The sequence below is a fragment of the Nelumbo nucifera genome, chromosome 4, assembly GCF_055504915.1.
Source record: "Nelumbo nucifera cultivar China Antique chromosome 4, China Antique-T2T, whole genome shotgun sequence".
Taxonomy (NCBI): Eukaryota; Viridiplantae; Streptophyta; class Magnoliopsida; order Proteales; family Nelumbonaceae; genus Nelumbo; species Nelumbo nucifera.
Window position 1 is genome coordinate 58,838,576 of NC_142652.1, and position 72,089 is coordinate 58,910,664.

General features: G+C 38.4%; 2 protein-coding genes and 1 pseudogene across 2 annotated transcripts; 1 reads left to right on the forward strand and 2 right to left on the reverse strand.

The window, feature by feature from the left end:
• Positions 1 to 14,436: 14,436 nt before the first annotated feature.
• LOC104613369 (uncharacterized) lies at positions 14,437 to 16,642 on the forward strand. Its single transcript, XM_010281146.3, has one exon. The coding sequence runs from the start codon at positions 15,301 to 15,303 to the stop codon at positions 16,327 to 16,329; it is 1,029 nt and encodes a 342-aa protein (XP_010279448.1). The 5' UTR covers positions 14,437 to 15,300; the 3' UTR covers positions 16,330 to 16,642.
• Positions 16,643 to 21,243: 4,601 nt separating this feature from the next.
• LOC104613370 (large ribosomal subunit protein uL13w-like) lies at positions 21,244 to 35,547 on the reverse strand. Its single transcript, XM_010281147.3, has 4 exons — positions 35,203 to 35,547; positions 34,995 to 35,111; positions 34,817 to 34,904; positions 21,244 to 21,597 (listed from the first exon to the last, which is right to left on the reverse strand). The coding sequence occupies exons 1-4, from the start codon at positions 35,472 to 35,474 to the stop codon at positions 21,454 to 21,456; spliced, it is 621 nt and encodes a 206-aa protein (XP_010279449.1). The 5' UTR covers positions 35,475 to 35,547; the 3' UTR covers positions 21,244 to 21,453.
• Positions 35,548 to 48,136: 12,589 nt separating this feature from the next.
• On the reverse strand, positions 48,137 to 49,296 carry LOC104613392 (fasciclin-like arabinogalactan protein 2 pseudogene; annotated as a pseudogene).
• Between the last annotated feature and the right edge of the window lie 22,793 nt (positions 49,297 to 72,089).

Genomic DNA, 72,089 nt, shown 5'->3' on the forward strand with positions numbered 1-72,089 from the left:
TCCAACTTGGCAATGAAAGAAGTTACTCCACAGCTCAGCGCTTCAACTAAGGGGGTATTCTATAGCATAGATGAGAAATCGGGTAGTGTGTTTCCATCCACACAAAAACAAACCACACCCCAACAAAGTAGTTGTTCTACATCGTGGACAAAAATGTGGCATATTTCAGTCTACACATTGTATTTAATTCCATGCATCTCAACTACAACATTTGAGATAACCTATGTTGTTAATCATTAAAAAACTATATTTTTTTATAATATACACAATAGAAAAATATTAAGTAAATTTCTAAGAATTTTAATAGTTAATAAAAATAAAATTATTAATAATTAATAATATTAAATAACAAATAATGATATTAATATTAATTAAAAATGAGTAGTAATATTAATGATAATTTATAGTATTAACAACAATTTTAATAATATATAATAAGAATTAATAATATCAATAACAATTAATATTAATAAAAGTAATATTTGAAACTTAATCATTAATAAAATAATATTAATATTAATTAATAAACATAAGTAGCATTGGTGAGTGGTTCAAACAGAGAAGATTATTATAGTATGAGAATAAACAAAGGATGAATACTTACTAGTTACCATCTACGATTCGATGCACCAGTGGTTGGAGGAGGAGTGGCGAGTGGTTCAAACTAGGTTTGTCAATAATACCCGAAAATCCAAGGCCTAATCTAACATCCGATATGATTATCTCATATTCAGATGATGTATTTATGTAATTGGATCTGATTTGGATGTTACAATCTACATCCGATTAATAATCGGATTGGATTCAGATTTGACCCCATCTGATCCGATTAAAATACGAAACCAATTATTATAATATTTATTAATTTTAATATATAAATTTTATATAATTATATTTAAAATTATAAAAATGTATTATATTATATATGAATTTATATATAATAATTTAGTATGTTATATTTATATTAATTTATTGTATATAAGAGTTGAAAAATAAATAAATTTTATTTTTCTGGTATTTTAGAAAATTTATAGCAAAGTCGAATTAAATCCGGATCCGATCCGAGTCCGTTAGGATTTGAATTCGAATCCAAGCTGATTGGATTCAGATGTAGGTTCTCAATAATTGGATTGAATGTGGGTTTTGTTGCATCCGTTTCGAGTGCAATCATAATTCAAATAGAGAAGAATAGCAATGGCGAGTAGAGAAGAATAACAACGGTGAGCTCACAAAGAAAATGTTGCAACAGTAAAAAGAAAAGAGGTCTTATACTAGGGTTAAACATCCATGCGAAGTATGGGAACGCATGGCATAGAAGTGGTGTGGATAGAAACTGAATATATCATGGCCAATCCACACCACCAAACACCACCTAAATATCTTCGACCATTGCTTCTAGAATTAAGATAGATGAAAGGAAACCAAACTACCCCCACCGCCACTAGAGTACCATTAGAATTTAACTTTACATAACCCAAAGGGGGTCTTCTCCGGCTATAAGATCTCAAGTCTGGACTTTGACGAATCAGGTGATGGAATAACCTCACACCACTCTTGTGTGTGAGAGACAGAGAGAGCCTTTTTCATAATCTTGTAAGAATGATCCTTCTTACCTTGGAAAATCAACTCATTTTTAGATTTCCATTTCGAACTGTCGTTGACCCGGACAGTCAGACCGTTTGACCCGAGAACCATCCAAGCAACTGGTTCCCTTTTACCCCAAACCCGGTCCCTAGCCAAAAATCATTGAATCGGTCAATGACCCATTGACCCGGGCAGTTGAATCGTCGACCCATTCAACGGTTTTTTTCTATTTTTAAATTTAAATTTTTTTATTTTTTAATTTATTTGTCAAAATGGGTCGTCCATTCGGACTAGATGGTCGAATCACCGACCCGAAAACCGATGGCCAGAACGGTTCCAATTCCGGATCGTTTTTTAAAACATTGTCCAAATCAACCAACAGACTATTGCTATTATAATCTCCCAAATCAACTCATTTTTGCACTAGGGGGCATGAATCACGATATGTGAACCAAAAACCTTAGTGATTCTGATTGTGCACTACATATTAGGCAAGAATCACTATTAACAACATGTCTTTCCTTTAGCTTCGCAAGCATGGGGATTGATCCTTTTACACATCTCCAATAAAAAATTGAACTTTTGAGGTAGTCTTAAGTTTCCAAATATTTTTTTGGCTATTTTGCAATGGAGAAGAGAGGGAATAATTTATATTAACACTTCTGAGCCTTCTTACAGAGCCAAGAGATAAGCTGATTTAACAATAAGCTTATCATATTTTGGCATCTTGTACATCCTACTCCATTGACTAGCTCAGAAGTATCTACAAGATTGCCTTCACCTCCTTTTCTACGAACACATTTCTGAGAATATCTACCTTCCAAGTTCGACCTTGTTGGTTTATGAGCTGAAATACCTTTAACGCTCTGTTTGCTTTTCGGAAAGTTACTCGAGTAAATGCATCTACCCAAGTAAGTGTTTTCCAGGGAAGACTTATTCGAGTAAGTGCATTTACCCATGTTCTTTTATTTCCCATGTAAATAAAGCAATGACCATTTTATCCATAAATATCCAAATATTAGAAGGGGCACTTTTTTCCCATTCAAGTGTTGGAAACTCCCCCCCCCCCCCCCCCCCCCAAGTGGGAAAGTTATTTACCCACCTAGGAGATGGGTATCACTTACCCGGGTTAGTGGTAGTTAGGAAAATAAACTTTTCCTGGTCCCCACATAAATCTGAAAAAAGAACATGGGTTTCTTGGTCAATGGGAATCAAAATCCCATTGACCAACTCTCCCCCCTCTCAAAATCCAGAAAAAGAATGCCCCCTAAAATTTGAGGATTTGGAAGTTTCTCAAATTAAATTATGAAATGAGGCAAATCTAGAACCCACAAGTCTTTCCAAACATTAATATCTACTCAAAAACCAACTCTCCATATCACACCCTTTTTCAAGAGATCTCTACCATAGAGAATACTTCTCCATGCCCAAGATGGATGAGAGCCAATATTAAGGCTTTCCAAAAAGAAACAGGGAAATAAATATTTTTCAAGACCTTTGCCAACATGGTGTTATGATTTTTCAGCAAGCCCCAAACTGTTCCTCCCTTAGATTTAGGGAGACAAAGGTCCTTCCAAGCTACCTAATGAACCTCTCATCTCTTATTATTTTGGCCCCAAAGAAAATTGGCCATTGCCCTGTTCATCTTTTTATAGACATCATTTGGAAGTCAGAAATGCATCGTTGAATAGATAGGAGAGGCTGAATATAAGGCTTTAATAAGAACTTTTTAACTACAATTGTAAGTTTCTAGGAGTCTACTTTTGACTAAATTGAAGAGAGTATGTTTGAGAAGAGCTCAAATTTTTTTCTTCCCATCATCGTTGGAACTCCCAAGTAATTTGCTTTGATTTTTCCTTGAGGCATCTCTGGTTCAATTCTCATTCTTACCCAAGATGAAATTCTAAAATGGATAAAAACGGGTAAAAATAGGCAGAATGAGAAAATATTGCTATGAACCAAATATTTTTTTTCCTAAAAATGAATTCTTTTCAAACTAACAAGTGTCCTATCTTGCTCGTTTTCATTCTTCAAAAAAAAAAAATTATCCCGGTATTCATAAACCGCCAGCCTAGGTCTCCAAAACTGTTGGCATAGATGTTTACCAATGGATGGCCAATAGTCAATGTTTACCAGTTGTTGTAAAAGTGCTTTCATGTAAAAGTACTTTTATAAAAGTGCTTTCGTGTAAAAGTACTTTTATAAAAGTGCTTTCGCAAAAGTAAACATCTATGGCAGTAGTTTTATAGGCAAAGTTTCCTCAAAGAATGAAAATGAGCAAAGTGGGGCATGACTATTTTTAATGGTGCAGGCTACTCAATTTTTGTGCTATGGGGTTGATTTTTCATTCTAAAAAGAATGTGGCCCATGGCAAGAATTTCGTAATCAAATACTCTAATGTTATTTTCTTGCCCATTTTTGCCTAAAGAATTAAAAGAATGAGGCCCAAAGCAATGAACCAAACATAGCCTTAATGGATCCCGTCATTTTTCTTAGCCTCTAAGGGGTATTGATATTGAATAAAATGGCAGATTTTTTCAAATTTATATTCTTACCTGTGCATGAGTTATTGAGTTAAATGACTAGAGAGATGATCTAAAATGTAGAATTGATTTAAGTCAACCTTTGTAAAGAGAATGCAATCATCTGCATATAGAAGATGGGTGATAGTCAAAACTATGTGGCTTAAGGAAAGGACCTTGAAGATATAGATTTGCAACATTCGTTTTAATAATTCCCAATAGGCATTACATGATACAAACAAAAAGGTATGGGGAAAGAGGGTCCCCTTGCCAAAGTCCATTTGTTTGGTTGAATGAATCCTCTAACAATGGCATTTAGAAGCAATGAATATGATATAGAGAAAACATAGGCCATCATCACTTTCACCCATTTTTTAGCAAAGCCCATTGCTGCACGAGTTGCTTCTAGCACCTTCTAGTGCATACTATCATATGCATTATGCATATATAATTTGATTGCCATGGCATATGATTTCTCTCTGGACTTTTTCCTAAGTAATGAAAAGCCTCATGGGCAATTCTTATATTATCATATATATTTCTGCCATTTAGAAAAGCACTTTGAGGGTCCTCAATTATATTATTTAAAACTAGCCTTAAGTCTATTTGCAATGACCTTTGCATAAATTCGATAAATCACGTTGCATAAGAAAATTGGCTTGAATTGTTCAACTGAGTAAATTTTACATCTGAAGGGACATGTTCATTGTTAAACATGAATTGGAAAGAGACAATGATATATGCTCTTACTGTGTTCTAGAACTTATGAAAAAACTCTCCATTAATACCATCTAAACCCAGCTGCATTTATAATCTCTTCTACTAAAAAAGAGGCACATAACATCTCATTCTGCCTAGCAGAAATATAAGAGGTAATGTAACTACACACTTCCCCTACTTCTTGAATCCTAAGAGTTTGTTCTCAGTGAACAAAAGCACCATTGCTATCTTGTTCTCCTCACAAAGCGCACCTCACAGCCCTATCCCACTATGTATTGAGATCATCTCCATATTATTAACAACACAAAACATTGTCGGACTTGATAGCAATCACATAATGAGGCCCATCTAGTGGTAGATCTACAGAATAGACTAAACACGGCCTAGTATAGATGTATCACATGCCTAGACCACAATATCACATCTACACCCCACATGCACATCTCAACATGCATTTGGATCATCTCCCAAAGTTGTCAATGGGAGATGTTCCCACTACATAGTTGGGATATGTTGTGGGCAGTTTGTGGAGCACAGATGTGAATTCATGCTCAAGATTAAAGAATTTTTGTTTTTTGATCTACTTTTACTATAAATTGGATATAAATAGACCAATCCATAGACTTGATTTTGATGGTCAGATCAGAAACCTTTTATACTGGTACAGTGGAATGAATAGATAAAGATAATGGATTCCTGAATCTCTTTTTTTATTTTATACTTGTTAAAGGGATTCCAATCCAATAGCTCTAAGATGGCGTACACCTTTTGGTCTAATGGTCACAATTAAGCTAAATCAGGATTTGCTCCTTACAAGCACACCTCACACCGATCTCACTACCCCATCCCACTGTGTATTGGGAACATCTCCCTATGAATAAAAACATAAATTATAAGAGATGTTTCTGATGTGCAATTGAGATGCCTTGTGAGATTAGTGTGAGGAACAATATATTAGTAGCAGATCTGGACCCAATTAAACCACATGTTTCTGATGGCACAGTCGCACAGATGGGTCTTGCTATCTTCTATCTTAGATTCTCATGTAAGACTCATGAGCCACTATACACCTTCGAGATATTTCAAAGTGAAATAAATCATCACCTAAAATGCCCTGAAGATGCTTTGACATCAGATGCACCAAACAAGGGTATTTTCGTCAAATGAACCTATGAGAGACATCATTTGGGTCTTTAGATTTTGGAGGGACCGGGGAACAATAGCGTTTGCTCCCCGATAGCGAACCAAAGTGGAATTCTCATTGGCACCCTACAGAGTGCGCCCCACAGCTCATCCCAGCCGTGTATTGAGAACATTTCCCCATAACAAGTTCAGGAGATATTTCTAATGCATGCATGTGGGGTGCTTATGGAGCGTGCTCTATGGGACAACTAATTTGAACTCACAATGCCGTTTTCCAACTTCACTTGTTGCACATTTACATTGATTGGAGAGTTTGGATGGACTCCCCATAGAGCATGCCCCACAAGCACATCCCAAGGTTTTAAAAGCTAACCTAGAAGTGGAATCGCTTGTCCACCAACTTTTGGGTTATCAATCCAACCATCCGGGCCAATGGTTCAAATGTTTTAATAGTTAAAATCATCTATAATTCATCCTACCCTTTGGATTGGAATATTAGGGTAAGATGGATATAAATGTTATGAGAAGGGGGGATGAAATGAGAGTGAGAAGAGAGCTTTGTTAACTAAAAATGAAAAAAGAAGGCCGAGGGAAAGAAGAAGAAGAGAGATTGGATCTGCTCCTCATAGAGCGTGCCTAACACCGACCTCACAGCAAGTTTCAATCGTGCATCTAGAACATCTCCCCAGGAATTAAAAATTTACGAGCATGAGATATTCCAGATGCATGAATAATCCATGTTGTGAGGTCAGTGTGAAGCACGATTTTTGAGGAGTAGATCCAAACTCAAAAGATGAAGAAGAAGAAGAAGAAGAAGAAGAGGAAAAGGTAGAGGTGAGGGTGACTTGGTGTAAGTATATGTAGTTCAATACCATGGAATTTATGATAGGAACCATGACTAAAAGCCACACGAAGAAATCTCATTTGTAATAAACACAACAATCAAGTAAAGCGAAACATTTGTGAAAACCATAACAATGATCAACGCTCAAGGTATTAGAATGTGCAATAAGCCTCTATAACAGCACAAGAGCATTCTATAGAGGAATGTAAGTTGCACGCACATGCAATGAGCATAAAACATCACCCACGACTTGTGATGAACACGAAACATCATCCACGACTTGCAATGAGCATAAAATATCATTCACAACCTACGATGAGCATAAAACACCCCTTCACAAATGACCTACACTTCCTGCTGATCATGACAACTTGCGATGAGGTGTTTTGAGGGTGATTCAAAGATCCTACCTTTGATGCGTGGCCATGAGAAAACCCACGAAGGGATGTACAACACGTACTATGTGAGAATCCTCGAAGAAAAGGAAACCCTACTCTTAAAGGATCTCGCTAGACACATGGCGAAACTGTTGGACAGTTTTTGTATGCCCTTAGCTTCAATCAGTTTTGATATACTTTTGATATTTAATGTAAATAAATAAAGTACATGTTTGATTCATGCTGTGTGGTATGCTTCTGTGTAAGACCCTAAAACTGGACACTTAATGAGATTTGTGTTGGTTTTAAATATTCACAGCCATTAGATAAGTCTGGGGAGATTTATCCTGACAAGGCTGACACTGGTGTGCTGCCAACTATTGGGGTGGCTTGTCTCAGCCGCCAGGGTGAGATCCAAGGCACACGCAGTGTAGGATTACTTGAACCCTTGAACCGGATCAGATTTCCAGTATTGCCCTGGACCTTAGAGATTGATGGGCAAAACTGGAAAGTTACACCTGACCCCTAGACCCGATTATGGTACTGCACTAGGTGTTGGATTGGGCTATCTTTGATATGCTAATCAGTGAGATCCTTAGCGGAGGTCAAAACCTGGGTATGTTGAGACAGTTTGAGAATTCACCTAAGTGGGTGATCATAGTGACGGAATCAGACCCTTTGTCGGAACAAAGATAATGATCGGGGATGCACTCTCTCTGATGGAAACCAAACTGCCGGCAATTGATTTCAATCGTTGGAATTTGTTTTGCAAAATTTATATATATATGATATATAGATATGTATGGTTTCAAAATGTTTGCAAATGGTTTTAATTTCTGGGATCCATGTGAGTAGAGAGTGCAGCATTGTTCCTTGCAGCCGAGGGAGAGGTCCTCTCTTGTCGGGCAGTGCTTGATCATTATGGGTTGAGAGGTTAAGTGTAAGGCCATTTAGGATAATACCTGATGGGCTAATCTTGCATCTGCCCACAGTCCCTGAGTTTTTATAAAATGGCTTGGCCCAGGGACCACTTAGTGTAAGTGTTGGGCCCATAGGGTCCATGTGATTGGCTCAAGGGGTTCTCTGGGCTTCCTAGTGAATTCGGCTGGGCCGAACCCATGTGGCTGGTGTGTAGATCAATGCTTGGGTCACACGCCATACAAAGAAGCCCAACTGGGCAGTAATTTGGAAGACTATTGAACACTTGATTCTTATTGGGCCTAAAGCCCATTTCGAACTGGGCTGATCTGATCACCCACTTAAAGGGTAGAATCTGCATATAGGATTAAGACTAAACTCCTGATGAGATCAGGAATGGGTTGATCTAATCTGTAGATAGGATTAAGATTATCCCTATCCAAATACAGATTTGGATTGGGATAACTCCTAATTGGATTAGGAGGTTTCTTAATCACTAAGAAAGGAGAAAACCCTAATAGAGAATTACAAGAATTCGACCTAGGGTTTAGCAGAAAAGACTCTCTGCAATCTGAGATAGGATCTCATCCTCCTTAAGCTGAAAACTGCATTCATGCCACTTTCAGCTTAGGATCTCCTCCAGTCGCCGCCACCTTGCTGCATAGTTCGAACTCCATTGAAGGGAGAATCAAGAAATCAGTTCTTGATATCAGTCTTTGCTGAAAGGCTGATTTGGTTCGGTGCTCTAAGCCTCCAACGAGTTCTTGTGAAGAGTTCGGTACGTGAGACGTACACTGTTGGTTCTGTGCCACTATCGCTGTATCATCTTCAGCGGGAGCAGATCTTGGATCTTTCTTTGGGCGTGAACACCGACGTTGGGAGATTTTGATTCTCTGTATCAGGTATAACCCTTCCCCTGATCTTTGGTTCAGATCTGGTCTGGCTTGGTTCGAGTAGATCCTTGAATATTTGATTTTAAAATAAGAGAATGTGATTCCCAGTTGGAAGAAAAGTAGGAAATTTTTTAAATTCGCCCACCCATTCCGCAACATTTTTGGCGTCCATATGATGGATCCTACCATTCTTTCAGAAACCCCAATGAAATTTATCTAGTAACAAATAAAGAAACAAGATCCCCTTCCTTAACGAGAAAAATCCTCTTTTGGACATTTCTCTTTATAGCCATAGGATCTCCCCTATAAAAAGGGGAGACACAAATCACAGGAGACGAGCCTTTTGGTTTCAGGATCTTCTAACTCAATCCCCCAACATTCCTCTTGGATAAACCAGACCCATCCCTCACATCCTAACCTCAACTCTAAACCTGTACCAGCTTTGTCCTTCAAGGAGACCATCCCTTATTGCCTTACCACCCTACCTTCACTTGTAGTAGTGATGGCGACGACGATGGTGATGGCAATCTACAGCAGTGGCGGTGAAGATGATAGCATATCTGAGATCTCTCTTAGATCTTTCTCGTAGATCTCTTAGCTCTAAATTTGAGATCTCTTACAAATCTCTGGACTTGATACCTTTTAGACCTCTCTCTCTCTCTCTCTCATCTGAGTTCTAAAAATTTTAAATAAGGTATATTGAACTATGAACAGTTGTCTAAGTCAAACGGTTCAGCGGTCAAACCATTAGAGTCAATGGTTTGTTAACCAATTCAACGGTGTTTTAGTAAATTAACAGTTCAACGCTAAAATGGAACCAATACCTTGACTGATTTCTAGGTCAAACGGTTCAATCATTTGGGTCAATGATGATTTTAAAACCATGGCACATCCCTATGTATTTGGAACATCTTCCCCTCATAAATATGGGAGATGTTCCAAATGCACAGACGGATGTGCCTGTGGGGCGTGCTTTGTGAAGCGCCATTCAAATTCCACTGCTGACCGTTATTCCTTTATTGATGAAACACTTAAATATACCCTAAGTTTTTATATAAGTCCTATTTTGCCCTTCACCATTCTTTAAATTTTCAAAACTAACCAAAAATAACCCAGACTATTTATCATGTCCATAACATCACCTTTTGTTGTTTGAATACTAATTAATTCACACAATGAACAAATTAATTTGTCAAAAATATCATGTCCTTCAACGTTGAACATAACAGAGGTGGCAATGAAAACAGCTCATCACCTTTCTCTCTCTCCTCTTCCCCCTTCTTTCTTCTCTTGTGTTTGTTCCTTCAACCTCAATTTGCCACAATCACCAAATTGCATTTTGCTATTACCCTCAACCACCTATCTCTTATTTTAAACTGCCTCCCCTCTATTACGCTATTCATCCACTAGCCCCCTATTTTAATTCAAATCCATCTAATGTTATTCACTTATTTGTTCTTCTGCTACCCATAGATCAACCACTGGCCCCACTTGATTCAGTTGTGTATGTTTGTCCCTCTAAAACAATGAGGTTTGATTTATACAAGCTTGATAGAAAGCTCTAGTCTCTACATCTTGAACCACAGTTTTTAAAATAGCGCCGGACAGGGAATCATTTTGGGTCCGGTTTCCAGGTTGAAAGGTTCGATTGTTCGGTCCGAATGGATGGTCTGTTTTGGCAAAAAAAAAATTAAATTTAAAAAAACCCCAAAAACAGTTAAAATTGTTCTTGGGTCGAATGATTCGATAGTTTGACCGCCCAAGTCAGCAATTTGTTGACCAAATCAATGGTTTTTGGCTAAATAGCGGTTATGGAATAAAACGGAACCAGTCAGGTAACTAGTTCCTAGTTATTCTAGTCCGATCGTCCAATCCGATCTGGTTTTGAAAACATTGTCTTGAACCAGTTACCCGCATCTGCATCTCAGATTTAAGAAGAGGTATACCTTTATTCCTATATGCTATATATTGTGAATAGACCTGTTCATGGGCCGAGTAGCCCAACGGCCCAACCCGCACCCCGGTCGGGCTTGGACATGTAATTAGGCCTGCGGACCTGACCTCGGGCTCAAAACACCAAGCCCGATTTTGTGTTGGGCCGGGCTTGGAATTTGTCAAAAAAGCCTGGCCTGAGCCAGTCCAGCCCAACTCATTTATATAATATAAAATATATAATACATTTTTTTATTTTTTCTTTATAATTTCTCTCTCTCTCTATTCAGTAGCGGCATGAGCTATATACTTCGGGCTCAGGCCCAGGCCTGGTCTTCGGGCCCAAGTTATAGGCCCAATGGTTGGGCTAAGCTTGGATTCGGGCCTTAAAAAAATCTGTTAATGCAGAGTAAAAGCCTAGCCCGGCCCATAAATAGGTCTAATCGTGAAAACTGTTGTAGTTGGAGAAACACAATATATTGTTTTAAAAGTCTTTTATTTTTAAAGGGTAAAATTGAATTTTTAAAAAAGATATATTGGAAGTCAATTTATACAAATTCAAGATATGTTAGTCTTTTACCTTTTTTAAATAAAAAATCGACGAGAAAGACAAACTTGTAACCAATTAACCGGTATCGTAAAAGGTATAACCGATCAGGTGTTCACGGTATCATGTCTTTCCGGCAGCATAAATTTTCCTATAAAAGAAAACAAAAAGTTGAAAACAGTGACGTCTTTCCTAAATTCCTAGTTCCTCGCTGTATCAATATTATCTCCCAGATAATTGGTTGCCGACTTACGATCACGTTAATATACGAAAATACAAATTTCAAATGACTATTATACCTTCCTTACAGATTATCAAGGATCAAGTGGATGGCCATGATCGCATGCTCATGTCAATCTGCAGGTGGTAAGCCTTCAAAAAAAAATGTCAATCTGGTGGTCCGGGTCCCGAAGGCTGCGTTTAGTAGAGGTGTAAAATCGAATCGGGGTAAATTTTTATATGTTTATCGTTTAATTACATTAATAATTGATGTAATTTCGATGTATTTATTATATCTCTTTCTTAACAGTAGGTATTGTCTATTTGCGGCATTGGAGCAAATCTAGATGGGCGTTTTCTATTTGGGTTTGATTGGGAGAACTTGGAGGCCGATTCAGATGGTCGTTCTCTACTTGGGTGTTCTCCTTCACCACCACCACCTCCGGCGGGGTTTGATTGGGGGAACTTAGAGGCCAATTCAGATGGGCGTTCTCTGCTTCTAGGTAGCAATCTCTATTTGGGTGCAACCCCATTATTTCTCTCTCCCTCCATGGCTGCAGCATCTCATTCTTCCTGGGCATTTTGCTCCCGTTGTACCTCTGCTGGTAGCATAGGGACTTGAGGATCTGGTAGACTGATGGGGCATAGGGAAGTGAAAGGCAGCGGCACAGACCTCCCTCCATGGCTGCAGCATCACACACATTGGTCATTGATTTCTTCAACTCAGGCGAGGCAGCCTGATTCAAATTCCACAGGTCGGTTTGTCGAATTCGAACATGGTATCGGAACTAATCGTTGGCGAGGTAGCTCTTCCTAACTGCCATAGTGAAAATTTTTCTAGAGCTAATATAGTGGCTCTGTCTTTTTGCCCTTTCTCTCTTCTAAGCCTGTGAGAAGGGAGATCTTTACACCTCGGTTCCGCCCTTCTCTCTCTCTTTCCCTCCCTCTCTGATAAATCTCCTGCTGCAACAAGATGTAACCAAACAAGACGAGTATAAATGGACACAATAGACGATCCATATTTTACACTCTCACCGAACCATCGTGTCTCAACTCCATCAATGTAAAAATACATTTACACCGAAAACAAACGCAGCCTAATGTACACAAGGCCCTCACGGCCTCACTTGATTTTTAAAGATTTATTGGGTGGGTCCCTTTACCTTGGCCCCAATTGGGGATGATCATGGGCTGGGCCCGGCCCGAGTTTTAACAAGGCATTAAACAACTTTGAGGGCTGCCCGCACCACGGACTTGATAAATACATATTCAGGTCCGGTCCTTGACGGGTCAGGTCAGACATCCGGGCTGGTCCATGTGATTCACAGTATTTATATATTTTAAAATTTTAAAATTTAATTTACTTTTTATAATCAGAATTACAAAAAAAAGTATAAACCATATGCACATATCATTTATTCAGTAAATTATTATATATACCATATATAATACATATATATCATATATAAATTTATACATACGCCATACATACTCTATATAGGCGCACCCTCATGTATATATTTGGCAAAATATTATACATACATGTAAGATACTGACATATATACATAAGATTTTACCAAAAATAAACATATATACACAAGATTTATACCAAATATATAAGATATGAGATATCTACTATATATATAGAGAGATATATAAGATATGCGATTCATGCAGTCTGGACCACATCATAAACGATCATTCATACAAGACACTGGCTTGATACGGGCCCAAATCCTAAGAATTGGGCCTAAGGCCTGATATTAGATCGAACCTAATTTGATTCGTACATCAGGTTAGGAAAAGGTGGGTCAACTTCGAACTACCTAATGGTACGTTTGGTTGCTGCCATTGGGATGGGAAAATGAGAATATTCCCATTAGATTCTCATTTTCACGTGTTTGTTCGCTGGGATGGGATGGGAAACTGTGGGGTGTTGGTTCTCAAAACCAACCAAGGATGCAGGGTCGCACTGAAATGGTGCAACCCCGGTGAGAAGAGAAAATTGTGAGAAAAAAATGTGAAGACTTTCGACTGTAGCCGTCCTCTCACCGTCTCCCTGTGTCTACAGCAATCAAGTCTCCAACAGCATTCTCGACGATATCCAACCAAGATAAGACCAAATCCATGACCATAGAATAAAGGAATAAAGGTGACTATATTCTTCACATGGTCATTCGTCAACTAAAAGCCATTGTTTCCGACGGTATAGAAGTAGATGTTTTACAGATCTACACTTGTGCTTGTAGAACCTTGAACGAACATGGTCGTTCGTCGGCTAAAAGCCATTGTTTCCTGTTAAAACGCGCCAAGGTGTTTTTCTAGGTTCAAGGTAAGAGTTTTCTTCCCTCGGATCAGTTTTTTCCATGAGATATGTTTCTCTTCTCTCAGATTTGTTAAACCAGGTGCCAATTATTCTTTTTACTTTTTTTATTTTTAGTGAAGATTGGAGGTAGTGAGAACAACTCCAGATCTTGCTTCGCCCTTGTATCCTCTGCAACTTTGAAGATGACAAACCTTTCCTACATATTTATAAATATATTATTATTTGTTAATTTTTTTCTGAGCATTCTTCTTTTACTAATGAGGGGGAGATTGGAACTCACCTCGTCCATGCCACTAGTTTGAATTCGAAGAAAGACGATGAATAGTAGGTTTCCCTTCTCAGCAATCAAACACCAGAATGCCAAAATGAGCTTTCTCATCCCATCCCTTATTGGCAACCAAACGGACCGTAAAGCCTAAGTTAAAAGGACCATAAATCCAAGCTCAGACCGTGTAAAATTTTGGGTTCGATCGGTTCGGGCTCCGGTTGGTCCGCCCAAATTTCGCCCCTGTGGATTCGGTTTACTTTACACTTTCAATGAAGACTATATGCTTATCGGTCGAATAGTTTCCATGCTTTGGACGGTTGATATACGAGACTAACGGCGCAAACATGAACGTGGCTTATGCGTATGTCCCCTACAAAAGGCGTCCCAGTTTTTTGAACCGTCTACATTGTGCCGGCTCTGCAACCAGCAAAGCTTCAACGCTCCGACAATGGCGTCCCTGCAACTCGCCCTTTTCTCACCTTAAAGCATCTGAAATCTCTGGGCTCTCTGATTCGCTGTCTCTGAAAACGCTCTGATGTGCTCTTCTAATTGGGCTGTGGCATTTTCAAGTCAAGAACTCTCAGCACATGAAACCTTTTCAAAACTCCGGCCGGTTCCTTTTAAGCATTCTTTGTGCACGATATCTCTCTAGCTCCTGTCCTGTTGTTTTGTTTTGAAATTTTAGGGTTTTATCTCCGAAAACGGCTGTTTTAGATGCTATTTCGGATCTTTTAAGCAACAACTTCTGGTTTTCTAATGCTTTCTGATCTTTGAGGCAAGAGCGTTTTTAGTCCCTCTTGCAGTCTTACTTTCATGGTTCATCCATTTGGGTATAGTCTCTTATCTTTTAGTTGAAACGTGGCTTTCATCTTCTTTGCGATCCCGAAGCTCTTTTAATGGCTGTCGTGGTTCCATAAATGTAGTTCTGGTTATGTTCATCTTAGAATCTCATTAACCTCTAAGATTTCATTCCGAAAAATTCTCTTTTAATATCATTTTCGGAAGCAATGGCCTATTTATTTCAGACCTCGTCGGCTAAGAACAGGTTTCAGACGGCCATCAAGATCGTGAAACTCACGTTCATCGCCGTTGGAATCATCTCAGCTTTGCTTCTATTCATGCTCGCAATCTCGTATTCCATCAATCTCTTCCTCTCTACTCTTCCTCGTCTATGGACATCCATCCAAAGCTGGTTAGCTCCTCCGTATCTCTTCATCGTCTTCAATTTCATCATAATCGTCATTGCAGTTCTGTCGAACTTCCAGCAAAAGATTACTGAGATGAAGAACAGCGAGGATGGTGTTATTGAAATAGAGAATCGATCGCTACAGCTAAGACGAGTCAATTCAGGTAGTACAGAGTCGTCGTCTCGTTTTCAGAGGATGCCGCCTGTAGTTTGGCATGAGGTGGACGAAATGCCTACGGAGTCCGACGACAAATCTGTGATTTCAGTTGAAAAATCCGTCCAGACGTCGTTGGAGAGCTGGTTTGATGCCTCCAGCTTGACGGATTCCGACGAGAGGCCAAAGCCGAAACCGAATCCATTCGAAGGTCCTTCGGCTCATTTCTCCGTGAGAAAACCGATGGAAACCAACCAGAAAACAGCAAGAGTGACGACGGCCTCGGACGAGAAGAAGGATGAGAACGAAACGCTGGATCAGAAGTGGAAGGCGATCATGGAGGGACAAAAGAAGACGCAGGCTCGGCAACTGAAGAAGTGCGAGACGTGGGAAGTACCACACCGTGCCCCTGAGCCCGACCCAGAACCGGCGCTGTCGTCGGTGACGACGGCGATGACGGTGAGGAGCCGAAAGGTGCTGAGGAAGTCGGAGACGTTCAATGACACGGCGTCATCGGTGTCGTCTGGGTCGAGTTCGTCGAGGAATGCGGCGCAGAGGACGGAAGTGTTGATGAGTCACGACGAGTTGAATCGGCGAGTTGAAGCGTTCATCAAGAGGAGGTACGACGAGTTGCGACTGCAGAGGCAAGAATCTGAAAATCGTTATTTGGAGATGGTCAATCGAGGAATCCACTGAACAAAGAGGGAGACAGAATCAGAAAACTGTTGTTCTTGACCCCAATTTGCAGGTAAATTCCCATTTAGTTGCAGAAAATCCTTGGATTAGAATCAATCTCTGATATCAAAGTTAATAATTATGTTCTTGAATATGAGTGAATATAGTGAAAACCCAGGATAGATTTGCAGGAAATTGTAATGGGTTTTCTGTTTCTGTTTTGATTTTAGTGGAGAACTTAACTTTGGCTAGATAGGTAGATAGAGACTGATTGGAGATGGAATATGATGTAATGGAGTTTGGGTATTTTGACTCTCTGTGAATATTTTGTAAAGGAATGAAAGAGGGAAATAAAGAAGAAGAAGAAGAAGATGATGATGTATTGTGTTTGTACTTGAGAACCCACTTTGTCATGTCCAGTGAATCTGAGCTGTCTGTCTGGTATTAATACTAACTACTCTAGACTGACTGGATATTTAGGGTTGGGTTTATTTTCTGTAATCTGAATCTATCATTCCATTAATTTTCTTGTCTATGGATTTTCATGCAATTATAGGAAACTTCCCAGGTCCCACAATAGACATGGTGGCCGGTGGGACCCATAAAAAATATAGTTAAATATTATCTTTCGATGGGTCCCACCAGGCCTAGGGCAATGGGGTGAAGATATTTAAGAATTGCATGAACTGATTTTGTATTTCTGTGAGAGAACTCTGGTTGGGTTGTTCATTGTGAACATAAGAAGAAAACGGTCTCATGCCACCAAATCACTTCCATGGGACGGGATATGATATTAACTACGCCTAACAACTAAATCATCAAGAATAGAAATCAATAACTTTAGAAAGAACCTCACGAGTAAGTCGCTCAGTCGCCTGATTTACTTCTCTGAAAATATGTTGATACTGAAGACCTCCTTCGGTTAGATCTTTCGCTAGTCTATGGGCTTCGTTTCAACCACGGGGAATGTCGTGGAACCTATAAAATCTACTCACATACTTAGGCCTGACTTTTATTAATTCGGGCTACCAATATAACCTTGCTGTGTCTCGGCCCATTCTGATATTTCTTAACATTTTGAGCTTCTAAACGGTCTCTAATACTTTCTAAAGCTTTCTTCATGATCTCCAAAGGGCGATGGCCTATACTATTTGTTTTTGAAGATGCCTTCATTTCTATTCTTCCATAGATGCCAAAGGATAGAAGCAACCTTCTCCCACATTAGGTTATGTTCTTTGCATTTTTTTTTTTTTTCTTCAAGAGTTGGTCGTTAACTAAACTCCAAACTTGAATGGCTAGAGAACGTGGTTGGTCTCTTCGGGATTTCCACAAATATGGCATTCTAGATGGCATAATAATCCTCTCCTCCTTAGGTTTCCTTTTGAAGGAATTTTATTTCCTATAGCCAGCAGCCAAGGAAATATTCTTATTTTGGGGGGTGTTCAATCTTTTGCGTTTTTTTTTTTTTTGCAACATTTCTTGATTGATTCATCTTCTTTCTTCCTTTTTATTTAAGGTTGCATAGGCTGATTAATCAGTGTTTCCAAAACCAGATTGGATGGTTGGACCAGAAAAACCGGGAATGGTCACTTGATCGGTTTTGTTTCATCCTAAAACCGTTTTTTTTTTTTTGCCAAAAATGTTGATTTGGTTAGTGAATCGCTGACCCGGGTGGTCAAACTGTCGAACCGATAAGAATTTTTGGCCATCTTTTTATTTTTTTTTCAGCATAGGTCGTCTGTTCGAACCAAAACTGACTGTTCGACCTGAGAACCGGACCCACAACGGTTCCCTATCCGGTCCAATTTTAAAAACCTTCTTGCTAATTTCCCATACTAGTTCATCTTACTTTCGTTCTGACTTCTGAGGGTTTTTCAATAGCTCTACTTTGTTGGATTATATTGAAAGGAATTGAGCTAGCTAACTTTGTTCATGTCGCACCTCAACCGCTCACTATACATGATCCTCAACTTTTCTTTCGTTTACAGATTCTTCATCAAGACGGAAGCTAATTAAATCTTTGATGGGGGCATTTGTAAGTTGTAACCCAGTTATCCTTCCAAATTTTATATGTTCTTCCATCTCCTATCCTCCACATTAGGCAATTTCTTAAATTAACTTTTTATTTGCAAATTCCCCTCCAGGCCCAAGAGGCCTTTTTTGGGGTTCCAATTTTCAGGAGATTTCTTTCCTTTCAGACATTTTTCATTTATTATGTTAACCCATAGGTTATCCTTATCTTTCAAGGTTTTCCAGGATAGCTTCATTAGGTTGGCCTCATTAATGAATTAATTCCATTTTCCTTATCCCAAGCCTACCATTGGATTTCAACAAGCAGATGAATACTTTCTAGAGCTTATCTAATTCACTTGTGGTTTGTTTTGGAAATTCTAACATGTTAATTTCATACTAAAACATACTAGCTATAACTAACTTGAGCATAGTGGCCCTTGCCACCTAATGACAACAATTTGCTTCCCTAACTTTCCATTTTCTCCCTCATCTTCTCAGTTATTTCCTTAGAAGTTTCCCTCATAGGGGCACCAAGTATTTACCTCCCTTTTTGCTTCTTGGGATTTCTACTATTTTGGCAAAAATTTTTTTGAAGTCTATTAGGGAGGTTTTTTGAGAAGTATATGGAGGATCTGTTAATGTTTGGTTTTTGCCCTAAAGCTTTGGCATATCTCTTTATAATATACTTGACCTTCGAGACGACTTAAATTGATGCCTCAGAGAATATCAAATGGTCATATATGCAAATTGAAGTATTGGAATGGAATAGTAGGGGCACCTCTAGCCACTTTGACCCCCAGATCCTTTTTTTTTTATTTTCAGTATTGTTCTCGATGTGCCGAATAAGTGCCTCAGTACACAAGACAAAAATATAGGGCGACAATGGATCCCCTTGCCTAAGGCCTCTAGATGGATTGAAGGGTTCACCGGGGGATTTAATGTCCCATCCAATTCATTTTCTGATTGAGACCCATTTTTTCTAGAGTTTTCCTAATATATTGCCATTCTATTCTGCCATATGCCATTTTCATGCCTATTTTGAATGCCACTAGGATTGTTTTGCCCTTTTTGTTTTTCATTGTATGAAATATTTCGTGAGCTATGATTTGTCTCTCTAGTACAAAAGCCAATTAACGGGTGATACTAATTTATTTAAAATTGGATTTAGTTGACTTATTAAAATTTTTGCTATAAAATTTATAAATGACATTGCACAAACTTTTAGGTCTGGAATCTGGAATGGTGTGATGAAAGTTTTATTTTTGGGTCTCGTCATTTTTCCTGAATGGAAAAAAGCCACCACCACCTTTATCGAATTATGGAATAATGGCAAAATGACGCTCCCATCTTATCCAAAGCAGTACAGCAATAAATAGAACTTAAGATTTAAGGAAGCCTGGGCAAACATTCCCACTTGGGTGGGTTTGGTATGACTTGAGACGCATGGAATGAAAGAAACAATCTTTCTTTGCCTCTGGGGCTACAGGCTACAGCATCTGAAAAGTTATCAGGGGCCCATAACATGCTAACTAGTATACCTTGCCCATTTTTAGAAGATAAAAGTGAAACCCACCATTGACGTCTGCTTGGTCTATGTAATTGGCTTGAGGCATGATTGCAAGTGTGTGCTTTTGGTGCATGCATTTGGGCGGTGGAGTACAGAAAGTTTTATTAAAAGGAAGTTTTGCATGAGACGCAAGAAGACTTTATTAGCAAGCTAGTATGGCATACTTATAATTACAAGGCATTGAGTGTAACAGAAAACATTTCAAACACCTGATCTGCACTGGATAGTGGGTCAAGCTTGTCCTCCTTGATACAATCTGAGAAGTCTCCCGAGTAGGATTAGGATTGATAGGATAAGTTTTTGCATGAGACACATTAAGACTTTATTAGCAAGCTAGTACCGCATACTTAAAAAGGCGTTGAGTGTGACAAAAAAATCTTTCAAACACCCGATGTGCCATGTAAGGGTCTTATCTTGTCCTCCTTGAAACAATCTGAGAACTGTCAAGCAGGTAGAAATAAATATTATTACCTTATCAATCACTTTCATAATCAAAGCTTCCAGTGACAAGAAAGAGACTCTTGGGCCGGTGGTGTTCTCCTTTCTGTCCCTGGTTGTCATGGTTGGCCCCTCCCAACTTCTAAGTGACTCTCCAGCCCATGGACATGGAACCTTACCTTACATTAACATTCTGCTGGGAGCCTGGGAACGCTCCTGATGTCCTGAGTCCTCACTGTACATCATTGAGTAGCCTCATCAACTTTGGTCTTTGTATCAAAAAAATTAGGTTTTTTAACTAATTAACAGCAAAAAAAAACAAAGATTATCAAGACCGACAAGCCCCTAGTATCATGTCTTTCCCGTATGATAGTCGAACCCTTTTAGATAAGAAAATATACACCCCGACCAACCAAAGGAAATTTCAACTTAGGCTCCATTTCAAAATGATGCAAATAAAGTGTGAATGCAAATATGCAGAATGTAAAACGGTCTATTTAAATGCAAAATTGGGTTCATAGACAAATTTACCTTCTTACCAAACAGACTTTTAACTGTAATAGATGCAAACATGAATCCCAATAAAAATATATACCTTTTTATTAGCATCCAAATTCGGATACATGATTCCAATATTTGTTAGGTTAGGATTGGAAGGAGTACAAATACAAATATGTATGTATTTTTACTGTACATATTTGTATTTATACTGTTCCAAACTGAGCTTTAATATCAAATTGAATGAAAAATACAAAAAAGAGACCATCAACCGTTCAACATTCACGATACGATTTCTTTTTTTGCTTGCCAAGATTTGGATACCTCAAAGCCAAGCCCAAATTCCATTTCCCCGTCATATGAGATCCCCCTAGTTCCTTCTTCGTGGTTATGACGATTGCATCCAATGGAAAAACCAGTTCTCAAATCTCAACCCAATTCAAATATTGCCACATGTAGTTTTCAAAACAACCTTTCAAGAGTGTCAAAACTGATAACTAAAATAGTAGAGCATAGTTCTCTACTAAAAACAAAATGCAACAGCAAAACTAATTTTATAATTACTGCAAAATGCACGAGACATTGAGACTTGAGGAAAACAAGACGGTACTCAAATTCCAATTCACTCATCAGTATTTAACAGGAGACAGGATGTCTAACTGGGAACCCAGCTGTTCCTCCGCAGCCTTCTCAGCTTTGACCCTCAGTTTGGTCAGTTGCTTCCTCCTCTCATATGCTACCTGGGCCCTCTCCTTTCTCTTCTTCTCAAGTTCCTGTAGACGATAGAATTATTAACAATTAGAGGATGACTCTCAAGTGCAAGTTTCCTTCTAACGTGGTTAAAATAAAATACTAATTAAAAGAGTAGAAAAAGTACATATGATTACTTTTCTAAGCGCAGTTTTTCATTACAGGCTCGATTTGCAAGAGTAATTCAGTAATTATAAATAGAACACAATTCGAATTCAATGATTTTACTTTTAAAACCATGGAACAGCATGGTATCAATCATCAAATGCAATGGTGACATTCAAACCAGAGAAAAAAAGGCACATTGATCAGAATGGCCATACCTTAACTCTTTAAGCAATGCTTCTGTAGCTTGTCCCAATATCAAAGTACATTTTCATTTGGGTTCTGTATGTATAGCCATGTCCTTTTGGCAAGTTACCATTTATTTAGCTTTTCCCAATCACAATGATCAAATCTTATTGCAAGTGTATACAAGATTCTCTCAAAGGTTTTGGTAGTTGGCAAATTCTTGATGGTGCTAGTTGCCAATGAGCTGATGATTTACACAAGATTAAGGAGTGCAGAAGCAGGCATTCTTTACAAAGTGGACATGGAGAAAAAGTACAAACATGTAAATTGGAATTTCTGGAAGAATTGGGTGAAAATCTGCATTACTGCTCCCTTATTTTCTATTTTAATCAATGGCAGTTCACATGGTTCTTTTGTGAGTTTGAGGGGTTTGAGGCAAGGGGAATGCCGCTCACCTTTCGTGTTTACAGAAGCCTTGTGTTTGACGATGCAAAAGGCAATGGTTCGCAATTTGCTACAGGGTTTTAAAACTGATAGGAAGGGGGGAGATAGCTCTTTTACGGTTTGCAAATGATACCTTATTTCTGTACAACAATTACAAAGAGCAAGTGGAAACGTTGAGATGGTTTTGGGACTGAAGATAAACTTGTATAGAAATGAATCATCATGGTGGGTCAGGGTGTAAGTTTCCATGAATTCTCTGGAATTCTGGGCTGCAAAACTGGAAAGCTTCCCTCAAAATATCATGGTACCCACTTGGACCAAACTGCTGACTGCACCTTCAGTTCCATTTGGGCCCCTATATTAGAAACCATAGATAAGAGACTTTCAGAATGGAAAGCTAAATATTTGTCAAAGCCCAAAGGGCCTCCTTCCAAGGTAACTTAGTGCATTGAAAAGCAAATGTGAGATTTCCTTTTTTTTTTTTTGCAAATGGGCGGGAAGCATCTAAAATTCACCAAGTCAGATGGGAGAAGATTTGTAGTTGTAAAAACAATGGAAGTTTAGGAATTATGACAATAAAGGACATAAGCACTTCCCTTCTAGACAAATGGTAGTGGAAACTTGGAAATCAGGAAGGTGGTCTCTGGAAGTGATTGAAGCCAAGCATGGCAGAAGTGAGCTAAGATGAGACTATAATGAAGTGACTTCTTATGGTTCCAGTCTTTGGAAAGGCAATAGTAATAATAGCTAAATTCCCGGGAAGGTGGGTAATGCAGGAGCTGAAGAATGAAATTTGGAATTTTCTTAAATTTTCTACAGTTTTGTATACTTGGACAGTATGGGTATTTTCGTAATTTTAACTAGTTCTCTGTGGGCCTGCACTCTAACATCTTGTTCCTCTAGTTTAGTAGGGCTTATCTTTCAATTTTCAGTTTATTTGCATTAATAGATAGAAAGTTGTGTTTCTTGATGCACAAAGGAGTGGCATTTTTGTGATTATGATGAACAGTATTTCGGGCCACAAGTCGCTCTACATAAATAGATGTATTCTCTTCCTTTTGAAGCTAATGAATGAATAATGAATAAATGAATATTTCTTAAGAGCTCTCTTACTGAATGGAGTGATACTAGGACCTCTTTTATCAATAGATTCTAAGACCCCTAGGAGTGATTCCTTGAGATTTCTCTCTTTTCTCTTTCTCTACCCTTTCTACTCTCTCTTTCTGTCTTATGTTAGTTTGTTCCAGCCCTAATGCATAAGTTTTGGTATCAGAGCTAATGTTTAGTCACCATGTTCTCACAAAGTGATCGATTCTATGGGCCTAGAATCAATGATGATAGGATTTTTGAACCATATGATGGGTTTATGGTTGATTTACTTGAGAAATTGGTGGAAGAAATTAATAACGTTGGCTATAGGAGTAAGGTTATCAAGAATGTTAGAAGAGAAAGGGAAGTGCCTAATTTCAAGGGAGATAAAGACAGACAAGCATTCTATAATTGGATTGCTATAATAGAATAATATTTTGATTGGCATGATATGTCTAAAAAACAAAGATTTAGATTTGCACGTAGGAAGTTCACAGCTATTGCTAAAGTATAGTGGAGAACTCTTGAGCAACAACTAGAAAATAGAGGTGAATATCCTATTACCACATGGGCATAAATGAAGATGTATTTGCAAGAAATGTACATTCCACAATACTTCCATGATGATCTATATGTGGAGTTGACTAATCTCAAGCAATGTATGCTATATGTAGTTCAATATATGCACAAGTTTGATGAATAATATATTAGATGTGACATTACAGAAAGTGAAAGGCACAAATTAGTTTGTTTCATGAATGGACTAAGGGATGATATCAAAAATGAATTGTCTACAATTCAGATTTATGACTTAGATCATGCCTTTGATTTGGACCTTAAGATAGAGAAGAAGCAGCTGATTACAACAAAGAATTTGGAGCCAATGAGAAGAAAGTACAAAGTTGAAGATAAAGAAGATGATTTCTTGCATGTCGGTGCCCATCTTAGAGCTAAAGTTGTGAATGAAGAATTTCAACCTAAAGAAGTTGTAAACATTGAAGATCAAAAGGGTGCAACCCAAGAAAATATTAGAATTGTTGAAGAAGGAACTTCCAAAACCTATGGTCAACTTGAGGTTAATGATCAAGAAGAGAGAGAACCGGTTGCCTCCAACCATCCGCGTCAACCGTGTTTGGAAAACATTGGATAAAACTGAAATCTTACGAAGAGTGAGAAATTTTCTGTATTGGTTGTTGTAGATGTTAGTAAGGAAGTAAGTTCTGACTTTACCTTACGAGTTCAACTAGAATCAATTCAAGAATTACAAGTTGACATAGTACAAGTTCCACCAACATCAATAATGGCAAAAGTTCAAGAGTTTGTTGAAGAACCAAGGGGAGATGAACACATAGAGATGGAGAATTTTCAACCAAAGATTGAAAGAAAAGTTCCAAATTCTACAATTGAGATTTTGGATATGAAAGTTCATAGTGATAAGCAAAGAGAAGATTCATCACAAGATAAGTCGATTGGTGATGTAAGTGGTCAAGAAGCTAATGGTATTGATTATTTAACAATAAAGGTTATAGAAGGCAGCATTTCAAACATACATTGCTTTCAAGATTCATTTATAGATATGCGACATCTACTCTACAGTCTAAGTATGTTGGAGTAGCTATGGGAATTTACTACTCCTTTTGTCATTGAGGTACATCAACTTTTCACCCTCAAGTTGTTCAAAACTCGAGGACGAGCTTTTTTAAACCAGGGGAGAATAATGTAGGAGCTAAAGAATGAAATATGGAATTTTCTTAAATTTTCTATAGTTTTGTATACTTAGACTATAGAGATGGAGATTTTTCAACCTAAGATTGAAAGAAAAGTTCCAAATTCTTCAATTGAGATTTTGGATATGAAAGTTCATAGTGATAAGCAAGGAGAAGATTCATCACAAGATAAGTCGATTGGTGATGTAAGTGGTCAAGAAGCTAATGGTATTGATTATCTAACAATGAAGGTTATAGAAGGCAGCATTTCAGACATACATTGCTTTCAAGATTCATTTATAGCTATGCGACATCTACTCTACAGTTTAAGTATGTTGGAGTAGCTATGGGAATTACTACTCCTTTTGTCATTGAGGTACATCAACTTTTCACCCTCAAGTTGTTCAAAACTCGAGGACGAGTTTTTTTAAACCAGGGGAGAATAATGTAGGAGCTGAAGAATGAAATATGGAATTTTCTTAAATTTTCTATAGTTTTGTATACTTGGACGTATGGGTATTTTTGTAATTTTGACTAGTTCTGTGTAGGGCCTGGGTTATAACATCTTGTTCCTCTAGTTTAGTAGGGCTTATGAAGTGGACAAAAAAAAAGTTACATGCAGTACCTCCAAGTATACAGCAATAAGCACAAGAAAAAACAAGCTGAAAACAACAAAATAAGTTGGACTTTTAGGGATTTCAGACCTAAACCCGAAGTAAAATCCTCCTGGAACAGTTCCGCTACAGTAACAATGGCAGCAAACTGGCCTCCCGCACGGACATGCAGCGATGGAGGGATTGAAAGGTGCCAAGATGGGTTGACTCCTCAAAACCCAAGCTCCCAATGCTTGAAAACCCTAGTGGGGCTGAGCTACAGTTCAAACAAGAGAGAAAGAACCAAAAAAGATCCCTACAAAAACAGCCCCCTTCTCTTTTATAAGACTCACTGGCTTGCTGGACAAGGTAGTTAAAATATTTACACATAAGCCCCCTAGAATGTTTCCCTCTCACCAACAACTCCTTAGGAACAAAACTAACTTCAGATGAACACCTAAAAGATAAGTTTTGTTACAAAAAGACCCAAGAGACCAAAACCCAATAGAAATGCACCCAACTGCCCCTGACCAAAAATCTGACTTATAAAATGACGAAAATACCCCTGGTCCCAAACTATCAACAAAGCTACCCAAAAACAACAATTTGGGATCCTACTGCAAGAAAAACATGCCAACCAGGATACATACACTTTTTTCTTTTTTCTCTTGCCTCATCATTCCCGTCGGGTTAAAAAGAGCTCAACCGCATGTAAATAACAATTTTAGCAGCCTTGCACATTTCCATCTAGCTTCATAAACTCCTCTTCATTAATCCAAGAGTTCTCAATTGATGGTTTCCTTTTCCACTTGACCAAGAACCTAAAATAGGCCCCATTTCGAGTGTTGGTGACTCGGACATTTTCTACACCCTCTACTTGTTCAAACTCATTAGAACTACTTGTCCTCGCCCATCCTTTGTTGTTGGTTCTAGGTCCCCATGGTAATCAAAGAGGTTCACTACATTAAAAATGGGTGAAATGGACTAATCAGTTAGTAGCTCAATTTGATATGCATTGTCACCAAACCATCTCAGCACTTGACATGGACCAATCTTTTTCTTGTTCAACTTATGGTAAGTCCCAACAGGAAACCTCTCAGGTTGCAAATAAACCATGACTAGATCGCCCTCATGAAACTCTTTCACCCAGCGATGCTTATCCTTAGCTTCTTTATACCTTTGGTTGCTTTCTTTCAGCTTCTATCGCACATTCTCTTGAATCTCTCAAATGGATTCAGCTAAAGCTTCGGCATCATCACCACTTGCCGCAACCCTATTATAGGAGCTAGATCAACAACACTTTTAGGTGACCGACCATACACAACCTCAAAAGGAGTCTTCCATGTAGATCTATTAACTGAATCATTGAAGGCAAATTCAGCTTGTGGTAGGATGAGATCCCATTGCTTTAGTAATCTCCAACTAGGCTCCTCAACAAGTTGCCTAGGCTTCGGTTAACCACTTCAGCTTGTCTATCTATTTGTGGGTGAAATGTAATGCTATATTGTAAGGTAGTACTCATACGCTTCCATAAAGTTCTCCAGAAGTGGCTAAGGAATCTTGTGTCACGACCTGATGTGATAGATCTTGGCAATCAATGCAATTGAACAACTTCTTTGAAAAACAAGTTAGCTACATGAGAAGCATCAGAAGTCTTTTGGCAACCAATAAAGTGGGTCATTTTAGAGAAACAATCAACCAGAACAAAAATAGAGTCATTACCCCTAGTTGTTCTTGGCAACCCCAACACAAAATCCATAGTAATATCAGTCCACGGTGCTTCTGATAAGGGTAAGGGAAGATACAAACCTGTATTTTGATGCTACCCCTTAGATGTTTGGCACTTATGACATCTATCAACATAATAGAACACATCCTTTTGTAGCCTTGGACAAAAGTACCTTTTGGAGACCATTTCAAGTGTCTTCTTGTGACCAAAATGTCCCTTGCAATGCAAATCAGCAATGAGTAATGCCCTCAAGGATCCCGATGGAATACATAACCTATTGCCCACAAAAAAGCAACCATCATTCCACACAAACTTCGCTTGAATATCCTTGTCACCTATTGTATAGCTTCTAAAAACAGGGCCAAAATAAGGCTCATCTTGGTATTGGTCTTTGATGGAGTTGAATCCCACAACATTAGTAGACATTGTTGACACCAAGTGAACTCTCCTACTAAGAGCATCAGCTACCCGGTTTTGGTGTCCAGCCTCATGCTTTAAAAGAAAAATATAATCTTGTAGAAAGTCAACCCATTTAGCATGTCTTCCCTTTATCTTCTATTGGGAGTTAAGGTGCTTCAATGCTTCATGGTCTGAATACAATACAAACTCCTGTTGAATAAGAATAATGCCTCCAAAACTTCAGCGCTTGCACAATGGCATAAAACTCAACATCACAAGTGGAATACCTCCTTCTAGCATCATTAAGTTTCTCACTAAAGTAAGCAATTGGACGGCCTTCTTGGCTAAGGACAGCTCCAATCCCAACATGGGATGCATCACATTCAACTTCAAAGAGATTGTTAAAATCAAGTAAAACCACTACCGAAGACTTCCTCATCCTCATCTTTAGCTCTTAGAAGCTTTTCTCAGTTGCGGGAGTTCAAGTAAACTCACCTCCTTTCAAGCATTCAGTAATGGGTGCCACAATAGTGCTGAAATTCTTTATAAACCTACGATAAAATGTTGCTAGCCCATGGAAACTATGAAATTCAGTTAAGGTCTTTGGTGTTGGCCACTCTTGAATAGCTTGAACTTTTTCTTGATCCACCTCAATCCCCTTGGCTAAAACAACATACCCCCCAAAAACACTAACTAATATGTCATAAAATTACACTTCTTCAAATTTATATATAGTTGATTTTGTCTCAAGACTTCTAGGATTGCTCTCAAGTGTTCTAAGTGGTTGTCATAATCTTTGTTGTGGATGAGTATGTCATCAAAATAAACTACCACAAACTTCCCCATGACGGCCATAAAACTTGGCTCATGAACCTCGCAAAGGTGCTAAGAACATTAGACAACCCAAATGGCATAGCCAGCCATTCATAAAGACCTTCCTTAGTCTTGAATGCAAATTTCCATCTTTGAAAAGACTAGTGAGCCGGCCAATGTGTCTAACAAGTCATCAAGGCGGGGTATGGGAAACCTGCATTTAACTGTAATCTTGTTAATGGCACGACTGTCAACACATATAAGCCAGCTACCATCTTTCTTTGGTGTGAGCAAAGCTGGTACAGCACATGGGCTTAAGCTCTCACGGATCAGCCCCTTCTTCAACAACTCTATTACTTGTCTTTAGAGCTCCTCATGCCCCTTGGGGCTCATTCTAAAGTGGGCTAGGTTAGGCAATGCTGCTCCCGGCATTAAATCTATATGATGTTGTACATCCCTTGGGGAGGAAGGCCATCGGGTAATTCTTCCGACATCACATCAGCATACTCGTGAAGTAGCTCCTTCACCAACTCTGGAACAAGTGTTTCTTTTCTAACTTCTTTTGTAACCAGCACATAAACAACATCCAAATTCCCATCTTTTTGTTGTTCAATTTCTAACATATTACTCCGAAGAGTTAATCTATTAAACTCGTGTACTCCTTCACACTCTTTTCCCGTTGCCTTAAATTCTGCACCCTTTGGTAAAGAGTTTGCTCATAGTCTGGTGGTAAAAATTGGGCTTTCAGCTTCCCTTTAATTCTTCCCCAAGAACTAACCTTTCTTTTTCCCCTTCCTTTCTCTGTCCCTTTGGTAATTTTTCCACCAATCTAAGGCTGTCCCACGCATCTTGGTTGTCACAAGCTTCACTTTTCTTTCTTCATTCATTTCTTTCCAATCAAAATAATTTTCAATACTGTCCAACCAGTCTAGAAGCTCTTCAAGTTCCAACTCACCATCAAACTCGGAAATATGAAGTTGAACACCATGACCTTGATTAGATTGTAAAGCTTGCACTATTCAGTCTTCCCACCGCTGGTTGTTATTCCTTCCATGTTAATCACCTTCAAGTTGCTCAATGTCTTCACTTGATTCTTCACTAATAATGTCGATGAGTTGATCATCAACTCTAAGAGCTTGTCTTCTTCTTCCTAACCCCAAATCATTCGCTACATCACCATCCCTAGCAGCATTTTGAGCTACAAGATGAGCAAGATGTTCAATCTATTCTTGCAGTCCTCTTATAGCCTCTTGGAAAACCTCTACAGTGACATGTTGTGGTCTTCTATCACCCCTACCACATCCACCCCTTGCAGCCATGATAATATAGAAAACACAAGGAGATGAACTTTGAAGCAAACCCATGGAATGAACTTGCTCTGATACCACTTGATGTGGACAGAAAGACAAGTTACATGCAGTACCTCAAGTATACAGCACTAAGCACAAGAAATACCAAGCTGAAAACAACAAAATAAGTTGGATTTTTAGGAATTTCAGACCTGAACCTGAAGTAAAACTCCTCTTGGAACAGTTCCGCTACAGTAACAATGGCAGCAAGTTGGTCTCCCGCGCAGACATGCAACGATGGGGGGATTGGAAGATGCCAAGATGGGTCGACTCCTCAAAACCCAAGCTCCCAATGCTTGAAAACCCTAGCTGGGGCTAAGCTATAACTCAAACAAGAGAGAAAGAACCAAAAGAGACCCCTACTAAAACAGCTCCCTTCTCTTTTATAAGACTCGTTGGCTTACTGGACAAGTTAGTTAAAATATTTACATATAAGCCCCTAGAATGTTTCCCCCTCACCAACAGCTCCTTAGGAATAAAACTAACTTTAAATGAACACCTAAAAGATAACTTTTGTTACAAAAAGACCCATGAGACCAAAACCCAATAGAAATGCACCCAACTGCCCCTGACCAAAAATCTGAGTTATAAAATGACGAAAATACCCCTGATCCCAAACTGTCAACAAAGCTACCCAAAAACAACAATTTGGGATCCTACTACAAGAAAAACAAGCAAACCTGAATACATACATTTTTTTTCTTTTTTTTCTCTTGCCTCATTAGCTTATCTTTCAATTTTCAATTTATTTGCATTAGATAGAAAGTTTTTATGTTTCTTGATGCACAAGACAAGGAGTGGCATTTTTGTAATTATGGTGAACAATATTACAGGCCACAAGTCACTCTATATAATAAATAGATGTATTCTCTTCTTTTTGAAGCTAATGAATGAATGAAGATTTCTTAAGAGCTCTCTTGTTGTATGGAGTGATTCCTACAAACCCTAGAGTGATTCTAGGACCCCTTGGAGTGATTCCTTGGGATTTCTCTCTTTCTCTTTCTCTACCCTTTCTACTCGGAGGCTGGAAGATGAGATGAAGGCTCTTTCCTGCTTCATATGGTGTGGCATTCTGCAGTCCCTTCGAAAGTCTCCTTTCTGGTGTTGACAATTCTCAACACTTGTTTAAATGGAGAGACTTATGCCATGCGTAATAATGCTTTGGAATGCAGTAATCACATTTTATCCATTGTAAGATAGCAATTACCTCTAGCAGTGGGTGAAAGATACTTTTGGGGCAGTTGGTTGCAATTAAGAGTCAGTGATTGATTTTGCAAATTGTCAGAATCTTAGGACTCGTTTGGCGTCCATCCAGAGAATCGATTCTAATGATTCTAGCAATTCTCTGGATGAGAATGTCGTTTGGAACTGGTCAATCCAAATTTCCCATCTCATTCTGGATGAAATTTTCGATCCAAAGACGTGATTCTCACAAGTGAATTTTTCACTTCTAAGAATCATGATTTTCAATTCTTGCATTTCTCGCTACATGACTTTAAAATAACGAACATGTGTGACTTGGTCACGCGTGAAAAAAGGGGTAAAAGTGCAATTGATTATTTAACATAATCCCATTCAGTGAAAAGACATAACCTGGTAACCCCCTTTCTTCTTCCTCTTTTACTTCTTACAACATCAATACACTTTCATGGTTCACCAGAGATCAATGCCTCCCTTATTTGCGTTTGATTTACGTGACCAGTAAAACTCTGATGTGTGTTGTCAGTCGATGTTTAAAGACGTTGACAATTGTGCCAGAGAAAACCACTCCAACGATTATTGTCGAAGAAAACAACTCTGACAACTGTTGGCTTGTTGCTAGTTGAGCAAAGAAAAGTTGTTGAGAGTTGAGACTTCTTTCAAGCAATGAGAAAATGTGTGGCTATCATTGGTCAAGAAGATTCGAACAATCATTGGATGGAAATCGGATTTGGCCCTCACAAGACTGTGCTCACACCATTCGCAGTGCTCACACCATTCGCAGTGCTCACACCATTCGCACAATGCCTTATAGCCTTGCAATGGGAATATCTCCCCATGAAAAAAAAAGCATACAAGTATGGAGATATTCTCAATGTGCTGCTGTAAAAGGCTGTGAGAACGATGTGAGTACAGTCTTGTCACTTGTGAGCCTTGAATCTGATCTCATTGGATGAACAAAGAAACACAGTTGAAGTGGATTGTAATGGCCTGTATAGGAGTCAATGAGGCAAAATAATTTGATTCTTTAACAAAGAAGAGATGTGGGGTTCCAAGGACAAGGAACATCTTATAATGGATAAAACCGTTGATTATTTTGCTCTTAATGGACTGGTTTAACGAAAGCGGCGAGATGATCTAGTAGTGCTGTTGAAAACCATTCTGATGACATCATCTATAACTTCACCAAATAAGACAGTTTAGAGGAGGGGGAGGTGGAGGAAGAAGAAGAAGAAATAGGTAGTTCCAAACACTTTACTCTTCTTAAAATCTGCAAAATTCTTAGAGTTCATTCTTTTAAGGATGTATTCTAAGAATTTTGCAGATTTTAAGAAGAGTAAAGTGTTTGGAACTACCAATTTCTTCTAAAAACTAGGGATGTCAACAGTTTGGGTCTGGGTCCAGATAGTAAAACCGAAACCAACCCAAAAATGAAATATCAAGAAACTGGAACCAAACAGACCCTATAGGGTCCGTAAATTTAGATCCAGAACCGAACCTTTCAGCTATCGTGACAATTGGGTCTAACCATGGACTCGATTATGATAAACCTGCTGAAAATATTATACATTTAATAATATATATACTAATTTATTTATTATATTATACATTTGATATATAATTATTTAATATATTATACATTTAATACATATACATAGTTATATACACATATATGGCTTGGGTTGGGTCTGAGTCGGTTTTGAACTAGTAGAACCAGTTCCAAACCAACAATAATCTGGACAATATATCAGGAATTGGAACCGACCATTCGGTACAGACCCTGGAACCAGAACCGGCCCAATCAGTTTGGGTCCATTGGATCAGACCCAACCCATTAACAACCCTACTTAAAACCCAAATGAGGGGGAACCCATGTAAGTATAGGAAATATAAAAGAAATCAACATGAAGTAACCTTCAAAGTGAGGATACATGGAGGAGGCTGGGTGTAATCAAGTTGAATCAAGCCAAGTAACAAGCTGCCCGAGCTCAAGCTCGACTCAAAAACACAAAGCTCAAAACTTGACTTGATCTCGATTGAGTTTCATGTATTTGGCTCAAACTCAACTCAAATCGATACTCACGAGCTACTACCCAACTCGACTCGAGCCAATTATAAATAAATTAATATTAAAAATCATAAATAAATCAATATTAGGTATATTAAAATATTAAAAATAAAAATATATTAAAGAGTTATAGATAAATTAATATTATAAATTCTATAAACAAAAATATATTATTAAAGTCAATTATAAATGTATCAATTTATATTATAAATAAGTTAATGCCAAAAATTAATGCTTTTTTATATTATAAAAATATTAAAAATAGTATTTTAATATGGCTCAATTAGGCTCGTGAGCCACTCGATCCGAGTATTGTGAAACTAAAACTCATCTCAACCAACTACCGACTCAAACTTGGTTACTATGAGTCGAGCCCAAGTAGCTCACGAGTAGGCTCAGCTCACTTACACCCCTTGAGACCAAGAAAGTGAAATCTAACTTGCACTAATAAAAGAACTAGAAATTCATTAATTGGGCCAGAAGAAAAACTCCAAAAACAAGAATCGTACAAAGGCTATAAATGATCTTGTTACCATTTCTCATAGCAGTGGAAAATTCGACCAAATAAAAGATGCCAATATTCTTTTGTTTTCATACGTAATAGTCTATGAAATTCTTCATACAATAAATTCAACCATAGGCCTTGAAAGAAGACCCCCTTTAATTCAACAAAGCAACACACTAGATGCAGTCAATAATCAAAATAAGGCAAAATCAGAATGCAGCAAACTGTTTTTACAATTCACAAGGATAAAGTGCAAAACTACCCCTTGTAAGCATATCTGAACGTGTTAGAGAGTAGCCCAACAACTTACAGTACTTGTATATTTTCTCTATTAAATTAATATCATAGCAATAGCATGTGTAGTAAAAAATATAATGAAAAGAAGTTTTTATAGCACTAAAAAATATTATTGATTATAAGAATAAAATCAAAACTAAGATAATATTATATCTTGGGACGAATGCAGAATTAGCTGTGCAAAGGTGACATCAGCCAAAATAATATCCAGTTTCACTTACATATTCATGTTCATGTTGCAATTGATTTATTAACAGTTAGATTACACAATGAACCATGAAATTTTAACAGTTACGTTTTGGTACATAAAACTTGTTTTTCAAGAACAAAACCAGAAATAATCATAAAGAATTGAGTATTCTAAAATTTCATAAGACTGAACACAAAAAAATGGTTCTGAAAATTAGTCAAGTTTAGTTCCAGAATGAAGGTGCCGGAGCAAATTATTGTATAGGATCCTCATACCAGAATCGGTACCAACAAAAATATTAATATAAATTCAGACCAACTTTTGATCTAGCACATAGATAAATAACAAAGTCTCACCATAATGAAAGCATGAATAAACGGGATAAATCCATATAAACAAGCATACCGTATCTAGAACCGCACAATTATGATAACCAGCAAACAAAATAATTTACAACATATCACTGCAATTCCAATATTCTAATAAAGCATTCCCTTATATTCAAAACGCCCAAAAGCTCATCGTGAAACGCAGCATTGACAAGCAAGCAGTAAATCTTAAACTCTCACCTTAATAGTGTCATAGTGGCTCCATCCAACCTCCGATGAAAGGCGACCCAACAAACAGTACTTATGCCCGGGTTGAAGCCTCAAAACCCTAATCTCACAATGGCCCAGAATAGGAGATCATAAATATGAACCGAAAAAGAATAGAAACCCACCTCGGTCTAATAGCTAAAACACTTACTTGAGTGCGTCAGGAATGACCATCCTCTTCATCTTATCATAGGGAGGAGGAATTCCCTCGTAAGCCTTCAAGCGACCAAGCGCAGCCGCTCCACGCTTAGTCTTGTGAGGAATCATTCTGCAAAACAAGCACGAACGAGAGAAACTCAAGTGGGTTTGATTTACGAGAGATAAAGAAAAATAAACAGACAGACAGAGCATCTACGGACCCTCGAATCGTCCTCCAGAGGATCTTAGCAGGGGCGCGGAAGTGAATGGGACCGTGAGACGGTTTAGTGTTCATCCGCTTTCGGAGGAAGCGAAGGTACTTCATCTTCTGGCGAACGAGGCCGCCAGAGAGACAGATCTCTTCGCACCGGACGACAACGACCTTCTGGCCATTGAGAAGTTCCTTCGCAATAATGGAGGCCAGTCGACCGAGCATGTGGTGGCGCGCATCCACCACCACCCTCCGTGCACAGATTCCTGAACCTGAAACCATTTTGGTTGGGTGCCGACGGCTGAGAGGAATGAGAATAAAGAAGAGATTGAGGGTTCAAGAACGGAGACAAAGAGGTATTACCGTATTAGGGTTTGACTCAAGTAGGGGGTTCAAGTCGGGACGGGTTAGGTCGGGTTGAGGTCAACCCTAACCCAACCCGAGATATTGAACCCCGGCCCTACTCTAACCAAACCCTCAATTTTTGGGCTGGGTTCGGGTTGGCCCGATTTTGCTATTTCCTTTTACCCAGTGCTCTCATTTCTAATGTTAAAAAAAAAAAAAAGAGGGGTTTTTATTGATTCCCAAAGAAAAGTAAGGCTCAGTTTGGAAAGAGTACAAATACAAATATGTACAGTGCAAATACATACAAAAATATAAGGTTTTGCACTATACATTTGCATTTGTACTCATTTCAAACTGACCCTAAGGGTTGCTTACCAAAAAAAATAAGGGTTCAAGTTAATTCAATTTTATCATTATTAGATATTATATATATATAAATGAACATAATTGTCATTCTAAAAATTTTGCCTTGAAGCTTGTGGCATACAATATACATTAGATAGATGAACATATACATGCATACAATATTTATACTAAAAATCATAAATGCCTACATATATTATATACATAAATATTTACATACATAAATGCATGTTTGTAGCATGGTTTTGAAAATTAGACTGGACTAGACAATTGGATTGGTTGACTAGGGAACCGGTCATGGATCCAAGTATGGGTTTAGATCTCAAAACCACCTGAATCGGCATTGATTTGGGTGATCGAACCATTTGACCCAGGAACCGGTGGTGAAAACAATTTCATTTTTGGTCCAATTTTTAAAACCATGGTTTGTAGAACATTTATACATACAGATATAAAATTGTGTGGGGTTCGGATTGAGTCGGGTTTGTCATAGCATCATCCCTATCTCAACCTAAAATTATATTAGGTTCATACTTTTCAACCCTAATCCTAACCTGAACTTCAACCCAATTTGACATTTTCAAGTTGGGTTTGAGCTAACTTGGCCTAAGATGCAGCCCTAGGTTTGAGTTCCTTTTTGCTACAATATGATTTAGTGAGCTTGCCAATGTTCCTCTCAAGGTCTTTTATGTGTTGTTGGGTAGTTTACTATAATAGAAACCTGCCTAGCAAAAAAAAAAATATCCTGCCTAGCATTTGTTATATCTGTGGTTGTCTTGGCCATGGATTCTTTAGGTGTAATGTTCAATCTCATTTACGATCCTAAAGTTTTGAAAGACAACCAATGAATAATTATGGGCGTTGGCTTTGAGGTAATATTGTTGTGAGACTAAAGTGGAGAAGACATGTTTTCAAGAATAAATGGAGGAAGACATTGTAGGCAAGAAACTAGTTAAGGTTCTATGAGTTAAGTAATAACAATATTAGTAAAATAAGATGGGAAGCTCTTCAAAGACAGATGGGCCATCAACAACTAAAGGGCATGGCAGTTCAATATCTAGAAGTCTAAATCTATACTACTATTAAAAGTGTGAACGAGACTATGGAACTTTTTTATTACTAAAATATCCTAATTTTTTAAATTTGGTCATTCTCTAATTGTATTGACAAAAATCTAATTTGAACAACCACATTTCTCATCATTCAAATCCCACTCATTAAGTCTTATATTTAAGATATTAACTCCCATTAACATTTATTGAATCCTCATTTTGACTAGAATACCCTTATTTTTTAATTTGCCCCCTCTTTAATTGTGAGGCACAAAATGTAATTTGAACTACTACATTTCTCCTTGTTCAATTCCCTCTCATTAAGCCTTATATCTAAGGTACTTACTCCCATTTTTCATTGAATCCTATATTAATTAACTGTATTAAAGAAAAGCAAGTGTGATAAATTATGATTATTTTCATCGATGATAGAGATAAAATACAAATTTAAAACCAACCAAAAAATGGAGTTGTTTTCTTGTTTTGTGGCAAATTAACAATTCAACCTTTTGGAACAAAATGTTCCAACCCATGATGTTATGCTTTAATAATAATAATAATAACAACAACAACAACAACAAATATTATATTATTAATTAAATAAAGATGAAAATACATAAAAGTATAAAAATACAAACAATTTTGTAGAAAACATTTGGACACTTCTCTAATATCATATATTCTTGATATTAAACAAAAATAAATGTGACAAATAAGAACAAATTTTATAGATATATAAATATAAAAAATATAAAAAGTTCTAGAAATTTTGGAAATATATTATTTACTATCATTATAATCATAAAAAATTGGAGAATTACAGCTCAACCCGGAATTGATGCTAATTCGCGGGCGAGCATTGGTGTATAGATTGGGGGTTTTTCACATCTTGAATGTTTATAGCTCTGCAGTGGAATTCGAAAATCTGCATTGGGCCTGTCTGTACTTTTCTATAAAAAAATTCCAACATGCAAGGCACGTTGTGAGCGTTAGAAAAACCAGCTTACTTGCTACTTGGGCTAGAAATGGAGTCTTCACCCATCAAGTAGATGAAAAGGAAGTGATGGGACCTCCGAGATTTACATCGGAAAGAATTTTTGATTTATTAGTGACTCCAAAGCCTGAGGCACCAACTAACTAGTCTAGGTAAGACTTGGATGGGAAAGGGAAGGGGTTAGGCACCCCTTTCCCAAGTCCAATAGGTGGGGCCCACATGGTGATCCAAACAATGTGATCGTAAATGCACAACTAATAACAAGCATAGTAGTGATGGGGAAAGTAACACACTGAAAATAAACTGACAAAGAATCTACCCTATTTAATTTATTTATTATATATTTTTTCTTTTTTTATCTTCTATAATTTCAATCCAAATCTGAGACCTACATCCTCCATCAACTCAAATGGATGTTCCCTTCCATACTCACAGATCAATCCCCTTTTGGACGTAGGGGCCTGAGCAAAATGGTGAAAGATTGCTCCCTCACCCATTTTCTATCAGAGCCCCCACCTTCGAACTCAGTGGAATGATCTAAAGAGAGGAAGTTCAAACCTCTCGAATCGATTCAGGCAGACATTTTAATTTGAGTACACCAGATCATCATTCAATTTAAACATCCATAAGGCACCATGTTTAATTTCATCAACAACATTGGTCATCAAATTGGAGGTTCAAATCAGAGTTAAAAAAAGATAGTAGCGATCTGATCTATAAGAGACAAGAGTTGATTAAATGATAATTTCATTACCAGATAGTTTCAAAAAAGGAACAAAATAAACTAAAACCAAATATGGAAATTACAAAAGAGTTTACTTGGGTTGTTTCATAGCCTGCAAAACCAAACTGATGTTGGCTCGGTTATGTTTTGGCTTGAGTTCAGCCGATGCTACAGAGGGAGATTTTAGAGGTTGCGACAGGGAGTCTGAACATTCGAAACTCCTGAACTGATCCTTGTAAACATAGTTCCACCACGATGCAACCACCGCCTGGTGAGTTTTGATTTGAGACCAGGAAGAAGGCACCTGTAGGCCACGGGTATCGGAGTGATCTTACATAGAACTGAAAACAGGGGATTCAATAAACAACTCTGTTCGAGGGGAAGAAGACGATCAATAATTCCTTCAGATCCGGCTACCGTCGACACCGTCGCTCGGGTTCTGATCCGCCACTACAATAGGGAAGAAGAAGAAGAAGAAGAAGAAGAAGAAGAAAGAGGGAGAGGGAGGCCGACTATGGGGATTAGAGAAGGTTGTCACCGCTATTGGGTCGTCATCGCTCTTATGTTGCTCGAAGGGAAAAGATGATGAATCTCTTATTAGCCCGAATGAGAGAGTTAGGTTTGTATTTATAATAGGGATAGTGGCAATTTTATAATTTTGAGCAAGTATGGGGCATTTTTGTAATTTTGGAAAAATGGCTTAAATCGGGTCTAGGGGATTGAATCGGGGTTCAGATCCGCCGCTACAACAAAGAAGAATAAGAAGAAGAAGAAGAAGAAGAAGAAAGAGGGAGAGGGAGGCTGGAGATGGGGATCGGAGAAGGTTGTCGCCACTATTGGGCCATCATCGCTCTTATGTGCTCGAAGGGAAAAGACGATGAATCTCTTATTAGCCCGAATGAGACAATTAGGTTTGTATTTATAATAGGGACAATGACAATTTTGTAATTTTGAGCAAGTATAAAACATTTTTGTAATTTTGGAAAAATTGGGTGAAACCGGGTCTAGGGGGTTGAGTCGAGGTTCTGGTCCAATGGTGGGTGGCTTTGATTTAAAAAAGAGGAGGGTTGAGATTGGTTCGACCACAAAGAGGGGTCTTCTGTTTGTGAGTTAGCAAGATTGGCTGAAATAAAATCTTTTTATATGGAAGGGTAAATGAAGGTGTTTTTGGCTGAAATTTCACAAGGTAGGGTTTTCGAATATTTTGAGTTGGTTGGTGGGGTCAGATTGGCCCAACTGTGCCTGGGTTGGGCAGACCTGAAAAGGGCTTGATTTGGTTAATTTGGGGCCTTGAAACAGAATCTTTGTATGATCGAGGGGTAAACAAGGTCTGTTTTGGATGAAATTTCCTAGGGTAGAATTTTTTGGGTAGTCTGAGGTGATTTGTAAGGTTAGATTGAGCCAACTGGGCCCGGATCGGATAGATCTGTAATCCGATCAATCTGAGACCTTGAAATGGAATTTTGGTAAGATTGAAGGGCAAATGGAGGTATTTTGGGCTGGGTTTTATAGGTGGGTATTTAGGGGTGTTCAAGATCTGATGATGAGGTTTGATCAGTCTTAAAGGGTCATGATCGTAGGAAATTGGGTCAACGGGATGTTTTAGAACAGAATCTTGGTTTGATAGAAGCGCAAGTGGGAGAATCTGGGGGTTTGAACTTTATGGGTAGGTGTTTTGATGTGTTCAGAGTTTAATGGTGTGGTTTGATCAGTTTGGATGTGTCAAGATCAAGGGAATCTAGGTTTTGAGTGTTTAGGTTAACGAGAGAGGTTGAAATGGAATTTTTACTTGATGAAAGGGTAAAAAAAGGAATCTTAAGCTGAAATTCCATGGGAAGATACTTCAGGAGGTCCTATGTCTGGTGGTTGTGTCTGATCTAATGGTTGAGGTGTAAGCGGATGTCGATCAGGGCCATCGGATCGGTATCAGAGAGGTTTAACGGTGGATTTGGAGGCTTTGGGCTTAAAGCTGAGATTTTTGGGTTTTTGAGTGTTTCAGAGAGATCGAGAGTATTTGTCGGGAATTTGGGGTGAATTGGAGGTTCAGGCGGTGGCCCGAGCAAAAATCGGATGCTGACACACGCGTACACTTACTAGTGTAGGTAATAATCATGAAGAGTTGTTAGGAACTATAAAGAGAATTCTAATGCAGTTGAGACAAGTTACTATGAGGAATGGGCCATCTTATTTTGGGTCTTGGTATTGGAATCCAATCTATAAGGGGTCTAAAGGGTCAAGCACAAATTCAAATGTCGGGTGGGGTTTGGTTATGGGTCATGACCTGAAGAAAAAAAAAGGCCTAAGAGAATTTTTTTTAGGAGTTTGAAACTTCTAAGTAGTTTATTCATGTACTTGTTCAAACTTCAGCTAGGGTTAAGATTTTATAAGGTCTAAGTGGTTTAGTTTCTTAGAAGGTTATTATTTAGGAAAATGAACCTATGGAGGAGGTGCTTGAGAAATAAGTTGAGTTTTCTTCTCGAAGTGAAGTTATAAGGATTCAAGATAAAGGATGAGTAGAATGGGTCATGCTTCAAACACTAAAAGGAATGATACTTAGGACCTACCCGTTGATCAAAAGTGTCAAGTATATTCAAACAACTTTCAAAACTAAGTTGATTTTTTTGGAAATGAGATTTCCATGTGTTCATTCAACATTTAATGTACTTATTTTATTTTCTCTTTATTAATAATAGTTATTCTTAAGGAATTCTTTCTAGAAATACTTTTCTCCATAACTATGAAGTCCATAAACAACATTGTGTGGCATCCAAATTATAAGTGAGACATATCATGGGAGATCTAGATAGCCCAGTTCCTTATAGACCTAAAATATCCAAACCAGGGTTGAGCTTAGACCTCACTTTAAGATTGTGCTTCTAAGATGGAGTGGTGAGATCTCAACCATTGCAATGAGAGTCAAGACTACCATGTGGGTGTAATCTAGGACATACACTAATTAGATTTAGTTAGAGATTGAGTCATGAAAAGATTTCGGTGTCACTATCAATTATATGAATTTCTCTTATGCAAAGTCCTTTTAGTCCTTAGACATGAGGAGTTTCAAGATTGTTGGGTTAATAACCAACCACTATAACATACTGTAAAAATGATTATTGATGACTTACTATTCACCCTAACTTATTGAGTAAAAGGATAGAGATTGAGAAAGGTTGTCATGGGACAAAGCAAATGTGCTTGTTTCCTTTGATCCTTTTGTTCTTGCCAACTTCCATTAGATAAAAGGAAAGGTTCTAGGATCTGATGTATCTTTATAGAGGAGGGGATGTTGACCTTATATATTTTGAAGATAACAAACTCATCAAGAGTACTAACATTTGTGAAAAGATAAGTGTGTAGCTATATCAAGTATTTTCTTAGATTGAACTAAGGAAAATTGTTGAGATCACTGATGACCTAAGGAAGATGAGTAGTTGTATCAAATGATGGAACATGCTCTCTCCAAGCAAGAAGAATGCTACCATGAAGAAGAAGAAGAAGACATCAAGTTTCAAAGCTTTTATTTATTTAGTCTAACCAAAACCTTAGAGACCAAAGGTTAAATGGCTAGACTTTCCATATACTTTAGACCAAGCTTTTAACTATGAAAATCCTATGTATCGAGGCCTAAAAAGTTGATCCTAGACCTTTGGGGTTGTCTATATAAAGTTTCTAAGGTTGGACATAGCCATTAGTTAACTGTCCATAAGGTAGTAATTAACTACCTGTGACAGTCAAGACTGCTGTCGCCAAGTAATTGACTACCCATGAGGTAGTAGTCGACTACCTATGGTAGCCAAGCCTGGTGTCACATTGACCTTGGTTAGTAGTCGATTTATGAAGGGTATTAAACTATGTTTATTAACCAAGAACTTGTCACTTTAAGTAGTCAACTACCAGAGAAAAAAAAAAGATTCTCTTATAAGTATTCGTTGCCTGCTTGAACTTAATAGTCATCTACCTACTCCTAACCATGGTTTCAAATGTCGCGACATTTTGCTAGTGTCGCTCAACATATGTTGGTATCGAGGCTCACCAACATGAAAATGGGTGGTAATATAAAAATTACATTATTTGGTCGACCATTCCTATAATTTAGAAATGTCAACCAAATTGGTCCAAAAAACCAAGAAGAAAGGCAGCTTTTCCTATTATGTCGATATGCATGTTGACTAACGTACAACAATAGAATAATGTTTTACATCAAATAGAAAAAAAGAGAGGCATTTCTGAAAAGCAAACTGCATGCCTACAATCATTCATACACAAATACATGCTTAAAAAAAGGAAGAACAAGGGGAAAGAAAGAAGACAAGATGCTTACAGACAAATAGAGAATCATCATACACCCATTGAAGCTTATAAGAAAGGAATAAGAGGAAAAAAGGCTTTCATAGAAGGGGTTTTTTATTTACAACTTTACATACCTGGAGGTTGGAACAGAGCTTGGTTTTGGATGTGAATCAGCAACCAGTTGGAGCCTTGGAGGCTGAATCGCTAGAGCAAGTGAGCAACAACCAACCAAAAATTGACTTTTCATCTTAGCCATTCTCAAATCTCAGGTAAGAGTTAGCAAACCCTCTTCAAGTTTCTGGCTTTCTGCAGCTTTGAAGGTTGAATGTAATATCTGATTGTTTCGTTGTGAAACTTGCAATCTCATTCTTCCGCTGGAAGTTCCGTTGCTGAGCTGCAGAGCGTCTTAGGCTCTCAACTTTACTCTCTCTTTCGTATGTAATTGTTATTTGTTAATGTTAGATGGTCTCCTTGTTAAGTAGCTTAAAAGTTTTACTATCATGCATGATGGTCTATGGAATGTCCATAGACCATCACAACAAATATTTCATTCAGTTCTAATGTTCTACGGTAGATGAAGGTCTATTGTAATATTGTAGACCTTCAAAAAAGATACCAAATGAAATGTTAATTTAATAATATAACATATTAGTATATTATTCCATTAAAAATTTATATTTAATATTTTAAAAAATATTTATAAAAAAATAACAAAAAATAAGAATAAAAGAATAAATTAATTATCTTATAATATAAAATATAAAATATTTTCAAGTAATATAATATTAACTACTTAGTATTTTTAAAATATTTATTACAAATCAGAAAATGTTTATTAAATTTTATAATAAATCATAAATTATTCTAAATTTAATATAAAAAATCAGAATAAATTTATTAAATTTTATACTAAATCATAATTTATTATAAATTTAGTATTAAAAATCAGAATAAATTCATTAAGTTTTCTAAGAAATTAGAATTTATTAGAATCTTAATACTAAAAGAAGGAGAATCAGTTTATTAAATTTATAATAAAATATAATGTATTATAACTTTAATATTTGAAAAATTAGAATAAATGTATTTTTATTTATTAGTGTAAAATAAATATATTAGAATTTATAATAAATCAGAACTAAAAATAAGAAAAAAATCAGATAGCCTTGTGAAAACATCAAAATGCATGATAAATCAGTATATAAGTTAAAACATATTGATGAGGGCGGATTTGGCCCTCCAATGATATTGTGACACGTGGCACCTCAGAACAACTAGGTGACATGCAGAACCACTTTGGCAACAACTTGCCTTAGCCAAGTTGATGGTGTCCCACCTGGCGACCTGGCACAGGCGCGACCTGGCCTTGGCACGAGCTGGTAGCCTGGCACTGGCGCGACCTAGCGGCCTAGCCCTAGCGTGAGCTGGCAGCCTGGCATAGGCACAAGCTGGTGGCCTGGCCCTGGCCTTGGCCCTGGCACGAGCTGGCAGTCTGGCCCAGGCGCCAACCTGGCGACTTGCAAGACATGCTCACCGACAAATTCGGCATGCATATCCTAACACTCCCACGATCCTTGGAAGTTGGCCCACGTGCCGAACGATCCGAAGGGTGGTCAACGTGCATGGCGGTTACCTCCAAGAATCTCGAACCACTTAGACGACCTCGCAGAAATCTCGGATGTGGTGCGTGAAGCCCACGCCAAACAATGCCTATATAAAGGCACCAACCCCAATGGCAAGGGGCAAGCGAGCAAGTAAGCAAGTAGGCATATCCTAGCTCTCATACTTTATGATTTTTTAGCTCGCAGTGTACTATGAGAGTACTGACTTAAGCATTGGAGCGACCTCGTCGGGCTAGCCACCCTGGGTCCTCTGACATTTGGTTCCTTGCAGGTCTCTAAAGACCAAGGAAGCTCATCAATGTAGCTCGTCACCAGGCAGCTTGGCACCTCCCAGGCAGCTCGACACCTGGTCAGCCCGACACCTCATCAAGTTAGCTCGGCACTAGGCACCTGGTCAGCCCAGCACCTCATTAAGGTAGCTCGGCACGAGGCAGCTCGCTACCAGATAGCTCACCACCAAGCAACTCATCAAGGTAGTTCACAACCAGGCAGTTCACCACCAGGGAGCTCACCACTAGGCAGTTCTCCACTAGGTAGCTCTCCACCAGACAACTCACCACTAGGGAGCTCAACTTCAGCCTCTGAGTCACGGGCCACTTGGGAGCGTACGCCACTGATGAGGTACTTAGCCAAAAAATTGATACATCACGAAAAATATGATACGTGACCAAAAACGGTTACATCATTTGGTGCTGTCTGTGGGAAATGCTACAAAAAGCTAAGTTCTCCTCCTCTAAAAAGCTAAGTCCTCTTCTTCCAGAAAGCTAAGTCCTCATTTCTTAGAAACTAAAAGCTCTCGCTTTATACTTTCCATTTTTTATAAACTCAAAGACTATGCAGGGAGCTAACAGACTAAGCAGCTCTACCAACTTTACTTTCAATCCAGATAAAACCTCATCAGTCCTCTTCGTGAGGTCCCCTCTACAAAGTTGAGCTCTTCATGTCTTCCGCAGGAGTTGGCGGCCAACGGACTACATGGGCGCCCTTGCTAGTCGAGCCTTCCAAGGCTCCCGTGTGAGCTAGCAACCTAAAGTTAGTAGTGCTGCCCGTGAAGGTCGAGCTCCAAGTATCTTCTTGTAGGGGTGGGTGACCGGCATTACGAGGCTGATGCAGTGCAATCATAGCTCTAAGGCGCCCACCTGGCGGCCAGGCGCGGCCTGGCAGCCTGGCACCTGTGCCGACCTAGCGCGACATTGCACGGGCGCCAACCTGGCAGCCTGGCCCAGGCGCGAACTGACGAATTGATAAAAGGCTTCCTCATCACATAAGACCTAGTCGCCTCTTCGGCATGGACAAAATCAAAGATCAAGGAGAGTGGACTACGAGTCGCTCCCAGAGCCTAAGGGCTAAAATACCACTTAAGACCCAGTCGCCTCTTTGGCATGGGAAAAATCAAGGAGCGGACTGCGAGTCGCTCCCAGAGCCTAAGGAATTGAATCGACGCTTACGAGCTCATTGAATTATTCATTCCGGGCCAAAAGGAAAAACCATTCCCTTCGCCGAGTTACTTTCAGCTCGGGAGTGGGGGGCAAATGATGAGGGTGGATTTGGCCCTCCAATGATATTGTGACACATGGCACCTTAGAACAACTAGGTGACACCCAGAACCACTTTGGCAACAACTTGCCTTGGCCAAGTTGATGGTGTCCCACCTGGCGGCCTAGCCCTGGCCTTGGCACGAGCTGGCAGCCTGACACTGGCACGACCTGGTGGCCTGGCCATGGTGCGAGCTGGCAGCCTTGGCACGGGCACGAGCTGGCGGCCTGACCCTGGCACGAGCTGGCAGCCTGGCCCAGGCGCGACCTGGCGGCCTGACACAGGCGCTGACCTGTTGACCTACAAAATGTGCTCACTGACAAATTCGGTATGCATATCCTAACACTCCCATGATCCTTGGAATTTGGCCCACGTGCCGAACAATCCGGAGGGTGGTCAACATGCATGGCGGTTACCTCCAGGAATCTCGAACCACTTAAACAACCTCACAAAAATCTCGGATGTGGTGCGTGAAGCCCACGCCAAACAATGCCTATATAAAGTTACCAACCCCAATGGAAAGGGGCAAGCGAGCAAATGGCTAGGCATATCCTAGCTCTCATACTTTATGATTTTTTAGCTCGCACTGTACTCTGAGAGTTCTGATTTAAGCATCGGAGCGACATCGCCGGGTTAGCCACCCCGGGTCTTCTGACATTTGGTTCCTTGTAGGTCTCTAAAGAGCAATGAAGCTTGTCAATCTAGCTTTTCACCAGGCAGCTCAACACCTGGTCAGCCCGACACCTCATCAAGGTAGCTCGACACTAGGCACCTAGTCAGCTCGCCACCAGATAGCTCACCAACAAGCAGCTCATCAAGGTAGTTCGCCACCAGGCAATTCACCACCAGGGAGCTCACCACCAGGAAGTTCGCCACTAGGTAGCTCGCCACCAGACAGCTCGCCACTAGGGAGCTCCACTTCAGCCTCTGAGTCACATGCCACTTGGGAGCATATGTCACTAATGAGGTACTTAGCCAAAAAATTTGATACATCACGAAAAAATTGATACGTGACCAGAAACGGTTACATCACATATTAAAATAAAATAGTATATTATTTAAACACATAACAATATACTACAAATATACATATATTTATATTATATAATATATATTTAAGAACACTAATACCCATTATGTTAATATAAATTATTCATATTGACACATATTTAAACTTAATATTTAAAATAAAATGTTCATAAAATTAAAGAAATAAAAACAAAAGAAAACTAGAATACAAAATAGGCATGCATATAAAACGTTTATTTATAGTAATAGAAGTATTAAATGCTTAACCTATAATTTAATTCTTACTATTCATTAAAATTAATAATAAATCAGAGTTAAAAAATTATTATAATAAATCAGAATTACACATAAACAAAAATAGGATAACTAACATTGTAACATGTCAAAATTCATAATAAATTAGTATATAAAATTAAAATTTATTAAAATGGATGAATATATTATTTAAACAAGTAAACAATTAAATTTATAATAAACTTATTAAAATTGATAATAAGCATATAAAAGTTAAAAACCTTAGTATAACCTTATAGATATGTCCAAATTCATAATAAATTTAGAAAATTGAAATATTTTATCTAAAAAAAGCTGTAGTGATTATTGCAAATGGTGTGTTTATCTATTGATAAAAATGTGTATAAACATAATAAATTTAGAAAAATAAAATATTTTGATAGTAAAATTCTGATTTCTTAGTATTAAGATTGTAATAAATTCTGATTTCTTATTAAACTTGATGAATTTATTCTGATTTTTAATACTAAACTTATAATAAATTATGACTTAGTATAAACTTTAATAAATTTATTCTGATTTTTTATATCAAATTTATGGGTAAAAAACCAAAACCACCCTTGAAATTTCTGACAATCATAAAAGCCTTCCCTTTAGTTTCACTTTAACAAAACCCTCCCCTGAATTTTTAAAGAATTCAACAAAAACCTCCCTTCCGTCACAAAATCCTCTCCTAAATTGTCCAAATAACCATTTTACCCTAGCCAAATTGGTAGCAGCACAAAAATCACTACCGTCCATCTCTCATCGTTAAATCTAACAACGTTGTTGTCGTCAACCACAGTTTGATCAAACAGTTCACCATTCCGAGACATGGACTCTGGTATTGGTGGTGACACATGCTTCGGTGCCTTGGGAGACTTGGCAACCATAGGCGCCAATGTTGGAGCTAGCATTGGCATTATCATTGGCGAAGCCTTGAATAACTCCTTGAGTAACAACACTTTGTCGATAGTGTAAATCGCTAGAGGATGTTGGTCTAGCAATGTCCTTGTTATCTTGGCTGTCATGATGTTCTCCAATTTTACCAACTCATGCATCGTTCTGAATTGTGGAATCATACTTATTGGCACAATCTATTGCCAACGTGATCACAACTCTGTTGTTCAACCTCAACATTTCCATGGAATGGTAAATAGGAATTCCGTGATACAACAACAACAAATTCTTCCCATCCGCTGTTAGGTTCTTTTATTTGGGCATGAAGTCCTTAAACACCTGGTCAGTGGGGCAGAACATCGTTAACCCTCCTTCAATGTTGTTGTCAAATGTCCGCTCAGCTTCGGAAGCCACTAGCATATCCGCGAAAACCTTACAACCTCACTTTGATATTAAAGATGTAAGGTTTAGCTGGTTGGGGCCCGGAGTGAGGGCTTCGTCTTCAGCGGATGCCATGACCTTGCCGTGGTTGGATTCGGCTCCAAAGCCAACCTTATTGCCTTTGAGATTGGTGATGTTGACAAAGCTAGAAGCGTTGGGGGCGGAGCCAGTGGCTAGTGGCTTGGAGCATGGTGGCAGTCAAGACCGTACCATTTGTCATTTGATGCTACTTCTATGCTCCAAAATAATCGAGGAGAACATGAAGGGATAGGACATTTTTTATAATTTGATGGTGTAAATGGAGAGGTGTTTGGATAGGAGGTTTGACATGCTGCCATTGTAGACTATGTAGACCGCAATGGTCTCGCGTTGGTTGATCTCTACGATGAGCTGAGTGACAGCTAAGTATTGATTGAAGATGGAGAATTTGGGGTACTTTGCTAGGATGCACATGATATTGTGTGCATCGCTGACCCCGACTAGGAGCAGGAGGAGAGAGGGTTATTGTTCCTGTGGCCATCGGGAAGAGCTGCATTATTTGAGTAGAATGAAAATACGGTAGCAGTTTCGGGTGTGTTGTTATCAATTTTGTTAGGCTAAAATGGGTATTTGGAAAAAATTGATGCACTGGTTTAACGTTTTCCATCTGGACTAGTGACGGAAGGGAGGTTTTATTGAATTTTTTAAAAAATCAGGGGAGGATTTTGTTAAAGTGAAACTGAAGGGGATATTTTTATGATTGTCAAAAACTTTAGGGGAGGTTTTTGTATTTTACCCTTAAATTTATAGTAATAGAAGTATTAAATGCTTAGCCTATAATTTAATTCTTACAATTGATTAAAATTTATAATAAATCAAAATTACACATAAACAACAATAGGATAACCAATAACCTTGTAACATGTCAAAACTCATAATAAATCAGTATATAAATTTAAAATTTATTAAAATGGATGAATATATTATTTAAATAAGTAAACAATTAAATTTATAATAAACTTATTAAAATTCATAATAAGCATATAAAAATTAAAAACCTTATTATAAACTTATAGATATGTCAAAATTCATAATAAATTTAGAAAATTGAAGTATTTTATCTAAAAAACTGTAGTAATTATTGCAAATGATGATGTTTATCTAAAAATAATGATATTTTAGTAAATATATAATCATAATAAATTTAGAAGAATGAAATATTTTGATAATAAAATTAATAAAATATGATTGTTTTGTTGTAATAAGCTAATAACTAATAATAAAACTTGTATTATGATGAGTACATGGTTTACCTACAATTTATGAAGTTTTATGCATGATTTTATGATGGCTTGTTTGAGTTTCACCCCATTTTTAATTTAATTTTAGGAAATATTTCAGGGAAACCAATTCAATAAAAAAAAGGCATAAAATAAGAAAAAAGAGCCAAAATTAAATTAATTTATCTCAGCCTAGCCAAGAGAGCAATAAAGGATCATTCGGCCCATGTACCCATGCTATACTCTTTGGTAGAACCCAAAGAGAGCCTAGCAAGAAAGCTAAATTCGGCCCAGCAAAGAGGAGGCCCATTTCAGCTCAAGAGCAATCTAGATTGTAACCCAAAACAACTCAAAATTCAGCTAAGTTGCAGCCCAAAGTGCAGCCCACAGGGAGCTAGGGGCAATAACTTCTAGAGGCTTCAAATGAAGAAAGGGGGGCAGCACTCTAGAAGGTTCAAGAAGAGAGAAGGGCAACCAATTTTAGAAGCTTTAAGAGAGGCCTCTAGACTTCTTGAAAGCCTATTTAAGGAGGTCTTTTGAAGGGGGGAAGGTGTTCAAACTCCTACAATAAAGACACAACAACAGTAGGCAAAGAGGGGTTAAGGTCATTAGTAGAAAAGTAAATATACTTGTACACAAGTACAAGTAGTTGCTGCCTTGCAATCATGCCACTCTTAACCTCATTTTTTTTTTCAGCAAATATACTCATTCCCTTGCTTGTCTCTCCTTTTTGTATACTTTTCTCTCAAATTTTTCTCTCGGCCTCACTCTTTCCACTTGCACTTTTCCTCTCGGTCTCATTTGCTCTCTTTGCTTTTGCTTGTTCACTTTCTTTCATTTTCTTTTGCTCTTGTTCACACTTTTGTTCTTCTCTCATTTTGCACTCTCTTGCTATCCTAATTTGATCTTCATAAGCTTGCAAAGGTTTGAGAGGGGTTAGTACAACAATTCGGTTATTCATTACAAAAGAATAACGGTTTTTATACCCATCATGTGTAACCTTCCTATCAAACTGCCACGGTCGACCAATAAATATATGACCAATATGCATTGGTGCCACATCACATAGAACAATATGCCCGAATCACCCTCGAATAGTGGCATGTCATCCCCTCTTGAGTTAGCACTTTCTATTTCTCAATTCTCTAACACAATCATAACTCTTTTGTTTGGGCATTGAGAAACAATATGCTCGAATCCTTGGCACCTAAAACACTTAACTTCACGTGACTTAGAAGAAGTTTTACTGTTGGTTTTACCCTTATGAACAACAACCGAATCCTTTTTCTTTGCTTCCTCTTTTGTTTTTGAGACAGCCTTGTTGTCCTTCCAATTAAGTTTCCATGAAGAACCAGATTTGGACCCTTTTGATTTGATTTGATTTACTTATCCGCTTTAATGAATTTGTGCAATAGCTCCTCCATCTCCACATAGTGTTGTAAATCCACCACGTCAACAATCTCATTGTTCAAGCAGCCAATAAATCTAGCCATTGTTGCTTCTCAGTTCTCCTCTATGTTTCCTCTAATCACGGCTATCTCCATCTCTTTGTAATAGTCCTCTACACTCATGGAACCTTGAACCAGTCCTTGCAACTTTCTATGCAAATCTCTATAGTAATGGCTAGGTATAAATCTCTTGCGCATTACCGATTTCATCTCTTCCCATGACCGAATTGGCCTCTCTGCATTCCTATGCCTATTAATCACCAATTGATCCCACCATATGCTTGCATAATTTGTGAACTCCACGGCTGCTAGTTTTACTTTCTTCTCCTCAGAGTAATCATGGCAATCAAATACGTGTTCAACCTTTCTTTCCCACTCCAAGTATAGTTCGAGATCATTCTTTCGTTGAAATGTCAGAATCTTCATCTTTATGCTGCCCAAATTGCTATCTCTCTTGGAAACAACCTTCTTGCCTCGTCTAGAACTTGATTTCTCCAAATCCAAATCATTTTCCTCTTCTTCCTCAAATACACGTCTTCTAGTGGACTTAGAAATAGATGGGGATTGAAAATCATCCAGCCTTGCATTTAACTTTCTAAATTGTTCATTAACAGCCCTTATGAATAATTTAATGTCAATCTCTTGTGGTTCTCCTTCAATACTCATGTTTATAACCTACAAAAACTCATTGGAAATAAAAGAAATTTTGTTCCTCACACGTGTTTTGCACTCAAATCAGATTGTTATCACTCGTGTTTCACACTATTTGACTCTTCTCGATGATGATTTCACCTCTTTTTTTTCACTCAAGCCAGCCCCCTTTATGTTCTTAGTAGGATCGAAATCGACAAATCTCAAGGAGTAATCGGTTAGATGCTGGCGTATCTCAAAATCAGAACTTTAAAAACTTAGTTGAGGCAAACGATAGAAATAAGGAAGGAAGAAAAAAATCAATTATAGGAGCCAAGAAGAATAAGAAAACTTCAAAATGAAGCAAAAGACATGCAAAAGAAATTACTAGAATACACAAAACAGCCTTGCACAAAATTAAATTAAATTAGACACAAGAATCCTTATTTGATAAAGATTAGTACTAATTAATATAGTAAGACAACTGTTTAAGGAAAAGAAATCCCAGCTCAAAAAAGGATTATACAGTTGGCTCTTGAATTAATCAACTAGTCAAACCCAAAAAGGAAAGGAGAACTCGTTATGACTTATAGGAATATGATCTTGCAATTCAAGAAATCCCATTTATGCTGGGAATCAGATCTGAAATCTAACTCCTCCTTTTTTTTCTTTTCGAATTGGATGTTCTTTTCTGTCTCTTTTTTTTTTCTTTTCTTCATTTTTTTTGCCAAACTAAACACACAAAACATAATTGATTCTATTCAAAAACACAAAGAAGTCGAATGGAAGAACTCAAAGAAACTATGCAATGACAACACAAGAAACACGCAAAGATCAAAGAAAAACACAAAACAAGGATAAATAACCTATTTCTAGAACCAAGGCTCTAATACCAAATGATAAGAACCAAGTAGACGACCTGCTCTAGAAACTCTTGAATCAAGTTGTTATGCACACCCAAAAGCTAAAAAACAAGTTGTAGTTGATCAGAGTAGAACCTTAAGGAAACTAAGTCCTTAAAGAATTCAATCTTGAAGACGCCACAAAGGTTTTGATAAGTCAAGATGTTGTATTCTACCAAGAACACAAGAAGACAAAATTAAGTTTGTTGAAAATACCTCTATATTATTGATGATATCTCGTTTACATAGTTGTAGCCTTTATATAGGAATGTAAAAATCATTATCTTATAAGGAAACTCTTAATCTTATAAGGAAACTCCTAACTAATGAAGATCCCTTTAATTTAGGAAAACAAATCTACCTTGAAATAGGAATCCTTCTAAAAGACTACAACTAATGACAACTAAGCATAGAAAAGTCAAAGTAAAACAAAACAAGACAACCAAGGGATCAGTGTTTAACCAAGGGTTATGATGAGAGAACAATGTGGGGGGAACGTTGTTTGACCAAAGGTGACACGATTTTCTACAAACTTCATTACTCTTAAAAGCATAAAAAAACATAGGCAAGGTCTGAGAAATTTATTTAACTCTTAAAAATGGGAAGAATGTGACCTTAGTAAGAAGCTTGAAGGTGGAACAATTGAGGAAGTAGTTTGTAGCAATTCATTTTGGGATTCTGTGCATATTGTGGTTAATATCTTGGAGCCTATATATATAAGGTTTTAAGAATGGTTGATGGTGATACATGGCCAACCAAGGGATCAGTGTTTGAGGCCATAAGACTTATGAAGGAATTTATCCGAGTCATTACAAGATCTTATCAAGGGTACTGAAAGATTATAAACAAAAGATAGACAAAATAACTTAAGCACCCCTTCATGAAACTAGTAAATAGTTTACTCTTGTCATTTTATTTATCTATTTTTATAATGATATAAAAGTTTATATTTTAATTTTTAAATGCATGTTATCTTAACCCAAAATATCAATACAAATATTTATTTGGGGGTCATGCAAATTTGTTGAAAGCATTACAAAATGTCATCGAAAGATTAGAATCAAATCCTAATGGTCAAGCTGATTGCATGAAAGAGGTAATACATGTAAATTGTGATAAATAAGTATATAAGCATATACATTAGTTATTATATTTTTAATATTACTATTATTATTATCAACTATTTATCAATTGTCACATACCTTGTCTTTGTAGGTGTTAAAAATTAGGGATAAAATTTGCCCATTTGGAAGACAATTAGAGTGATATCACATTGCCAATGTTCAATTAGAGTGTGTTTATTTGGTTTTTTAAATTAGACTTCATGAGTCTATTTATAATTATAGTTGAACAATTAAATTAATACAAAAAATTAATATTTACAGTTGAATGGTGGATGATGTATGGACTTGATGCTCCTACTTTGAGACGTATAGCTATACGTGTGTTATCTCAAATAGATATATCATCAAGATGTGAAAGAAATTGGAGAACGTTCTCTCTTATCCACACAAAACAACGGAACCGCTTATCATGAAAAGCTTAAAAAATTAGTTTTTGTCCACTACAACTTGAGGCTAAAGGCAAAACATCTTAAAGGTGATAAAGAAAAATAGATTTGTACTGATCATCTAGACCTTCTGGATGTATATATATGTTGAAGAAAATGAAGAGAATCCACTCTATGAATGGATAACGTTTCCTAAGCCTTTGCTAGATGAACCAAGTGGAATGCCAAATTCTTGAATAGTCAATGAGATGGGAATTAATGTCAATGATTTTATGGCATTTTAAAATCAAGGGCAACAACAAATTAAGGAAGAGGAATATGAAGATGAAGATGAAGATCAAGATTGGTCTGATAAATTTGTAACTCCAAGCAACACAAGAAGTGGAAGTGGTGATGATGATGATGATGATGGTGGCGATGGTGGTAAAGGTGATGATGGGGGTAGTACCCAAAAACATAACATGAATCAAAATCAAAGACATTTGAGCTTAAATATTGGAGGATCAAGGTTAGATCATGGTCAAGCTTCTCATGTTACAACTTCTACAAATGAATCGAGAAGGCAATATTAACAACGAAGGAAGAGAGTAGAAGCTAATTATGAGCAACCATTGTCAAAAAACTTAAGCTCAATGGAGATAGGAAATTCTTTTAGATTTTATAAGTGGGGTACTACTGATTTTACGTCATCATATTATAAATATTCCATTTTAAGTCAAGATAGCCAAACTCGATTACAAGCATTTGGGATTAGAACCCAACAAAATTATGATTATGGGTTCTTTGGACAAGCTCGTAGTGTGACTTCTTATGGTTATGGATATGGATATGAACATGGACATGGATATGGATATGAATAATACCCCCAAATAGGAGGTTTCCAAAGAATTGACAAAGAAAACAATCAATGCTTTATAGAAGATTATAGGAGGTGGTATTATCAAAATGTGATGAGTTGGCAACAACATTGCAAATCACCAGAATAATAGTATTATCACCCACCTAAGGGAGATGATGACCACCAACCACCTAGAAATTCTTTTTAGATATGATTTTAATTTGAGTTTTTATTTATGTAATAGATCATGTACTTCAACTATTAACACTTAACTCTTGAAGTTTGTAGGGTGATTTCATTTTTTTGTCATTTTATTATCAATCTTAGTATTTTGGCTTTATGTGATGGTTTGAATATGATGCTAAACCTTATTTTTATTTATATAATATATTATGCAATTTAGATGTTAATTATTTACTTTTGAAGTTTATAGTACAACTTCATCATTTATTAATTTATTACTGATCTTAGTTTCTTAGCTTTATATAATGGTTGTGAATAAGATAATAGTCTAGAAATATGAATTTATGCTTCTTTTATTATTTTACAAAATATCATTGCATATTTCCACATATTTCATAATATTTTCATAATGTCTCTAATTTTTACAATATTTCCCCTCGACATTTCTGACATTTCCAACATATGTCCTACATTTTGGTAAGGTTGAAACAATCAACTAATTTACGAAGAACAAAAAGTCTCTTAACTGTTTGAAGCCTCAATGGCTCTTTCCTCTTTTAGTAAGCCTTCATAATGTTGAAAACGAGCTCTAAAATATTTCTAAGAATGATTTAATCCCCTCCTAATAGCTCTATAATAGTCACAAGTTCTCTAAACATAATTCATACTATTTATACAAGAATTTGAAATTCAAATCTCACGGGAAGTGCATTGAACTATATTGTGAATAAATAAAAAGGGTGCATCAGTAAAAGAACAACTTAGTTTGAAGAGATTTAAGCTGAAAGAGTTTCATCCTTTGAGAGAAGCTTGAAAATGTTATTTATGCTATATTGATTCTCTCCAAGAATTATTAGTCTCTTTAAGTGCATAGCCCATAATTGTTTGTGATCATTCTTGCATTTGAATAGTTTCATGTGTATTTGCATATTCACCTAATACACACATTATCTATACTTATTTGTTTATCTTATCATTATACTTATATTTGATCAACTTGTGGTTTCTAGCTAATAGTTGTTGAATATTGAAAGATTGAACACTGTAAAGGTCGGGATAACATTTGTAAGTCTATCCGGTTGAAGTCTTATTGGCACCTAGGAAGTTCAACTATTGTAAAGGTCTTATTGGTACCAGGAAAATCCAATCATCGTAAAAATTTTGTTGGTAATTAGGAGGTCTAACTAGTATAAAGGTTTTGTTGGTATTCAAGAAGTGTAAATGATTTTGTGGAAATTCTTAGTTGGTGTGCTTGGAGAGAGGACATAGGCATAGCTTGGCCAAACCTCTACAAACATGTGGGTGATGTTTGATTAATTTTCACATTGTTCTTTAGATATCTTTTTTATATTAATTCTCCTTATTATTATACTTCTTATGCATCACTTGATATTATTGTTCTATAATACTCTTGTTTAACACTTAAGTTTAAAAGGCACTAGTTGGAAAGGAAATATCGTAAAACCCAATTCTCCCGCTCTTAGGTTAGGCTACTTAGGCAACAAGGGAAGCATTCAAATTGAAAATATGGTAGCTAAGAAATTCGAAGGAAAATTAACCAAATAGAGAGGGTAGGAGTTACCAAGTTAGCTGAACAAACTAAGAAATTTCAGGAGCAAGGGCTAATCTATCTAGTGATAATGGTAGAATGAGGAACAAAGAATAGGAACCCCATCAAATTCAAAAGACTTCAAATATGATGGTTTTGGTTTGACCAATAATATGGTTTGTTAGATGTTTGTAGACGACATTACAAACTTCAACTTGCTTGCTAAAATTGTAAATGATAAGAAACTAATGGGACCCAACTATATTGACCATAAATGTAGGCCGATGGATAGGGCATTGATGGTTTGACTCTAAAAGTCTAAGGAAACGGTTGTGGTTTGGAATAGGGGAAAATGGAAGGAATGAGAGAAAGCTGGCTGGACTTGCATGTAGTTTGCTTACATACCCTTCAGTGAGGGATTAGGCTAGATGTAGTTCGCTGGTGATGGATTTTCAACAATCAATGGTAGAGTTGGAGAGTTCTAAAAAAAGAGAGAGAATAAGGAGAAAATGACGATGGTTTTGAATAGAGGGTAGAGAGAACAAATGGGTTACCCCCCCTCCCCACAATACAAGTATTTGGGTACTATTTATAACACTTGTGGGTTACCAATCTTTTGGAAACTTCTAAATCTCTATTTTTTACTAATGTTACCTTTTAACATTCCAAAAAGTTCCCAGTCTTTAATTGCTGCCCACTTAATTAATTAATTAATTAATTGGGTTTATGATGGGTCAATCGGTCTACATACTTATATAAATAATTAAATATATTGCCACACATTAACCCAATACTTAAACCATGGGGAGAGCCCTTTGTTATGCAGAAAAATGGGTCAAGTGTTTTAGCTATTGTAATCAACCATTAGCCCCCATTTTGGGAGCAAAGTCAAAGAATCGAAGCTTTCAAAATTAATTTTATGTATTGAGATTGTTCCTAAGGAATTTTTAAGAAAGATCAACCCCCAAAATTTTGAAGAGATTTTAGAAAGATCAACCCCTAAATATATGAAGAATTTTAGAAAGATTAACCCCCAAAATTCTAAAAAGATTTTATAAAGATCAACCCCTAAATATCTGAATAAATTTTAGAAAATTTAGCCCCCAAAATTTTGAAGAGATTTTAGAAAGATTAGCCCCCAAAATTAAATTTGTTTGGTTAAGGTAATGTTCATATAAAGTTTAGTATAAAATTGGGGCAAGATTTTGTCTTGTGAGATCGAGTATTGCAAGGTAGGATTGAGAGTGAGGTAGACTTTAAAATAGAGGCACAAGTTCAATAGGCAAGACCGATTAATATGAATTTACAAGGGTGGGGTTGCAAGGTGAATTTACAAAGTAAGCTGGAATCACAAGGTTTGCATGATATATAAAAACTAGATTTGATTTAGTGTGAGTTTAAGCAAGATTGCTAGGCTGGGGCACAAGATTACTAACCAAGATTTTAACATGAGATTGTGTTGTTGTTTTCTATAAGTTTTGAGTTGTTTTATGTTTTTTGACATGATGGCACAATTGAGTATTGCAAGTTCTTCATTTGACAAAGTGTTTTGTGAATTATAACTTTGACATGCCCATGCTATTCCTAAGTGTGTTTTGACATACTTTGAGTTAGTTTGTCTATCATTTTGTACAAGCCCCCAAGCTTCAAGAGTTTTAGCAGCACCCAATGCTTTTAGGATAGTTAACCTCCAAGGGTTTTGGAAAAGACAACTCCTAGTAGGTGTAAAAATGAAGCTACTTGTGTGAGCAAATAGTGCGAGCTTATAAAATTTGAACTTATAGAATATATATTTTGCTAGTTTGCTAATACCAGTCATTAATATAGTTGATGTTAGGATCGAAGGTCTTACCCAAGAGGGGGGTGACTTGGGTATAGCTCTAAAGCTTTATTAGTTCAGGCTTAACACCTTCCCCCTAATCTGAAGCTACGCCTTCTTGAAGATGTTCATTGGGCTAAGATTTAATTGTTTCATGGCCAAACTTACTAGGGTTAATGCCCGAATTTCAAAAAAAACTTTAGACCAAACTCGAGAACTAGTTTCTTAGAACTTGAAAAATCCAATTCCCTAAGAATTGATCTAGTACTGTACTAGACCAGTTTTGAATACCAAAATAAAATTGGCTGTACCTAATACAGACTCCAAAATTGTAGCTCCTAAAATGGTTGTTCACGCCCAAAACTCAAACCCGAATTGGTCTCTTAACTGAAAATGGCACAGTTGAATCTGGAGTCAATTCTATAACAATCCTTCAATCGAATTTGATCTCCAACAAGTTGGGATTTATGCAGCTATGAGAACCACTTCAAATCTGTTTTCTTTTTGAAAAATACAATAGAGAATGATGGAAGAATAGTCGCTTCCTTGGCTGGTTCGAACTAAGGTTTATGGGAAGTGATGTGGGGTGACCCAATCCAACCCATTCAAGGCTGGGAGGCACAGTACACAAGCACCAGATTCGGGAATGAGATCCGCTACAGCAGGGGTTACCCTGCTCCCCTTGTATGGAGCCAATCACAGGGTACCCACGCGTCCCCGTAGAGCTCCCTGACTGCCTTCGTACGGCACCCATCTCAGGCGTTCATCTCTACCTACCTCCAGGCAGCTCAAGTATAAATAGGGGTGCCCCCCTCTAGGTAAGGGGATCGAATACAATATGCATATGGATTTGGAACTGATTTCAAAAGCTATACTCTAATTCCCCTCTTCGTACCCCGTACTAACTTGACCGTCGGAGACTCTGCTTTGGGTTCTCACCTGGGGCCTCCAACGTATTCTGCCTTGCAGCACCTCAGCCACCTACCTTCGGTTTCTACAGTATTCAGAGCCTTCTCCGCCTTGGCCTGCATACCTCGGCCTCAGCAGCAAGCTCTCCGAACCCTCAGAGCCTTTGGCTAGCTTTCAAAGTCTAGGGGCGAAATTACTTTGTTGTCCTCAGCCAACCTGAGCACCAACAATTGGCGCCACCTGTGGGAACATTGCTACGACGTTCCCTAAAAATAACTTTGACAAGCTAACAAGTCCCCAAGCTCCAATCAACCAACATGGTACGAAGAACAAGGAACACACAAAATCTTGTCACCAATGAACAACTCCAGGCCGTGCTCGACCACCTGGAGTACTTGACACAGCGAGTCGAGCTGAACTACCCTAGGATGATCGCCCTGCTGGGGAGTCCACACAGTCGGGCTGGCATGGGTCCACCAGCCAATCGGTCCCCAACCATGGCCACGCGCAGCGGACCGAGCCTTCTGAGTTTGGTAGCAGTCGTCCAGCTGGCCCACTCTCCTAGACCTCCAAACCTCCCAGTCGAAGGGAGGACAACTCCAGACCTCCTAGCTGAAGCGAGGAAGAACCCGAACAATCAAAGGATAGCCGCCAACCCTCCGAGCAGCATCACCAACGCCGAAGGGCCAAGCCGAGGGATGAAGGCAGACGCTGCGGTCGCCCCAGCACCCACTCCAGGGCCAAGGGCCAACATCGAGCCTCTTCCCCTCATGTCTTGGACCTCCGGGACGTCCTGAACAATCGCCACGCTAAGCGCGAAGCGTGCGGTCTCAACTCTGAGCACTAAGGAGTCCGTGCTGATCGCCATCATGCCCATGAAGACCGGGACAACGCACGGGCCATGCCTGACCCCATCTTCGCCGAACTCCAAGCTCTTGCAAGTTAAGGAGGGCCGAACTGATACCTCGGTCGGACAAAGCAATTAACTTGGGAGAATGGATGCCTTCTCCCTTGATATCGCCACTGAGCCTCTACCCCTGAACTTCAAGGCTCCCACCTTGGAGTTGTACGACGGGAACACAGACCCGGATGACCACTTGGAGAGCTTTAGGGCACTCATGATCCTGTATGGATACTTCGACGCCTTGACGTGCCGGACTTTCCAGGCGACCTTCAAGGGAGCCTCTAGGCGGTGGTTTTCCAGCCTCCCACCTCGATCTATCACCTCATGGGAGCAATTTTCCAGCATGTTTCTCTCCTGCTTCATTAGCAGCCGGCACCCCCCAAAAAGCGTCGTCTCGCTGATCACTATCAAGCAGAAGTGAGGAGAGTGTTTACGGTCATACATCGACTGCTTCAAAAAGGAAGAACTCGAGGTCCGTGACCTCGACCCCCTGGCCTCTATGCATGCCGCCATTAGAGGACTCCTCCCCGGCTCGACCCTCTAATGCTCCATTGCCAAAAGCCAGCCAAAGACGAAGCTGGAGTTCCTAGAAAGAGCCCAGAAGTACATTGCCATTGAAGAGGCTTTGGCTACGGACGCCCATGAGAGAGGCACAAAGCACCGGGATGGAGCCTCCAAGAAGAAGAGGAGGAACGAAGACTAGGGCTGCGGCAACAACAACCACAACAGGAAGCCACCGGCCTCGGGCTTGGCTTACAACCAGTACACGCTACTCAACTCCACCCACACATAGATTCTGATGTAGATCGGGTAGGAGAAATTTATGAAGTGGCCAGAAAAGTTGAAGAAGAACCCCACCAAGGGAACCCCAAAAAATACTGCAAGTTCCACCGAGGTACCGACCACGACACCTAGGACTGCTATGATCTCAAAAACAAGATAGAGTCCCTCATTCGTCGGGGCCACCTAAAGCAGTACGTTAGAGGCGAGGCCGACACCTCGTCCTCCCAGCAATAGTAGCAGCAGCTCCAACAAGCAGCGGGCGTCATCGACGTCATAGCGGGAGGCACGACCTCGGGTGGAGCCTTAGCCTCGGCTCACAAAGCCTACGCCAAGCAGCTGAACATCCAAGGGCCGGCCCCCAAGAAGTAGAAGCAAGAACCCCTCTCCTTCATGGACGAGGACCTGAAGGGGGTAGCAGTCCCCCATGACGACGCATTGGTGGTCTTGACCATGATTGCAAACTTCGTAGTCAAAAGGATCCTTGTTGATAGTGGCTCCCTAGCTGACATCCTTTTCTACGAAACTTTTGAAAAGATGAAGATAGCTTTGGAGCGCTTCCAACCAGTAGACTAGTTGGCTTCTTCGGCAGCATCGTCAAACTAGAGGGCAAGATCTCCCTACCAATCACAGTAGGGATGGAGCCCCAGCAAGTAACAAGGATGACAGAGTTCCTGGTCATAAAGATCGGCTTAGCCTACAACGCCATAATGGGGAGACCAACTCTTCACGCGCTCCTGGTGGCCATCTCCTCCTATCACCTCACCTTGAAGTTCCCCAGCAAGCACAATGCCGGAGTTGTTCGTAGGGACCAGCATGCCGCCCGTCAGTGCTGAAGGGCAAGAATAAAGAAGCTCTACCACTAAAGGGGCTTGACCTCAGGGAGGAGCCAGCTAGCTGAGCCCAGCCGGCCGAGGACCTCGTCTCGATCCCCCTAGAGGAGGACAAGCCCAACAAGACAGTCATGTTGGGTCCAACCTTCCCCCCAAGAGTATCCAAACTGGTAAGTTTCCTCATATTCAATGTCGACATCTTTGTTTGTTCCACCATTGGCATGCCCAGAATTGACCCCTTGGTCATTACACACAAGCTGAGCGTGGACCCGATCTCTAGGCTAGTTTGGTAGAAGAAGAGGAACTTTGCACCGGAGTGTTGAAAAGCCATAGAGGAGGAAGTTGAAAAGTTACTCGACGCCGGCTTCATCCGAGAGGTACACTACCCTAACTGGTTGTCAAATGTGGTTATGGTAAAGAAAGCTAATGGGAAATGGCGGATCTATATTGATTTCACAAACCTTAATCGAGCCTGCCCCAAGGATAGTTTTCCTTTGCCGAGGATAGACCACCTCATTGACGCCACTACAGGGTACGAGCTACTTAGCTTCATGGATGCCTTCTCTGGATACAATTAGATAAAGATGCACGTAGATGATGAAGAGAAGACCTTGTTCATCACTGAACATGGCACATACTGCTATCATGTGATGCCTTTCGGCCTCAAGAATGCTGGGGCCACCTACTAGCATCTTATTAACAAGGTGTTCAAAGAGCAGATGGGGAGGAACGTCAAAGCCTATGTGGATGACGTGGTAGTGTAAAGCTTGAAGGCCGGGACCCACATCTCAGACCTAGCCGAGACCTCTGACATCTTGCGAAAGTATATGAAGCTCAACCCCAGCAAGTGTGCCTTCGGTGTCGCATCAGGAAAATTCCTAGGTTTCGTCATCACTCAGAGAGGCATTGAGGCTAATCCTGAGAAGATACAGGCCATACTAGACATGGCACTCCTGCGGACGTTGAAGGAGACCCAAAAACTCACCGGTCGAATAGTAGCCCTCAATCGCTTAATGTCAAAGTTAGCCGACCGCTGCCTACCCTTCTTCCATGCCATCAAGAAGCTGAAAGAGTTTCGATGGACGGAGGAGTGCCAGCGTGACTTTGATGAGCTCAAGGCGTACCTTACTTGGCCTCTTCTCCTCACCTGGCCGATCGAAGGGGAAACCCTGTACCTGTACCTCTCAGCTAGGAATGAAGCAGCTAGTTCAGTTCTCAGCAAGGATGATGGCATGCAAGAGCCAGTTTACTATGCCAGCAAGGTCCTCTGTGACGCCGAAACTAGGTACCCCGAGGTAGGCAAGTTGGCTTTCGCCCTCGTGGATTCAGCAAGAAAACTTCGGCCGTATTTCCAGGCTCACACTATAGTGGTCCTGACGAACCAACCCCTCAAGGCCATCGTTGCCAAACCCGAGACCTCGGGATGCCTGACGAAGTGGGCCATCGAGCTGTTTGAGTTTGACATCCAGTACCGGCTGAGGCCCGTGATCAAAGCACAAGCTCTGGCAGATTTCATAGTAGAATGCACATTCAGCCGAGCCCTTCGCTAGGCCCCAGAAAATCTTGAGGGGGATCATGTGGACAACGAGGCTCAACCTCGATGGAAGCTTTTTGTTGACAGCTCCTCCAATGCCAAAGGAAGTGGAGCGGGCCTCATCCTCCTCACCCCAGATGATGTTGTCCTGGAGTATGCGCTAATTTTCGACTTTCTAGCATCGAACAACAAAGCCGAGTACAAGGCCCTCTTCGCTGGTCTCCAGCTTGCTAGGGACCTTGGCTCCTCACATGTCGAAGCCTTTAGCGACTCTCAACTAGTGGTGAATCAGGTGAATGGCGAGTATGAGGCCAAAGAACAAAGCATGTCCAAGTACCTCACCAAAGTCCAAGATTTAGCCCGCCACTTCTAATGTTTCTCCTTGCAACGGGTCTCACGAGTCGATAATGCATGAGCTGATGCCCTCTCGAAGTTGGCAAGCACCCCGAGCGGTACCCCCGGCCGGGGCCGTACACGTCGAGAAGCTACTTCGGCCTTCCATTGAAGAAGTCCAAATACTTCCCATAGAGGCCAAACCTTCATGGATGGATCCCATTGTCAACTTCCTATCAACTGGACAGTTGCCCGAAGATGGAAATGAGGCAAAACGACTAAGATGACAGACAACCTATTATACCTTGCTGGAAGGGAAGCTGTACCAAAGATCTTTCACCTTGCCTTACCTCCGATGCCTTCATCTGGAGGAAGGCAATTATGTGCTACAAGAAATACATGAAGGCATCTACGGTAATCATCTCGGCAGTAGAGTCCTAGCCCCAAAAGCCCTAAGGCAGGGCTACTTCTAGCCCACTAGCACTCACCATTACTACTCCCATCAGTCGAATTGGAATTTTTCTCTCGGCGTCGGTAGTGGGGGGCAAGTGATGTGGGGTAACCCAATCCAGCCCATTCAAGGATGGGAGACCCAACCCACGAGCTTCAAATTCGGGAACGAGATCCGCTACAGTAGGGGTTACCCTGCTCCCCTCGTACATAGCCAATCGCTGGGCACCCATGCGTCCCCGCAGAGCTCATTGATTGCCCTCATACGACACCCATCTCAGGCGTTCATCTCCACTTACCTCCAGGCAGCTCAAGTATAAATAGGGGTGCCCCCCTCCAGGTAAGGGGATCAAATACAATCTGCATTTGGATTTGGAACTGGTTTCAAAAGCTGTACTCAATTCCCCTCTTCGTACCCCGTACTAACTTGACCGTCGGAGGCTCTGCTTTGGGTTTTCACCCAGGGCCTCTGACGTATTCTGCCTTGCAACATCTTGGCCACCTGCCTTCAGCTTCTATAATATTCGGAGCCCTCTCCACCTCGGCCTGCATAGTTTGACCTCAGTAGCAAGCTCATCGAACCCTCGAAGCCTTCGACCAGCCTTCAGAGTCTAGAGGCGAAATTACTTTGTTGTCCTCGGCCAACCCGAGCACCAACAAGAAGCAAAAAAGAAGAGAAAGAGTGCAAGAGAGTATGTAAAATAATATATTTTGACATTTCCCTCTTATCTCTCTATATAAACCTCTTTCCAAATGTAATTACGACTAATCTAAGTTTGATTTGGGTTAGGTCTCTAATTACATTAATAACATGGAAATCCAAACCCATAACCATACCATAATTGACCCATATCACATGACAACTTAAGTTGTCATATGACTAGTCAAAATAGTCTTACTAGCTAATAGGCTAAGGCCCATTTCTTTAAGTGGTTCATTAACACAACTGTTGCAAGCCTTATAGAAACACATGGGCTGAATTTACTGCAGAAAGGCAATGGACCCTTGAGCCAATCAAATTGGGCTTAGTATAAGCCCAACACTTAAGTCTAAATGACCTTTAGTTTTAGCCGTGCTATGAAGTCCAAGATAATGTATTGATATAAGATAAATCCTATCAAGTTTCAGCCCTATAATGGTCTATTGCCCTTAACCTCTTAGCTCTGTATAATCAAAACACTATTCATAGGGAAGTTCTTCCTTGATTGTAAAATACAATGTCACACCCTCTATTTAGATGGATTATGAGATTAAAACCTTTTGCAAACCCTTTTCATAATATAATATAATATAATATAATATAATATAATATAATATAATATAATATAATATAATATAATATAATATAATATAATATAATATAAATATAAATATATTTTGCAAATAGATTTTAAAAAACAGTTGAAAACTATTGTCAATAGTTTTATGTTTCCATCAAAGAGAATGTAAACCTTAATATTCACTTTGTCTGACAAAGGAATTGAACCTAACACAGTGATCACCCACTCAAGTAATTTCCTAAACTTCTCTTACATACCCAAGTAGTTAACCTTAAGAGAATCTCACTGTTTAGAATATCAAAAGTAGCTTAATTCAAGACCTAATGTAATATCATTACTTAGTTTGGGGTTAAGTGCAACTTTCTAGTTTTGCCCATCTATCTCCAAGGTCCAAGGATTAATTGAAAATTAGTCAATGTTTATTATTTCTTACAAACACCTAATGACTATACTTTGAGTCTAACCCTAACAACTGAGATAAGCTGTTTCACCATTTCGGCAATACATCAATGTAAGCCTTATCAAGATAAACTCCCCAAGTTTATTTTATAGTCGAGAGCTTTCTAAACTTACACAAGACTCAAAAGTGATGAGTTTAAGGAGTAATTCATATAAACATACCAATTTGAACATAAACCAATAATGAACTAATTTTATTAATACATAAATCTCAATATACATCAATTTGATTGGTGTTAAGGGCCTATATAATCTCCCTCACTTGCATTGAGGTCCAATTTGATACAAGCCTTAGTCACATACTATCCACATGTTCCTCAAATTCTTTTTTTGTTAGTGGCTTAGTCAATGGGTCTACTACATTATCCATTGATGCTACCTTCTAAATCTGGATGTCTCTTCTCTTAACAATCTTCCGTAAGATATGGTATTTCCTCTTGATGCACTTAGATTTCGAATGGGCTCTTAGCTCTTTGGCTTGAGCAATGGCTCCAATATTATTACACAATAGTGGAATATGTGACATGTTAGAAGGTACAATTCCTAACTCTTAGACAAATTTCTTCATCTAAATTGCCTCCTTGACAATCTCATTTGCAGCAATGTACTCGACTCGGTAGTGGAATTTGCAATGGACCCTTATTTGCTATTTCTTCAAATGAAAATACAAAATACCAACATAAATATGCATCTGAATGTAGACTTTCTATCATTCAGATTTGACTAAAACTTGACCTTTATGCACCATATCATTTATTGTGAACTACCATCAAAAACAAAACAATAGTCTTTTGTTCTTTTTATGTACTTTAGTATATTTTCATAATTGTCTAATGCTCTTGCCATAAGTTGGATCGGTATCTACTCACAATGGCCTATGCAATGTCAGGCCAAGTGCACGACATGGTATACATGATGATCCCTATGGCAGACATAGGTAACCTTTCTCATGTTCTCTATTTCCTTAGGGGCCTTAGGTGACCTTCCTTCGGAGAAAGTGCTCCATGTCAATGTTGAATCTCTTGACGATCTTGCCAATGTAAGTTGATTGTGACAATCTAATCAATCGCTTTGATCTATCTCTATAGAGTCAAAGTCATAAGATATAAGTGTAGACACACCATTTTTGCGATCTTTTGTCTATTTACAACACTTCAAGCTTTAAGCATGCTTCAACCAACCTCTCAACCAACCCAAGGGAATTTTTAGAATTTTACAAAATTTTGGACATCTAGGTTAACAAATCCAACACCATAGGTATGTAAAACCTAAAATTCCAAGTTTGATGACACAAATATCTCCCAAACCTGACACTCTTTATCCCTTCATCTTAAGACCCGAAGCCAAAATTGATTTTGATCGTCTGATCGGGATCATTTTGATCATGAACCATATCTGAAATGAAATAAAAAATCCAATCCTACAAATGTATAGAGCTCAAAATTCCAATTCCAACAATACCAAGATCAACCAATTCCAACACCATAACCCCTCCATCTTGAGACCCAAAGCTAGACTCAATTTGAATCCTTCGTTCGAAATCTTCTTCACCACAACTTCGAACCTCTGGACCCACACTAATAGATCTTTCTCCTAGCCTTTAAAACCATATTTTAATTTAAAACCAACCAGCTAAGAAGTCTCCAATCAATCAAGCCAATCGCCTAAACTTGGAATATTCATTTTAGGCAAATTTATAAAATTTCCCACCTATTCTCTTGATTGATTGAGACAATCTTTTTCATGGATGGCTTGCCAACCCGTTTCTCACATTTAGTCTCCCTATAAAAATATTTTAAACCTCAGCCATTGATCTCCCCAAACTCAAATTTCAATAATCTATTTCCTTCTAGAATTTTCTTCAAAACTCTTTAAATACCTATGCTTTCTCACACAAAGACACACATTCTAATGGAGACAACTCCACATCTACTAGCCTAAAGAATCCATCCATCATGTCCAAGACAACCTTTCCTTTACTTCACTCACATCCAAAGCCTTAGAAAAAGTCCCTTCACTCTTCTCATATGTCCTTTAAGCCTTAGGACTACTCCACACCAGCCATGGTACTATTATAACACATATATTAGAACATTCTACCCTTACAAACCTCCATCACCTCTCTATGCCTCCATACGCAATGACAATCATCCTCGCACATCTCTAGAGTCACCCATATCAATTTTAAGTTAAGAAGCACCTTTGTGGTCATGTATGCATTCAAGACAAAGCAGTGGAAGCATTCTTGAAGCATAGATCCCATTGTAGAAAAGTTACATACATCTAACAATGTTTTTTCTCTCTTGGGCTACATAAACAATGCCCTTGACTTTCTAAGATGATAAAGGATTCATCTTAAAGTTGAGGCATTTCTTCAAGGAGCTGGAGGTCCCTAGGAAGTACTCAGCAAAGGCAGTACTTAAGGTTCGAATTGCTCATTGAAAATTCAAAAGTTGCTAAATACAACAATGAAGAAAGAGGGCCAAGCTGATTTCTACTTGTTGAATCCCTTCATTAGGTATGTTGTCTCTGGGTTTTTCTTAATCATATGCCTGTTATTAAGTACATTCTTTATTTCCTCTCTTTAGATATTTTCATTGTTTAACTCTAAGTAGTTTAGTAGGATTGGGCAATTGGCCATCCGAAGACGAACATGGCATAGTTAAATCTCTCAGTTTATATTTTATCATTTTGTTCATGTTTTTTTTTTTACTTTATAGCATTTAAATCATTAGGTATCCTTACCAATCCACCTGTCCTTTATTAAATCATTCTAATTTTATCATTGTCCAATAAGTTATTAGTTCAGCATTACCGTTAGTCTTTTCATTGAAAGTTTATTGCATGATTCCTCTTTAAAGCATTCATTATCCATATTCCTAGCATATGTGGCATATTCTTTCAAAATTAGTTTAGTCAAGTCACATCCCACTTGACACGATTAGGGTTTGCCTCATTCTCCTTTCAACATTTACCCAATGATACATCTTTTGTTTTGTTTTTCCTTTCAATTAATTCCTCTAATTAAGAAGATACCTATTTCGGATTAGTGTTAGTAATTAGTTATAGTATTAGTTAGCATCGTCCCAATAGGTCACTTAATCCAATTATATAGGCACTTGCTTCATTAGTCCTGCATTAGAAACAAAGTGTCCCTTGTATTATTGTATTAAAAAATTTCATAGATATTTCTAGATTGTCACTTTAGACCTCTTCATCTATTAGTCATTCAATCAACATATTTGCATTTGTGTAGCATAGCTGTGAGTCTAATTTTAGAAAGGCACGATCCCCAATAGGTTAATCTTTAGCATGTTTAATTATTTGTTTTTAACTAGGCAGCTCTAAATCCCTAGGCCCCTTTTGGCTAATTGGCTACTTTCTTGTCTACAGATGTTCAACTAACTGGTTTATCATTTCCTGTTTGTAAATCTAGTTTATTTAGTAATGTAATCCATTAGTTATTTGAACATTTTTTCATTCATCCATCTTTTAGGCTAATTTACTTGTTGCTTAAATTTATTTCATTTGCTCACTTTGATAGTTTATTGTTAGATTTCTTTTGGGTAATTCTCATATCTTAGTTTTTGTGTTTTGACAAGTGTATGCACATGTATATCCTTTGTTTAAATAAAATTTTAAGCCCAAATTTTTTAAATTTTCCATGGAACATTGGTGAAGTAGATGTTGGTTTATAGTCGGGTGCATGTGGAGTGCTTAGCACCTTCCCACACCGTACCTAGGTCCCTGGACCCCAATAATCTGTATTCCAATTGGGCCAATGAGTCACTAAGAAAAAACCTTTGTTTTTCTTGAAAAATCCTAGGTTTTCTTAAATTCTCAATTCCCAAAAATTTAAGTGGCAACTCCATCGCCTCCCTCCGGTTCGGGTAGCCACAATAGAAATCCTATCCAAGATCTTTCATTGAGAATTACTATGAGAGGCACACTTTCACTGTTGATAACATTTCTGAATCATTACTAATGAGTAGAATGCCATCTACATAAAGTACTAGGAATGCAACATTGTCTCCCATTGTTTTGTTATAAACACAGGGTTCATTCAAATTTTACTCAAAAGCACACTATTTGATAGTTAAGTCAAACTGGATGTTCTAACTTCTTAAAGCTTACTTTAATCTATATATGTTTTTGTTGATATTATACACCATGTGTTTCCGACCTTTGGCAACAAAGCCTTCTGGTTGGTGCATATAGATATCTTCAATAAAATCTCCATTCAGGAATGCAACCTTGACATCCATCCATATTTTATAATCATAGTCTTCAACTATAGCTAATACTATTCTAATGGACTTTAACATGGACAAGGGCGAGAATATTTCCTCATAGTCGATTCCTTCTTTTTGAGTATAACATTTTGTAACAAATTAAGTTTTGTAGGTCTCAACTTTTCCATCAGGGTCTTTCTCTCTTGAAGATTCACTTGTAAGCAATTACTTTTACCCTTATAAGAGTCCAAGATTTGTTGGTGTTTATTGAGTTTATCTCAGTTTTCATGGCATTCACCCACTTTAGGGGGTCTATGTGAAACATAGCTTTCATATAAGTCAGGGGATCTTCCTCATTATTGACAGTTTTCATCAAGTAACTTTCTTGATCATAACCATATCGAATAAGAGGTCTAGACATCTGCGTAGATCTTATAGGTTGGGTGTTAGTATTTAGAGCTTGTAGGACATCTCCCACTACATTTGAGCTTTCCTCATCAAGAACAATTTCCTAATGATAATTGTTTCGAATGTAGTTCTTTTCTAAGAAATGGGTAGTTCAACTAACAAACACTTTTTGTTCACTTGGATCGTAGAAGAGATACCCCATAGAGTCCTTGGGTAGCCTGTAAGTAGTTAATGACTAGTTTTGGATTCTAATTTGTCTGCAATTATCCTTTTGACATGTGCTGGACAACTCCATATTTTAAAGTGTCTAGAGCTTGGTTTCTTACTAGCTCATAACTCATATGGAGTCTTGGGAATTGACTTGGTTGGAACCTAATTCAGCATGTAAATTGCAGCCTCTAGTGTGTGTCACCAAAAGGATATAGGTGGCTATGAGTGGATGGGGAGTGATTGGACCATATCTAATAAAGTATGATTTTTTTTCTCTCTGACACCATTTAGTTATGGCATAGAAAGAAGAGACAATTGTTATATAATATCATTATCCTATAAGTAATCCCTAAATTCGTCAAAGTGATACTCTTCACCTCGATCTGATCGAAGTGCTTTGATTGGTTTCCTTAATTGCTTCTCAGATTCATGTTGAATTCTTTGAACTTTCAAATGATTCATACTTAGTCTCATTAGATGCATATACACATACTGTGAATACTCATCGATAAAAGTTATAAAATACAAATGTGAATAACATGTCCTAACATTCAAGGGATCACATATATTTGTATGTATTAGGTCAAGTGTGCCATTACTTTTTTAGTCTTAGTAGTGAATAATTATTTTATCATCTTGACTTATAGGCAAAGTTCACAAGTTGGTAGATCTTATACTATGAGGAAATCCAAAGGACCATGCTTAATCAATCTTTTGATACGTCCTATGTTTATGTGATCAAGTCGGTAATACCACAAGTTGGTAGGATCAACGATTTCTCATGTTCCTTTTATAGGGATGTAATCCGAAGTTGTCTCAGTCACATTTGTTTCTAGAGAAGGGTGGAGCATATAGAAA

Bases quoted from the DNA above. Each gene is read 5' to 3' on its own strand.
- LOC104613369 (XM_010281146.3), top strand. From the start codon at position 15,301: ATGGCCTATTTATTTCAGACCTCGTCGGCTAAGAACAGGTTTCAGACG.
- LOC104613370 (XM_010281147.3), bottom strand. From the start codon at position 35,474: ATGGTTTCAGGTTCAGGAATCTGTGCACGGAGGGTGGTGGTGGATGCG. The intron at 35,112-35,202 runs GTCCGTAGATGC...CTTGTTTTGCAG, and splicing joins CTCTGGAGGACGATTCGAGG to AATGATTCCTCACAAGACTA. The intron at 34,905-34,994 runs GTAAGTGTTTTA...TTGTGAGATTAG, and splicing joins GTCATTCCTGACGCACTCAA to GGTTTTGAGGCTTCAACCCG.